The sequence below is a fragment of the Macaca mulatta genome, chromosome 1, assembly GCF_049350105.2.
Source record: "Macaca mulatta isolate MMU2019108-1 chromosome 1, T2T-MMU8v2.0, whole genome shotgun sequence".
Taxonomy (NCBI): Eukaryota; Metazoa; Chordata; class Mammalia; order Primates; family Cercopithecidae; genus Macaca; species Macaca mulatta.
This window is the reverse complement of record NC_133406.1, coordinates 139,001,178-139,062,125: the sequence shown is the minus strand read 5'-3', so window position 1 is coordinate 139,062,125 and position 60,948 is coordinate 139,001,178. Positions and strand designations below refer to the sequence as shown.

The following is a 60,948-nucleotide window of genomic DNA, read 5'->3' as shown; positions in this document are numbered from 1 at the left end:
CAATGCCTGGCAGTGGCAAGAGGCACTCAATGAATGCTTTCTGAATTAATGACATAATCCCTGCCTCTAAGGAGCTCTATCCTGTGGGAAAGAAAGACACCTAATTGGGGCATACCATGTGCCCAAAATAGTGAATTTGAGTGAGAGTGAGTATGGAGAGGAACTGTTGGCATGTTTCAGGTGCTTTTGTAAGTCCTTAACTTGATGTCGAGGTCACACTGTCCTGTCCAATGACACCTCCTGGCTCTGTCAGAATTGTTATTCAGGCCTCTCTTTCCAGGCCTTCATAGTTAAGCTTGTGGCACTGTGTTTGAACTTCTATTAATAGGCCTAGTCAGCATCTCAGCAGATTGCATCTTAACATCAAACAGCCAGAATCCCCAACAATGACTTCTTGGCGCAAAGCCAATCCTCAAGCATCAAAGCCATATTCCTTGCAAATCAGCTCCACGTGATGAAAAATAATGGCATCAGGATTCCAAACCAATTATCTCATAGTGAAAGGCACATTCTTCAAGGGCACACTGAACTTTATTTAAAAAAACAGTAACATTGCTGATGCTAGCCCTGAAATGTCAACAATGGACACAGCCAGTAAATGAGAGGAATAACCAGAAAAAGGTGTATAATTCATGTCCGCCACATTACACTAACATGGAAAAGTTCAAGAAAATATGTGTTTAGGCACAATTTTAAAGTGCCTGACTTGAGCCCCCACTGGTAAAATTGCTGGAACCCCATCTTCATCTGGAACAGTGCAGTGGAGTAGAAGCACGTGCTTTCAATTCAGATCTCAACACTTGTATTAGGCATGTGATTTTACACAAACCATTCTCTAAGCTCCGGTCTCTGCATCTGTTAAAAGGAGAGATATTAAGCTCTACCTCATGTATGTTTTATGGATAGCAATAGCATGTCAACACTCCAATAAATAGTAGCTTTATGGTTAATTAGAACTAGCATGCCAAACACTATACTAAGCTCTTTATAAACACTATTTTACTCCTCATGCCAATCCTGTGAGGTAGGTATTTTACCCCCAGTAAGACATGCATAAAGTGAAACTCGGATTAATTACCCAATACCCCAGGGGGCAAGAGAGAGTGAATTCAAACTCAGGCTGCTGACTTCCATCACCAGGCTCTTCCCCACATTATGTTCTCTCTGACAGCATCAGGGTCTCCTTTTTGCTGGCTTGTTCCTCTCTGTTGCTCCCATGACTTCTACTGTCTCTCTGTTGATCTCACCAGGACAAGACAGTCATCATCACTGTGTTCCCCTGGTTCACTGGACAATCTGTCTGTTGGGTCAAACTCCCATGGCAGATATGCAAGAAAGAGTCTCTGAAAGAACCCTCATTTAGTTGACTCAGTTTAAAATAAAATATTATATTTGACTCAGCAACACAATACCCATCAATCATCTGTAACTAAGCCATTAACTAAAGCATATTGGGAAAAACACTGGCTTTGTGGGGTCTGGAAACTTGTATTTAAGCCCCAGATCAGGGATCATGAGCTGTGTAAATTTAATCAGGCGTTTAATCTCTCTGAGCCTGTTGTATTCTGAGTTAATGTATGTGTCTGGTTATTCTACGGTTTTCCCCTAGATTCATTCTCTCTCCCCCCAACCCCCAGTTCTCTGCTCATTTCTATACTCTAAGGATTTGCTGCCTCCTACTAACCACATTGCCAGGATTCCCTTGCCATCTGGCTTCTAGTTGATTTTAGCAATAGATCAGAAGGTGGGAAGAGAGAGGGAACAAAACAATTCTGTCCTCGCTCATGCTTCTGTACCATGTATTGGGAAGCAAACTGGGAGGCCCATCTTCCTTGGCTTCAGCTTTTCATGGAGCTCTGGGTAATATCGTTTTCACTCCATATCCCTTAGGTTCTAGGGCAAGTAATGGCTTTTTACTCTTGCTACTCTCTGGGTGCTTCAGCATCCATGGTTTGCTCTTTAACCTCACAACTCCTGTAACTAGTTCCTTAATTAATGTCTCTTCATTGCACCCTCTGCGAAAATTCTATTTTTTGCTTGGAACCTGACTGGTATAGTCTGTGAAAGGGTGTCAAAACTGTAGAGCACTATCTATAAAAATACAGGTCATTGGCCAGGCACAGTGGCTCACAACTGTAATCCCAGCACTTTGGAAGGCCAAGGCCAACGGATCACTTGAGGTCAGGAGTTCAAGACCAGCTTGCCGACATGGTGAAACCTTGTTTCTACTAAAAATATAAAAATTAGCCAGCATGGTGGTGTGCGCCTATAGTCCCAGCTACTTGAAAGGCTGAGGTGAGAGGATCACTTCAGTCTGGGAGGCAGAGGTTGCAATGAGCCAAGATTGCATCACTGCACTCCAGCCTGGGTGACAGAGAGAGACTCCATCTCAAAAAATGAAAAGAAAAAAATAAAAAGAAAAAGAAAACCAAGGTCATCAAGTTATTTATTATTATTATGCCATATTTTCACCATCAATACTATATTCTGAAGTTTGTAAAACTTTTCTGGTTATATCTATATATTGCATCAGCCCATAAAGTTTTTAAAAAGTCAGAAACTGGTGATCAAGTTTATGTTTATGTAGAATAAAGTGCATTTGAATCAAATGTGCTTCCTCTTTATAACTTAGGAAATGGTCAGAAAGTTGAACAGTTATCAGAATGGAAAAAATTCCTGTCTGATAATTAAACTTTCTATCCTCAAGAAACAGGTGCCTAATGTGGAATAAGTAGGTATTGGTTTTGTACAAACCTAAATAGGAGTGTATCTGTGTTTGTGTGTATCTATATGCACATACACATATATGGCATTTTTTAGCAAAGAGACTGTGGCAATTACTGCCACACACAGCCATTGTGGTGACTCATTTTATTTCTGGTATAAGGATCTCATTTTGGAGGTAAGAATTTATATACATTGTAATTTTTATTTTTATTTTATTTATTTATTTATTTATTTATTTATTTTTGAGATGGAGTCTTGCTCTGTCGCCCAGGCTGGGGTGCAGTGGTGCAATCTCTACTCACTGCAACTTCTACCTCCCAGGTTCAAGTGGTTCTCCTGCCTCAGCTTCCTGAGTAGCTGGGATTACAGGCACGCGCCACCACGCCCAGCTAATTTTTGTACTTTTAGTAAAGGCAGGGTTTCACCATGTTGGCCAGGCTGGTCTCAAACTCCTGACCTCAAGGAATCTGCCTGCCTGGGCCTCCCCAAATGCTGGGATTACAGGCCTGCACCACCATGCCTGGCCTATTCATTGTAAAATGTATTTGAACATTAGCAGTTTTTCATAAAAAGGTCTTAGGCTACTTATAATCACTTTTTTAAAATAATGGTTTTTCAAATAAGAATAGCCTTTTCCTCAATATATTCAGAAAAATCGCGGTTATTACATGCACATTAAAACTACTTTTGTGTCTAAGGAGTGAACTTCTGGATAACTCCTAAGGAAAAACAAAATGAATTCTCATTTTTGCTGTTTCAGTATATATACTGTAATGTTTTTGTTTGTTTTTTGAGATAGAGTTTTGCTCTGGTTGCCCAGGCTGGAGTGCAATGGCGCGATCTTGGCTCACCGCAATCTCTGCCTCCCAGGTTCAAGCGATTCTCCTGCCTCAGCCTCCCGAGTAGCTGGGATTACAGGCGCACGCTGCCACACCCAGCTAATTTTTTGTATTTTCAATAGAGACAAGGTTTCACTATGTTGGCCAGGCTGGTCTCAAACTCCTGACTTCGTGATCTGCCCACCTCCGCCTCCCAAAATGCTGGGATTACAGGTGTGAGCCACCATGCCCGGCCTACATACTGTATTTTTAAAACTATAGTAATTATTTTAATGACATACTTCAATCTATTTATATGGGAAGATATATTAGGATTCCTTGATTGTAAGCAACAGAAACAATGTAAGGCAATTTTACAGGAAGAATATATGAGGTAGCTCAGTTAAGTTTGGGGATCTAGATGGCAAGAACCAATGGATGATCTCTTCAGGATTCTGCCATCAGAAAGTCTTGGCTGCAAATGTTTTCTGACCCTGAGTCACCCTGCTCAATATTCAAATCCTAGGAGAATCAGCCTGGACTGGCTCAGGTCCCAGGCACATAGGTTGGCCAAGGGAGTTGGGTTGCTTGATTGGCAGTCCTGGCATGTCATGGAGAGGGATGCTTTGCCAAAGAAAAAGTAGGGTGCTAGGACCAGGAAAAGTGGGGAGAGATTCTAGGCTGGTGAAAAGAACAGATTCTCCCACAAATGCCTTTGCAGCACATTATGGCATATTAAGATATTGGATATGTTTTAAAGATATTTTCATCTTTAAAACAATTTCCACAATTTGGACATTGGGACACTAAGAATATTTCATGACCCTAGGCTTGAAAGGTGGCCCCATATTTGGTTCTGAAAAATTCTTGTAGAAACTGAAGTTTCACCTGGACTGCCCTGAGGGGTCTGCAGTCAGGAAATACTTTCCCTGATGCTATCCTTCATGGCTCAGTTAACATGCCTTGGATAAGGAGAAGTAAGGGGTACACAGCTACTAGCAAGTTTTCCTTGTCACAATATAATATAATATTATAGTACTGGCAGCAACAAAGACTTACCCTATCTCCACCCCTCCAGTTAAAAACAATGGTTTGGATTTCAGGAGACTCTCAGTTGACAAAACAAACATGAAGAGCCTTTGAAAAGTAGTTATTAACTTTAGGGTAAGTGCTATGCAGATGATGCATGCTTTTTCAGATTTGCTTCGCCACCATGAAATTCTTGGATTAATATAAAATATTTACTCATGAGGGCAGAAATTGTGTTAATATTGCTTGCTGCCATATCTTCTGCACATAGTAGGCACTTAATACATATTTTAGAGTAAATGGACCAACAACTTTTGAATACACCTACTATTCAAAAAGAACCTGGGTTCAGTGGCTCATGCCTGTAATCCCAACAATTTAGGAGACTGAGGTGAGAGCATCCCTTGAGGCCAGGAATTCAAAGACAGCCTGGGCAACACAGCAAGACCCTGTCTTTACAAAAAAGAGAAAAGAAAAATTAGCTGGGCATGGTGTGCACACTTGTATTCCCAACTACTTGGGAGGCTAAGGCAGGAGGATTGCTTGAGCCCAGGAGTTCGAGGTTCCAGTGAGCTATGATGGCATCACCACAGTCCAGCCTGGGCGAGACAGCAAGAACCTGTTTCTAAAAATAAATAAATATATAAGAAACTTTAAATGAACAGACATTTTTTCCAGAAAATTTTATTAAAAAGTAAGCAGTTTTTGCTTTCAGAGTGTGTAGAACCTTTGAAACTTTTTGAAGGAAAGAAAATACATTTTAACCGTTTCATCCTGTTTTGGATTTAGGGTTTAGTTTCAACTATTTTTAACATACTGTATAATTTACCTGCTTGTAATGTTCATTGTCTATTTCTACCTGCTAGAAAGTGTTTTTTTCTTTCTTCTTTTTTTTTTTTTTTACGGTTCACGACGTAGCATAATATTTCCCTATTAAAGATAGCTTTTAAAAAGAATATATACAATAGGACCATATTCTTGGTTATTTGCAGAGTTCCCAGAAGGTTTGAATCCCAGTGAAATCTATTCCATCCAAGAATAATTTCAGAGTGGGTTCTGGCTGAGCCTCTATCTTCTCGAATTCATGGTTCAAAAAGTTATTTATAGTATTTAATAAAACGTTAAAGGTTTTCTTTTATTTTCTTTTCTCTTTTCTTTTCTTTCGAGACAGAATTTCACTTTGTCACCCAGGCTGGAGTGCAGTGGTGCCATCTTGACTCACTGCAACTCTGCCTCCCAGGTTCAAGCAATTCTCCTGCCTAAGCCTCCTGAGTAGCTGGGATTACAGGCCTGCACAAGCACGCCTGGCTAACTTTTATATTTTTAGTAGAGACAGGTTTCACTACGTTGGCCAGGCTGGTTTCGAAATCCTGGCCTCAAATAATCCACCCACCTCAGCCTCCCAAAGTGCTGGGATAACAGACATGAGTCATGGTGACTGGCCTAAAGGTTTTTCTTTAAAACTGCATTTTTGTATAATACCTACTTAAGTTTAATCCTTATTAAAAGTGAACCAGTGGTGCTCGTGTTCCAAAAGTCAGTTAGCTTGATGAAGATTATTTACAGAAAATACAAAAAATATTAAAGAGTAAAGTAGAACTGAGCAAAGAAAATCATTCTCCACAATTAGTTTCCTTTTCTGCTTTCAGAGGTAAAAAATAGCACCTATGTAGCAGCTGGAGTCCTGCTTCTTATATAATTAATAAAGGCATGGGTTTTTCACGAATTTTTTTCCAGGGACCCTAAAAGTTTTAGTAATAGCATTATAACTGGGTATAATTTTCTTCTCTGCAGAATACCATTTTCAGAGAAAAGTAAAGGGACATCTGTCTTGTTGTAACAGCTGTAGCTATTTTACAAGCAAAAAATAAAAAGAGTAAAATGTCTTTCTATGTTACTTAATTACTAGTCAAATATAATGACTCTTTATGTATGAATTCTGTTCTTGTGAATTAATTCTAGTATTGAAAAGACTGCCAGTAGTAATTTTAGAACATAACGTATACTCTTCAAATGTATATGTGATTCTGTAACTATGGACCTTGTAGGCTTCAATCACTTGCTCCTTCAGCTAGTACTTATCGAAGCCATGTCATATGCCAGGCATTGTGCCAAGGAGACCACAGTGAACAGGATGACAATGTCCCCGGCCTCATATAGTTTGTAATCTAGTAGGGGGATACCCTTTTGCAAAATGTTACACAAACTAACTGTGAGTTAATATGTGCTACAAAAGAGAATAGAGAAGAACTGTAGCATGTGACATTGGACTTGACACACTTACGAGGATCAGGGACAACTTTCCTGAGCAGTGATGTTTAAGGTAACACCCAAAGGATAAAAAAGGAATTGGCCTAGTGGGGGGAGACTGCTGGGCTGGGGGAGAGGGTTGATAAGAATATTCTTGCAACAAGACAAAGTACATGACAGCGTGCACACTTAGAAAAGAAAAGAAGTCTGCTACGACTAGGGAATGAAAAACGAGGAGGTAGGAGGAGCAGGAGACAGAAGTAGAAAGGTTGGCAGAGGGTCTTAGAGGCCTTGTTAAATGTTTTGGACTTTAAAAAATTTTATTTTTGCTTATTTTGAGACAGGGATCTCAGCTCTGTTGCCCAGACTGGAGTGCAGTGGCACGATCTCAGCTCACTGCGACCTCTGCCTCCCCAGATCAAGCCATCCTCTCATCTCTGCTTCCCAAGCAGCTGGGACTACAGGTGTGTGCCACCATGCCCAGGTAATTTTTGTGTATACATATATATGTGTATATATTATTGATATATATATCAAATAAATATATATATATTTATTTGAGGGGTGAAGGCAGGTAAAGATGGGGTTTTGCGATGTTGCCCAGGCTGGTCTCAAACTCCTGGGCTCAAGTAATCCACCCACCTTGGCCTCCCAAAATGCTAGGATTACAGGCATGAGCCACTGCACCCAGCCCAGTATTTTGGACTTTATACTAAAGATAAGAAGCAGGCTCTGAAGGATTCGTGGTTTTTTTCTTCCTCTTCTCAGAAAGGAACATTTAATAGGGACCTACAGACAGAAGCCATGATGTCTGGGTGGCCACAAAATGAGATGGCAGATAACCATACCATTATCCATCCCACCTCCCCCAGACAGAGCGCTTATATACCATAGGAGAAGAATATGTAGCACAATTGAAGTAGACTCTTTAGGGAAAGGCAAGAATGCTATGTGAATCTGCCTAAGGGGAGAATTTACAGTAAGTAAGTGCATGCCCTTACACAAGGAACAGTAGATAAAATAGAAATCTCAGAGGCCTTCCCAGAACAGGGGTTAATAAAAGTCAGTATGGAAGCTCCACATCCAAGATCGAGTTGCTTTAGCCTCCACGCTCTATCCCACTAACACAGTTCTTAGTTTCACATGCCCTCGTCTTCTGCAATGGCTCCTGAGCCATTAGAGAGGGTGCTTGATATTGTGTAGTTTTAGCAGCAGTGCACTGGCAGTGGAAAACAGATCTCACCCAGTGGGATTTCAAATGAGGGAGATTCACAGGTTTGGTTGAATCATCTCTAGCCTTTGAAATTTTGGTTTTGTTAGAAGAAGTAAAACAATGAAAGACACACAGCATTAATAATTTGATATAATACACCCAAAGATTATAATCAAAAAATAATTTGTATGCAAGAACAATAACAAAAAATAACCTTTTCCATTAGGAAGCCAACTAAAAGCATTGTTAAATGAAAACAAAAATTAAAACCTGGTTCTTCTTTAGAGATTTCTTGTGGCCAGGAAATAATTCGGGATTTAGCCCAAATTATAGTCAAAAAATTAAAACTGAAAAACAATGGTCAGGGCTGGAATCTAAATTTTTCTCTCTCCAGTTTCTCCATTTATACCAAGGATTAATCATAGTAGGACCAATTTATTTGCAAAATAAATTTTAGTCTATTGTACTTGGCCTGATTATTTGTATAAAGTATAGCAAGAATAGTTACAGATCATATAGACTTTTACGTTGGCTTTGCTGGAACTTTTATAAACAATTGTGAATTCAACTTTTTTAAAGCCCCAAGGCTAGAAGCCAAACCAAGGATTCACCATCAGACTGTGCTGATAATACCTGTATGAATTCCTCTCTTCTTGTGGTCCCAAAATATCTTGAGCTTCCTGGGCTGGAAAGTGACATTCTTGACTTATCACAGGTCAGGAACTTTGTAAGGGAACTATTTAGACAAGGTACTAGGCCAGTCTTTCTATGGAGATTCTTGTTGGCTCTTTGAAGACAATTGGAGCTTCAGGATAGATGAATACACGGAGGTTCCTGGAGGATGGCACACCCAAGGAGGAAATGGAAGCTCCACATTCCTTCTCCCATACCTTGCCTTGCATGTTTCTTCATCTGTATCCTTTGCAACATCCTTTAATATAAGCCAGTAAACGTAAATGAGGTGTGTATAACTGTTTCAAGTCAAGAAACTTGTCCAAAGCCCTACAGCTACTAAGCAGCTGGGCTGGAACTCAGGATTAACTCTGCCTGACTCCAAAGCCACACTACTCATGCAGCTTCCCAAGGCTTTTGAAGTTCTGGAGTATGACGCTTCTGCAATTGAAGCAGGATTCCTTTGAGATTCTCATCCATCAGAGATGGGTTCTTGCTTTGTTGCCCTGACTGGTCTTGAACTCTTGAGTGCAAGTGATCCTCCCACCTTGACTTCTCAAAGGGAAGGTGACTCTTTTTCAAATGCCTAAATCTCAACAAGAATCACAAGGCATGCAATGAATCAGGGACCCAAAGCCCAAATGAAGGAATAAAATAAGTCACTAGTAATGAATTATAAATGAATAAAGTCAATCTCAGTTCCTCAAAGCAGTCTGATCATATTTGAAAATATGCCATTCTAGTCAAAGCCTTAGTAATATCAGTGTTTCCAATTGTGTCAAACAAAAGCCATTATGGTCCATGAGAGGAGATGGCAGATCCCACCACATTTTGCTTTTATTTTATTTTATTTTTAAAATATTAATTTTGAGATGGAGTCTCACTCTGTCACCCAGGCTGGAGTGCAGTGGCACCATCTTGGCTCACTGCAATCTCCGCCTCCTGGGTTCAAGTGATTCTCATGCCTCTGCCTCCTGAGTAGCTGGGATTACAGGCACATGCCACCTCGCTTGGCTAATTTTTGCATGTTTAGTAGAGACGAGGTTTCACCATGTTGGCCAGGCTGGTCTCGAACTCCTGACCTCAAGTGATCTGCCCACCTTGGCCTCCCAAAGTGCTGGGATTATAGGCATGCACCATTGCACCCAGCTGACATTTTGCTTTTAAAAGCTCCTTCTGTTAGAGGATTGACACTACCAAACTTCAAGACTTACTATAAAGTAACAATAATTGGGATAGTAATATTGGTGAAAGAATAGAAAAATAAATCAATGGAACTGGACAGAGAGCCCAGAAATAGACCCACACAAACATAGTCAACTGATCTTTGACAAGGGAACAAAGGAAATAACAATGGAGCAAAGATATTCCTTTGACCAAATGGTGATGCGACATCTGCACATCCACATGCAAAAGTATAAATCTAGACACAGAATTTACATCATTCAGAAAAGTTAATTCAAAGTGAATTATAGGCTAAAATATAAAACACAGAACTATAAAATTCCTAGAAGATAACAGAGGACAAAATCTAGGTGACCTTGGTTATGACAATGACTTTTCAGATGCCCCATCAAAGGTACAATTTATGAAAGAAATAATTGATAAACTGGACTTTTAAAAATTAAAAACCTCTACTATGGAAAAGACAATGTCAATAGAATGAGAAGACGACACAGATTGGGAGAAAATATTTTTGGAAGACGCATCTGATAAAGTTATTATCTGAAATATACATAGACCTCTTAAAACTCAACAATAAGAAAACGAACAAGCTAATTTTAAAATGGGCTAAAGGAGCTTCACGGACACCTCACCAAAAGCAGATACACAGAATGCAAGTGAGCATATGAAAAGGTATCCAACACCATCTGCCATTAGAAAATTGTAAATTAAAACAACAATGAAATACCACTCCACACCTACTAAAACAGCCAAAATCCAGAACACTCACAATGTCAAAGTTTGGCAAAGAGAGGAAGCAACAGGGACCCTCATTCATTGCTGGTGGGGACGCAAAATGATACAGCTACTTTGGAAGATAGTTTGGCAGTTTCTTACAAAACTAATCATACTCTTATCATGTAATCCAGCAATCACGCTGTTTGGTATTTACCCAAATGAACTGAAAACTTACATCCACACAAAAACCAGTACGTGGATACTGATAGCAGCTTTATTTATAATTGCCAAAGCTTGGAAGCAACCAAGATGTCCTTCAGTGGACGAATGAATAAATAAACTGTGGGATCTCCAGACAATGGAATATTATCCAACGATAAAAAGAAAAGAGCTATCAAGCCATGAAAAGACATAGAGGAAGCTTAAATGCATATTATTAAGTGAAAGAAGCCAATCTGAAAAGTTAACATACTGTCTGATTCCAACTATATGACATTCTGGCAAAAGCAAAATCATGGAGTTAGTAAAATGACAAGTGGTTGAAAGGGGTTAGGGGACAGAGAGGGATGAATAGGCAGAGCATAGAGGATTTTTAAGGCAGTGAAACTATTCTGTACAACACTAATATTTTTTCTTTCTTTCTTTTTTTTTTTTTTTTTTTTTTTTTTTTTTTTTTGAGGCGAGTCTCGCTCTGTCGCCCAGGCTGGAGTGCAGTGGCGCGATCTCCGCTCACTGCAAGCTCCGCCTCCCGGGTTCACGCCATTCTCCTGCCTCAGCCTCCCGAGTAGCTGGGACTACAGGAGCCTGCCACCACGCCCAGCTAATTTTTTTGTATTTTTAGTAGAGATGTGGTTTAGTAGAGATGGTCTCGATCTCCTGACCTCGTGATCCACCTGCCTCGGCCTCCCAACGTGCTGGGATTACAGGCGTGAAAAACTAATTGTTAGATACAAGTTATTACACATTTGTCCAAACCTATAGAATCCACAACACCGAGAGCGAACCGTAATGCAAGCTATGGACTTTGGGTGACGTGTCAGCATAGGTCCGTCATTTGTAACAAGCGTGCCACTGGGGTGTGAGATGTCAATAATGAGAAAGGCTATGCATTGTTGGGGGTAATGCGGTGTATGGGGATTCTGTGTACTTTTCACTCAATCTTGCTATGACTCTAAAACTTCTCTAAAAAATGAGGTTTATTAATTTTTTTAAAAAATGCGATTATTAAGCGAAAGAATTTTTAAAGTTCTTTTCTGACTCCTAAGTGGAGAATGAACCACTCAGTGGAGATGAGCAGGAGTGGAAGGTGAGGAGGCCACTGCAGTAATTCAGTGAGAGGTAATGATGGCCTGGACCCAAGGTGGCAGTGGAAAAGAGACAAGTGGACAGATATGAGATGTGTTTTGGTGACAGAAATGATGAAACTTGCCGAAGGACCAGATCTACCAGAACAGGCAAAAGACAATCAGTAACGACTAGAAGTACCTTTTATTGAGAACCAGAAGATGGGAGTGAGTGGTGGGTGGCTGTGAAGCATAGGGTTTTTTGGAAGGGGAAATCGTAAGTTCATTTGTTGAGTTTGAGTTGTCTGAGATGTCAAGGGGAGATATCAAGTAGATTATTTTTGTTTGTTTTTACCTTGTAGCAATAGCAATTTAACTCCCTAAAGCTACAAACTTCTCAAAAGTCATCTTTCTTGATTTGGATTTAAAATTTTTCATTTGTATAACTGAAGGGCCCATTTAGATAGTTTTCCAAAAATAAAAGAATACTCTGACTCAAAGAGTATTCAAGTGTCAAATTCTCCAGAAAACTGCTTGCAGTTTTGAAATGAATTTTTCCAGCTCCATTGCTATCCCCACAGAGGTTTCAATAATTTTGAAGTCAACTTTCAGGCAGCTCAGCCTCAGGTAAGAAACTCTCCCTCTAGTAGCCTCTTTAAGAACACCCTCAGAGCCTGCGTGCCTAAGAATGCAAGCTCAGCTGGGGGTGCAGAACTTTATGCTGAATTTTGCATATATATTTCCTTCTCAGGCATCTCTACTACACTGTAAACATATTAGGGATGGGAATTTTATACCCTTAGTAGTGGCATATATGCAGTGCTAGATATTTGTGAATTGGATTCTTATAAAGGTATATCTTTTTTGATGTCATAAAACCTATAACTCATTAGTGAAGCACAAAAATTTAAATGTGACAGGGAACTGGGAAGTCCAAAAAGAAAGCCAACTTTGAGCCACTGGGTTTTCAGTTAGAGATCCAATGCTGTTTTACCTGAAGCCAAGTCATTGCTGAAAAAACGGAACCAAGCAACTAGTTGATTTCTCTATGCAACGGCAAACAACCAGTTTGACTGATTTCTTGCACTGAATTAACTGAATTTAAGAACTTGGTAGTTATTTAACTAAGGCTCATACAGTATCAGTATTAGGTGTACATTAAGTGTCTCCATAAATACTTTTATGAAAGCTCTAGATTTTACATTGGTGATTTAGAGGTTTTGATGCTTTCTTTTTGGCTTTTACTGAGAGGTTTTTTTTTTTTCAAAGCAGAGAATTTTCACTTTCTAAATTTAAAAAAAATGGCATTTAAGAAGAAAGAAATATCACTGATTTTTGTGATTTTAAATCATTCAGTCAACAAATATTTGAGTCATTGGACTCTTCTGGGTCACCAACAAAGCAATTATCTGCTAGAATTTGCACTCTGGTGGGAAATTGTTGACAAATAAATTTCAAACAAATCATACGTTGGGTGATAATTTAAGTGCACTAAAGAAAAATAAAGTACGTCTGAGGAGATGGAGTGTAGAGGGGATGTGTGCATTTTTAGCTAGGAGTCAGGGCTGGCTTCTCTCAGATGACATTTGATCTGAGACCTGCATGAAGTGAGGGTGTGAGCTATTTGAGAATAAGAACATTCCAGGCAGAGAGAATAGCAAGTGCAAAGGCCTCATCCAAGACTGGCACACAATGACTTTTCAGTGTATTTAAATCCACGAGCTTCATTTATTTTCCCTTTTGTTACTTAAGGCAGACACTTGCATTTTGAATAAGCAGGACATCAAGCGAGTAATTACCATACAACCTTCTGAAATTATTCTGTGTTTAGCACTTCACATTTAGTGATAGAGATAAAACTCTAGCAATTGGAAATCCTTGTCTGAATTGTGGGAATGTACACAAAGCACTTCATCTATTTATCCCTTGGTTTTTCTCTTCAATTGTCAATGCCCCTGCTGCCACAGAGAACAGATTTAAAAATTGCAGACAATGGAATATACAAGAATTAGGATGAACATGGAGGCAGAATAACATGTGAAGACAAAATTTAGTAAGCCAGTTGAGTCTAAACAATACTTAAATGATACTTAAAAGACTTAAAGGGCTCTGAGTAAACATGTTAAGATCCCTTAAGCACTTGAGAAGCATTTGTTTATTTCACGTTTATGAGAGCTGGTTTTGACCCATTTCTTTCATTCGGTAAAGGCTATCTCCTCAACAATGCTTGATTACACTCATTCTTGTAATCCGGGGGATTGTAAAGAAATTAGGTCAATTTTACTTTTTAAATACTTTCTAATTTAGATGTCTCACTTATTTAATTTGGCCTTTTCCAGGCAATAAAGTTTAATGTGATTTTGCGATGTTGATTTTAACCATTAAATTTTCAGGGACCATAATATTTATAATTTATGTAAATAAAATTTTCTATTATTTCATCCTGCAGAATTTGCTGGCTAATTTTTTTTCAGATCAGGAGGATATAATTAAGATGATCTGACTTAAAATACATAGAAGGACCTGAAGCGCCCCAAAAAGACTGGATAAGCATCTTTCAGTGCAACTGAAGCAATGGGACAAGGAGAGATAAAACTGCTGGCTACAGGAGAATAAACTACAGACTGAGGCCACCAATTACGCCTCTGTTATTTGAAATTCAATAAAAAAGCAGAAGGACACTGTGATGTATTATTTAGCTGCTTTCAAATGGTCCACTCCATTTGACACACTTCAGGATGAGTATGAGAGACTTTATTTATTTATTTATTTATTTATTTATTTATTTATTTATATCTATGTACCAGGGACTGCACTAAGTACTAATATATGTATAGCGTATAGTAGTAAGAGATAGACAAAATGTTAGTCATTATGGAACTTACGTTCTAGTGGGAGGGTCAGACAATAAACAAATAGATAAGGATTACAGAAGAAAGAATACTTGTTGGGATTCCTCCCTCCCTCTTTTACTTCCTTCATGTATTTATTTTCCTCCGCTCCTTCCTCCCTCCCTCCCTCTCTCTCTTTCTTCCTCCTTTCCTCCCTTCCTCCCTCCCTTCCTTCCTTCCACATTTTTAATTTGAACTGCTTTTTGAGTGCTGGTGAGAAGCCAGGAGGCTACAATTTGTTATCTGGCCCAGCTGTATATTCAATATGTGACCTCTGGCAACTCACTTTCCATCTTAGGGGTATTCCCTGTAAAACATAGGGAACAAATAAATTCAAAGCTGTGAACTTGCTTAAAAGCACAGTAATCCCTTCTATTTGCCAAACAGAGTTGTGATATTAAAATGCCTTTATATTTCTTACCAATTAAAAGTACTTATTTTTTATGTAGGCACAATTCAGTTTATTTATTTATTTGTGAGACAAAGTCTCGCTCTGTCGTCCAGGCTGGAGTGCAGTGGCGCGATCTTGGCTCACTGTAACTTTTGCCACCTGAGTTCAAACAATTCTCCTTCCTCGGTCTCCCAAGTAGCTGGGATTACAGGCATGTGCCACTACGCCCGGCTAATTTTTGTATCTTTAGTAGAGACAAGGTTTCACCATGTTAGCCAGACTGGTCTCCAACTCCTGACCTCAAGTGATCTGCCCGCCTCAGCCTCCCAAAGTGCTGGGATTACGGGCATGAGCCACAGCACCTGGCCTCAGTCAATCTCTTTAAACACATAAACGTGACCGCAATCACTGTTCTTTCCTCCACATGGCCTGGTTTGCCGGATGATGCAGAATGAGATGCTTTCTTTATGCTGATAGTTCCAAAGGGCCCTTAATTACATTAGCAATTAGTAAGAAGAATTGGATCATTTTAGAGACTTGTGAGAATGACCTAACAAGAGAGAATACAAATGTAAAAGACACAAAATTTCAGGCCCGTAAGACGAGTTTGGAAACTTTAGAAAGAGAGAATCTATAGAAAATAGAAGCTGTTGGAGAATCTGTCTCCAATCTGTTTCCAAAATAGCTAGAGAAGTGATTCCTTAGAAAAGTCATCTATTAAGCAGATTTTCAAAGCTGACAAATTTGATTTATTTTGTATACATACCAAAGTTTCTTCTGGTATTTGTATTCACTGAATGTGTGTGTGTGGGTGCGCACGTGTGTGTGTGTGTGTATGCATGTGTGTGTGTGTGTGTAGACAGAGAGTCATTTTTGTTGTTTTCCCTCATCCTCTATTTTAAAAAGTTCAATCATGAATATTTACGTTTCACCGACATGTTAGTTACAGACATGTAAACGTAATTCCACAATTGGGCAGAGAGTACTTCCAAAATTTGCCTGAGGAGAAGGTGAAATTGAATGTTAGGGCTGTCCCCTGGGTTTCCACTGCCTGGCAGGTGTGGTTGGCAGGTGAGGGAGCCACGGCCATGTGTTTGCCTGGAGCAGCTCCTGGCATCTGCCACCCCATGCTCTGGCTGTCTGGAGCTCTCGCCCCACTGGCCAAGCAATGCTCCATGACAGAATAGAGGCCCAGCCAGGCCTTTTTATTTCAGGCTCTGCAGTTGAAGGAATCATAAATTGGGGAGAATTGAGGGAAGCAGGGCCCAGCAAGGCAAGTAACAGTGTGCTAGGGGCAGAAAGGACTTCAGTGGCCCAGAGAGGGGAGACTTGCCCTAGGCCACTAAATGAGACCCCAGATGGGCCTTAGGGTGCTTGCCTCAAAATTCTCCTCACTAGGCCTTCTGCCTCTCAGGACAGGGCAGAGTTTTTCTCAGGCCTCCCTGATGCTGTGCCAAGGAGCCCTGAGCCTGTCATGGCACATCAGTATTCAATGCCACCCACTCGGAGAGGCCAACCCTGGCCACCCAGAGGAATGACTCAAGGCAATCATCCTGTCCTAGCTCTCAGCATGGTACTCATTGTCATCTGATATTTTCTTACATATTTATTTGCTTATTCATTTGTCTTCTTTATGGGAATATAAACTCCGTGGTATCAGGAACCTTATCTGTCTTTTTCATGGCAGCAGTCCCAGTTCCTAGAAGAATGCCTGCTGGTTCACAGTAGGTGCTCAATAAATAATTGTTAATACATAAATGAATGTCCAGCTCATCATTAGAATTTCAGAACTGCTTTATCTTAGTTTCTCATTGGTCCTTAATCACCAATGCTTTGGAACATTACAGCTCTTATTTTTTCCTGGTATACGTGTATTAATCTGTAAACATACACATGAGACTTTTTTAAGGAACCTTGCTATATTTTTGTATGTGAGGAGCCCCTTCTTTCCCAAGACTTGGTTGTTTAGAGTCAACCACCTATCAACCCTAAATAAGTAGAATGAACAGATCTTAAAAAGGTATTTAGAAAGACAGCTGTGATGGTGATGTGGCAGATTAGAGCTGAGACTAGTTAGGCGAAAGCTGTTGTGAAGAGCACGTAGGGGCTTAATAAGGATAGTGGGAGGATGACGAGGAAATGAAATGAAATCAGAAGGCCCTTCAGAGAACAACAGTCCTGGCAGCAAATTTCAAATAGGAGGTGAGAGAGTGAGCAAGTCGGAACAAACGCTGAATGTTCTAACTTTCCCGTGGAGGTGAGTGGTGATGCCATTAACTGATATATATAAAAACCAAACAGGTTGTGTTGTTTTGAGAAGAAAGTGGTGAAATGACATGGTTGGACCTCAGATATTTTGATTTTGAGGTGTTTGTGGGACATGCAGATGGAAGTTTCCAATAGATACTTGGACATTGAGTTTTGGAGCTTAGAAGAAAGGCAGGACTGAATATGGACAGTTCAGAGTTGTCTGAATATAGGCATATGTGAGAGATTAAGCCCTGGAAGTCGATGAGAAAGTCCAGCAGACTGCAAACAAATAAGAGGGAAAGCTAAAAAATGTAGCATTTGTAGAGGCAATAGGTACAGTGGTAAAAAGCTGAGAGACTTTGGACAAATTACTTAAGTTTCCTGTGCCCTTGGTCTCTTCATCTGTGAGATGGATTATTTAATAATACCTACCTGAGTTGTTGAGAAATGTATTACACACAAAGTGCCTATTTAGTACAGTGCCTGGCACATAATCCAGATTATAGCATTATTGCCCAGGAGTAAGGATATTTAAGGTAATACAGGAAAAGAAGCCAAGTAAGAGTGCTGGGAAAGAGTGATCTGAGTCAGAAGAGAATGAGACAGAGCGGTGTCACAGAAAATAGAGGGAAGAGTTTGAACAAGCGGGTGGTTAACAGTGTCAAATGGCACAGTGGGCTCCTTTAGAATAAGAAGTCAGTAGGGGTCCTTTGCTGTGATGATTAGGGAGGCATTTGTGTCCTTAGAAAGAGGAAGATCAGGAGAGCTGCATGGATGGGTTGAAGAGAAAATGAAAATGACCTCTGTTCAGAGATGGTGAATTGAACACTTTCACTTCCCTCCACTCTTAAAACTTCACTGATGTAATAGTAAAGGGATTTTTTTCATAAACAAATAAAAGGAAAAGACAGATGACAACAACCAATTTTGGAAACTGAAAAGAAGATAGATGAGTGTTAATTTACTGAGCGCAACTAAGAAAACAGAAAACTAGAGCTGTAATGAAGGAAACACAGAAGAAAGCTGAGTTGCTCAATAGAACCCAAGGAAGGCCCCCAAATTAGGGGTTGTAGGTACTTCTGAAAGTAGGGTTGAAAATTAAGATGAAAACTGAAAGTCTGCTTAAAAAGTTGTTAGACTATCCTCTTTCCTTCATCCTGTCCCACCAAGATCCACCCGCAACCCAGCAGAGCCAGGACTGTTTTTTCCATATTGGGGCAGAAGACGGGGTAGAGAGAGTGAACAGAATGACTTTTTGGAAGGCCACAGTAGAAACGGGAGGGTTAAGCTGAAGTCTATACCCACTCTTCCAGAATGCTGGAATCAGGTTTACGTCTTCTGGAAAGAAGAGTGAAAGGTTTTTCTTTAAATAAATGAATATCCCAGAAGAAAAGACCTAAAAGATAGTGACAGTCAGGAGTCTCCCAGTGAAATGGCTCAGCCGGATAATCTTGCAGCAATGTCTACCTGTTAACAACATATAGTGCTCCCATAGTGTGTGTGTGTGTGTGTGTGTCTAAAATATTAACAAATGTCATCCAAGGATCATCAGTGATGTTAGCTAAGCTGCTAACATGAAAGTTAGAGACTAAAAAAAAAAAAAAAAACAAAAAAAAACAACGCAACAGGATGAAGAAAACGTAAAACAAACAAAAAAAGGAGAAAATAACATGTAACATTCAGAAGACAAAAATGAGTTCTTAAAATTAAATATTTGATAGTAGAAATTAAAATCTCAGTTAACTTATTTTGTATTGCTGCATCTTAGCACAGAGTAGGGTCTTAGTAAATATTTGTTGAGTGAGACATAAAGACTTGCAAAGTGCAGTCAAGAAAATCCCACACGAAGTTAGAAAAGTGACCTATGTGATTGATTCAGGAGTTTTATCATCAAAATAATATAATTTTTTTAGTGAAAGAATAAAGAAAATAGAGAAAGTGAAATTAACAAAAAAATAATTTGAAGGTTTAATTAATTTAAATAACTCATCTTAACTGAAGGATGTTTATAAGTTGAATTTTTCAATGGGTGCATAAGAAAATATATGGAAAAAGAGTCAAAGAGCCATGGTTGGGCAAATCACTGTGAACTTTCAGAAAACTCAAGACAAAGAGAGAATCTAAGAAGCATAGATGGAGGTGGGAAGTGGAGTGATAAATTGTCCTATTTACTGTGGCTGTGTAACAACAAATTGCTCTAAAATTTAGTGGCTTAAAACTATAACATACTTACTATGTCTCATGATTCCTGACAGACAAGAATCCAGAGTGACTCAGCTGGGTTGTTCTGGCTTAGTGTCTCAAGAGGTTTTAGTCTGTGGCTTGGGCTTGAACATTTCAAAGGCTTCCATCACATATCTGGGAAGACTTGACCAGTCGGGACTGAGATAGCTGAGGTACCTTTCGCATTTCTCTCTCTCTCTGTCCCTCCTCCTCCTTCTCCTCCTCTCATGTGGTATCTATATCATTGTTATGGTTTGAATGTATGTGTTCATTTAAAGTTCATATGTTATATAATGGAATTTAAACCCCAAGCTGATGGTGTTAAGAGGTGAGGTCTTTGGGAGGTGATTGAGGATGGAGTCCTCAAGAAGGGATTAGCATCCTTATAAAAGAGGCCCCGGAGAACTGTCTGACCTTTCCATCTCTCCTGCCATGTGAGGACACAGTGTTCTCCCCTTCCACCATGTGAAGACATAGCAACAAGATACCATCTTGTAAATACACTTAGATTGAGATACCCATCTCGGAAGCAGAGAGCAGCTTCACCAGACACTGAATCTGCCAACACCTTGATATTGGATTTCTCAGTCTCCAGAACTGTAAGCAATATATTTCTGTTGTTTATAAATAACCAGTCTGAAATATTTTATTGTAGCAGCAGGAATGGGCTAAGACAATCATGATGTGAGCTCACAAGTTGCTCACACATGCACAGGCGAGAGAGAGAGAGAGAGAGACCACATTAGCCATTGTTATTATTATTATCTAGCCTTGGAAGTCAGGTAGCATCATTAACATCTCATTCTGGTTACAAAGGTCCACCAGGTTCAAGTAGAGGCAACATAGATTCCAGCTGTGATGGAGAAGTATAAATGTTATATTGTAGAGAAGAGCATGTAGAATGGGAAAAAGGAATTAAAACAGCCGACACAGAAAGAGTAGGGAATCAGAGCGGCATCAAAGTTCTTAATAGCAACACTGGATACCAGAAGACAATGGAAAAATGCCTTTTAAATCCTCAAGGGAAATAACTTCTAACCTAAAATTCTGTATTCAGTCAGACTATGAGTAAAGAATGAAGGCAGAATAAATACATTTTTATATATTCAACTTCTCAGGGAATTTATTTTCCATATTATATTAACCAGGAAATTTCTGGAAGCTGAGCTCCATCAATAGAAAGACTTAAACAAAGAACGAAGGAGATCCAGGAAATGAAACTCCAACCAGGAGACCAGTGAAACCAACCCCCCGGGATGAAAATTATGCAGCAGCTGGGACTGGAGAGGAAGACAGATAACTCAGGAGTGATGTGTCCATGAGTTTGATATATTTTCTCATGTGTTTTAATGCTCCAAGAATGTGTGGATAAATTGTAATAAGTACATAGAAAACTGAGCAAAGAAAAAAATACCAAAAGTATACATGAATATACGTAATATATGTAATATACACATAATATATGTAATATACATTATATATATACAAATATATCGCAGTACATGCATGGCCAAACTGTAAGTAAAATCTGCATAGTCATAAGAATATATAAGTGTGGGAAATTATGTATGTTGGGGGGAAGGGGCAGAAGTGTGGGCTTTTTGTTTTTTGTTTGTTTGGTTGGTTTTTTCTTTATCTCCTATAGGAAGGAAGCAGTGTGTTTCAGAGAGCTGAATCATAATATTCAAAGGACAAAGTCAACACGTAATATCTAAAGTTGAAAAAATAAAAAAGTGTCGGCCGGGCGCGGTGGCTCACGCCCGTAATCCCAGCACTTTGGGAGGCCGAGGTGGGAGGATCACAAAGTCAGGAGATCGAGATCATCCTGGCTAACACGGTAAAATCCCATCTCTACTAAAAAGACAAAAAATTAGCTGGGCGTGGTGGCCGGCGCCTGTAGTTGCAGCTACTAGGGAGGCTGAGGCAGGAGAACGGTGTGAACCCGGGAGGCGGAGCTTGCAGTGAGCTGAGATCTCGCCACTGCACTCCAGCCTGGGCGACAGAGGGAGACTTCCGTCTCAAAAAAGAAAAGAAAAGAAAAGAAAAAGACTACAAACTTAGGTATGAAAATGAATACAGTTAGAATAAGAAAAGACATCACAACAAATTACTAATTTAAAAAAGTGGCCGGGTGCGGTGGCTTTCGCCTGTAATCCCAACACTTTGGGAGGCCGAGGTGGGTGAATCACGAGGTCTGGAGTTCAAGACCAGCCTGGCCAACATGGTGAAACCCCGTCTTTACTAAAAATACAAAGATTAGCTGGGCATGGTGGTGTGTGCCTGTAGTCCCAGCTACTCGGGAGGCTGAGGCAGAAGAATCGCTTGAACCAGGGGAGGCAGAGGTTGCAGTGAGCTGAGATTGTGACACTGCACTCCAGCCTGGGTGACAAGGTGAGACTCCAGCTCAAAAACAAAACAAAACAAAAGTGAACAAACATCATGAATCATACAAGTAACAATATTTTCATTAACTAACTGCTCTAAACATTTTATGACTATTTTTTCTTACATCCTTGGCTACATATCCTTCAGTCTCCTCTTCAGAAAATAAAATGTTAAAATATAATTTTCTTTAGAGAGAATGGAAAGGTAATTTAGTCTTCCTTCTGTCAGGTTTGATTAATTTTTTTTTAATTGATGGCTTAGAAAATTTCTTTCAGCTTCAAAATTCATTATTGATAGCATCATGGTAAGTTTTTAGGACTGTTGCTAAATTTTGGAAAATTCCTATGACTTGATTTTCATGGATAAATAGTGACATTTCAAAGCATTTCAAGTTTTCTTGTGCTGTAATCATAAATACACTTAGATTGAGGTAATTATTAACCTATCTGTTATTGATGTCTTTATGTCATACTGACATATTCTGAACTTTACAGTGTCTTTGCTCATGTCAGGGTTTTTTTGTGTGTCAAATCAGCAGGAAATTTATCTTTTTCTAGTTCTTATGATTAATTGTTCTTCATTATATAGGTTATCAACAATCAAATAACATATGTTCACTGTTTCTGTTCAAAACATGCATCTTCCTTTTAATAATGTATCCTGCTCTGGATATGATCTAAAGTCAGAATGATTTTTATTTATTTATTCAATTGTTCATTTTAATTGTTTTTGTTTCATATTTTATGCATTTTTAATATAAATTTTCTCTCAACCTTTTAATAAATTTATAGATAACAAAATATTCTTTATATAAGGCGAATCTGTAATTTCTCACATATTTCATTGAAATAATCCTAAATTTATAACCAATAGCATACAAATATATGAAAATTTTGATTAATTTTTTTATGTGATTTCCATTAAAAATGGAAAAAAAAAGGCCAAGTGGAATTACTCACACCTGTAATTCCAACACTTTGGGAGACCGAGGTGGGCAAATCACTTGAGGTCAGTAGTTCGAGACCAGCCTGACCAAGATAGTAAAACCTTGTCTGTACTAAAAATACAGAAATTAGCCAGCTGGTGGTGAGTGCCTGTAATCCCAGCACTTTGGGAGGCCGAGGTGGGTGAATCACTTGAGGTCAGGATTTTGAGACCAGCCTGGGCAACATGCAGAAACCCTGTCTCTACTAAAAATCTAAAAATTAACTGGGTGCAATGGTGTGCACCTGTAGTCCCAGCTACTTGGGAGGCAGAGGCAGGAGAATCGCTTGAACCCAGGAGGTGGAGGTTGCAGTGAGCCAAGATCATGCCACTGCACTCCAGCCTAGGCAACAGAGTGAGATTTTGTCTCAAAAAAAAAAAAAAAAAAAGGAAAAACAAGTGTGATGTGCTTATAATTATATATACTGGGTTACTAAATATATTCTGCGAAGAATAGAACTTTTGTTTTAATTAGGTGTCAATGAGAATCAAATCCTCAAATTATAATTTGCATATGGTATTTTGGATGAATTTCTCCCAGATTAGCTCCTGGCTCAGTCATGTAACACTAGCCTTGCACTTTTGTATCATGACAGCCATAGAGGGTAGTTGAAGTAGTCTTATAAGACAAAAATACCTTCAACAACTCCGAAATCACTCCTACACGAGGGAGAATGGGATAGAGGGAACATCCTAATGGAAGAAGACATTGATCTGTGTCAGTCATAGCCAATTTTGGTTAAAATACCATGCTTTTAATATTTTACAAAAACATATAACTTTGGGGACATATTGCTGGGGTCCTTCCAGGACTTGGAGGTGAAGGACTCAAGTTTAAGTTACATTGGTTTCAAAGATAATTTGCCTCTAACAATAGCAATAAAGTTTAGAAAACAAACTGTGTGTAAGTGGCTTGACAAACCAGAGAAAGTTGAGACCTAAGCCCATATAGCAGGAGGATCGTAGAAGCAAACCAAATTCCCACTACAGATCCTCAAATAAGAGGACTTACAAGCTCCAGGTATTTATGAAAATGGCAATAAATGCTGATCTGAGAATAAGAAGCCTGATTATAGGGTATCCACTATAGTAGTGAGAAAATGTTTCACACTCACCCAACCACTTCTCTCTAGCCTTATTGTACTCGTTGCCTTCATTATTTTACTTTCTGTTTATTTTCCTGTTTGATTTCTTTTTCTTCATGTCAGATGGGTAATGCGCTGACATCGTAACAAGGTTCAATGATGGCACATCTCACACATGTGCATAAACACCCAATGATCACGCTCATAAACTACAAAAAGATTCCTTTTTGATTTTTAAATAAAATTGTTTTAATTAAAATAAGCTACCAAATATCCAGCCCTTCATCTCCAACCTGTACAATAGGATAAGTGTCAGTACCCTCATTCCAGCAGAAGACTGGGGTTTCTTCTCTGAATGGGTTAAATCAGAGGGTCATTGGAGTCAGAGACACCTGATGGAACTGAGTGTGTAAAGGGGGTTCCCATCATGGTGATTCAGTTCAAATCTAAATATCAAATGGTGTGGTGTTTCCTCCTTCTCTTTCCCACTTTTCTTTCTTGGTTCACTCCAGAAAATGCTACAAGGCAGACAAGAGATTTTAGGATTCCTGTCTGGTGAAATTGACCTGCCCAAAACTTGAGAACTCCAGATATTGACATTTGGTATACTCAACAAAAGTATTTATTCTGATCATTTACCACCCCTCCATTGACAAGCCCCTTGTTGACTGTGAAGAAAATCAACAAGACTTCACAGTGATTGGAAAAATTGGCGAACCAGGGAACCTCTGAGGACTAATGCTCTTCTTTTCAAGTTTTGTACTATTTGATCTTTTTAAAATGATGTGCACAAATTAGCTTTCTGATTTCCCTCTATTTTAGCCTCTGTTTGAAATATAAATGGACGGCCAGAGATCATCTGCCAACTGGCAAAGTCAATGGCACAAAGAACTGAGAGCAAAACAAATAGGAAAGTGTGGCAATGAAGAAAATAGGAGAAAATGTCAACAATAAAAACAACAACAACACTCTGATATCCTCAGAGATGAGTAAAGATGTGGTATCCCTAACATAAGAACAGGGTTCTGTAGCAATGTAACATTCAGAAAAGAAAAAGAGAGCCCTTGGAAATTAAAGTATGATAGTGAAAAGAGAGCTATTAACTGAAGGATTGAAAGCACAAAAAGGAAACTAAAATGGAAGGAAATTTAAAAATCAGCCTAGATAGATGGTCCACAATCTGAATAGTGGGATTTGCAAAAAGGGAAAATAGAGAAACCAGAGAAGATGAAGTTATTAAAGAAATAATTTCAGATATTTTTCAGAACTGCAAAGGACTTAGAAAATCAAGGCATATCATCATGTCACTCTGGAATACTGAAGAGACAGAGAAGTTTCTAAAAACATCCAAAGACAAAAAATAGTAGGATGTGAAGTTTTGAAATCAAAATAGCTTTATACTCTTTATCAGTAGCCCTAGAAATTAAAAGACAAGAGAGTAATGCCTTCAAAATTCTCAAGGGAAATGACTTACAACTTTTAACTTGATACCCAGTCAAAATATTATTCAAGTAGGGAATAGAATGTTTAAAATGGGCTGGGCACGGTGGCTTACGCCTGTAATTCCAACACTTTGGGAGGCCGAGACTGGTGGATCACGAGGTCAGGAGATTGAGACCATCCTGGCTAACATGGTGAAACCCCGTCTCTACTAAAAATACAAAAAAAAAAAAAAAAAAAAATTAGCTGAGTGAGGTGGTGGGCGCCTGTAGTCCCAGTTACTTGGGAGGCTGAGGCAGGAGAATGGCCTGAACCCGGGAGGCAGAGCTTGCAGTGAGCCCAGATTGCACCACTGCACTCCAGCCTGGGCGACAGAGTGAGACTCCATCTCAACAACAACAAAAAAACAACAACAACAACAACAAAAAGAATATTTAAAATGTCAGACGTGCAAGAATTCAGAAAGTTTATAACGTAAGCATCCTTCTTCAAGTTAATTAATAGTCCTTAAACATGGCAGAAAAATCTATAGATATTGTTATAAGATTGATAATGAAGAAATAGAGGTGTAAAACATGGGATTTCAAGATTTGCAAGTGGCCACCATAAGAAAATCAACAAGACTTCACAGTGATTGGAAAAAATTGGCGAACCAGGGAACCTCTGAGGACTAATGTTCTTCTTTTCAAGTTTTGTACTACTTGATCTTTTTAAAATGATGTGCACATATTATTTTGACTTTAAAATTTTATTGGAAAATTAAAAAGCAAAGTGAATAAAAAAATGAAAAGTGGGATGGTGAAAGCAATGATTGTACTTAAAGATAGTTATAGATGAAGGTGGTGTGGTCAAGTCAGCTTCATACCTGGGATTCAAGGCTGGTTCAACATATGCAAATAGATAAACATAATCCATCACATAAACAGAACCAATGACAAAAACCACATGATTATCTCAACAGATGCAGAAAAGGCCTTCAACAAAATTCAACACCCCTTCATGCTAAAAACTCTCAATAAACTAGGTTTTGATGGAATGTATCTCAAAATAATAAGAGCTATTTATGACAAACCCACAGCCCATATCATACTAAATGAGCAAAAGCTGGAAGCATTCCCTTTGAAAACCAGCACAAAACAAGGATGCCCTCTCTCACCACTCCTATTCAACATAGTATTGGAAGTTCTAGCCAGGGCAATCAGGCAAGAGAAAGAAATAAAGGGTATTCAAATAGGAAAAGAGGAAGTGAAATTGTCTCTGTTTGCAGATAACATGATTATATATTTAGAAAATCCCACCATCTCAGTCCAAAATCTCCTTAAGCTGATAAGCAACTTCAGCAGAGTCTCAGGATACAAAATCAATGTGCAAAAGTCACAAACATTCCTATACACCAATAACAAACAGAGAGACAAATCATGAGTGGACTTCCATTCACAATTGCTACGAAGAGAATAAAATACGTAGGAATACAATTTACAACGGATGTGAAGGACCTCTTCAAGGAGAACTACAAACCACTGCTCAAGGAAATAAGAGAAGACACAAACAAATGGAACACCATTCCATGGTCATGGATAGAAAGAACCAATATCATGAAAATAGCCATACTACCCAAAGTAATTTATAGATTCATTGCTATCCCCATCAAGCTATCATTGACTTTCTTCACAGAATTAGGAAAAATTACTTTAAATTTCATATGGAATCAAAAAAGAGCCCACATAGCCAAAACAATCCTAAGCAAAAAGAACAAAGCTGGAGGCATCATGCTACCTGATGTCAAACTATACTACAGGGCTACAGTAACCAAAATTATGGTACTGTTACAAAAACAGAGACATAGACTGATGGAATACAACAGAGGCCTGAAAAATAACACCACACATCTACAGCCATCTGATCTTTGACAAACCTGATAAAAATAAGCAATGGAGAAAGGATTCCCTATTTAATACATGGTGCTGGCAAAACTGGCTAGCCATATGCAGAAAACTGAAACTGGACCCCTTCCTTACACATTATACAAAAATTAATTCAAGATGGATTAAAGACTTACATGTAAGACCTAAACCAAGAAAAATACTAGAAGAAAACCTAGGCAATACCATTCAGGACATAGGCATGGACAAGGACTTCATGTCTAAAACACCAAAAGCAATGGCAACAAAAGCCAAAATAGACAAATGGGATCTAATTAAACTAAAGGGCTTCTGCACAGCAAAAGAAACTATCATCAGAGTAAACAGGCAATCTACAGAACAGGAGAAAAATGTTGCAATTTATCCTTCTGACAAAGGGCTAATATGCTGAATCTATAAAGAACTTAAACAAATTTACAAGGAAAAAACAACCCCATCAAAAAGTGGGCAAAGGATAGGAACAGACACTTCTCAAAAGATGACATTCATGCAGCCAATAAACATATGAAAAAAACCTTATCATCACTGGTCATTAGAGAAATGCAAATTAAAACCACAATGAGATACCATCTCATGCCAGTTAGAATGGTGATCGTTAAAAAGTCAGGAAACAACAGATGCTGGAGAGGCTGTGGAGAAATAGGAATGCTTTTATACTGTTGGTGAGAGTGTAAATTAGTTCAACCATTGTAGAAGACAGTGTAGAAGACAGTGTTCTAGATTCCTCAAGGATCTAGAACTAGAAATACCGTTTGACCCAGCAATTCCCCTACTGGGTATACACCCAAAGGATTATAAATCATTCTACTATAAAGACACATGCACACATGTGCATTTACTGCGGCACTATTCACAATAGCAAAGACTTGGAACCAACCCAAATGTCCACGAATGATGGACTGGATAAGGAAAATGTGGCACATATGCACCATGTAATACTATGCAGCCATAATAAAGGATGAGTTCATGTCCTTTGCAGGGACATGGATGAGGCTGGAAACCATCATTCTCAGCAAACTGACACAAGAACGGAAAACCAAACACCGCATGTTCTCACTCATAAGTGGTTGTTGAACAATGAGAACACATGGGCACAGGGAGGGGAAAATCACACACCGGGGCCTGTTGGGGGTTGGGGGGCTAGAGGAGAGATAGCATTAGGATAAATACCTAATGCAGGTGACAGATTGACAGGTGCATCTAACCACCATGGCACATATGTACCTATGTAACAAAACTGCACGTTCTGCACATGTACCCCAGGACTTAAAGTGTAATAATAATAATAATAGTAATAAAAGATGGAGGTGGTGGGTGGGTGAAGCATTTTCTCTGTGGTGTAGGGAATTCTCACAGGTATGTAGCTTCTTAATCCCCACAATGACTGAAAGAGGCAAATATCATTGTTTAATTTTACAGATGAGGAAACAGAGGTTCAACGAAGTTAAAGGAACTTGCCTAAAGTCATATAACTTAGAACTGGCAAGATCAAGGCTGAACCTAAGTGTCTGTTCCAAAGCTCTGTCATGTTCCACTAATTTTGAATGTTGGCAAACAAGAGGAGAGAGAGATATTGGGACCTAGGATGAAGGGAAGAAAGAGTTTTTGGTAGAGAAAACACATGAACATTTACGTAAATTGAAAGTAAAGAGTCCTCAGAAGCTAAGAATTGAAAGTACAAGGGAGAATAGGAATAATTGAGCCAAGTCTCAGAAAGTTTGGAGGAAGGAGCATGATGACCTGGGCAAGAGTTTGCCTTGGAAAAGAGTAAAGTTGCTTTTACTTCTGAAACAGGTGGGAAGGAGGTAAGGGTGGGTAAAGTTGCTATTAAGCTGGAACTTGGAGAGGAGGGAAATTGAGATGGTCATACTGTTTCCTCCTTGAAATAAGAGGCTATTCTCCTGTGAACAGACAAATAAGGGAAAGCCTGGATCTTTACCAGTGATTGGGTCAGGGGAGGGAAGAGGGGAGAAAAGGGAGCTGGAAAGTGACTGGAGCAATTGGCAAAGAAAGTAAGGCTCAGCTTTGTAATCCCAGCACTCTGAGAGCCCAAGGTGAGAGGACTGCTTGAGCACAGGAGTTCAAGATCAGCCTGGGCAACAAAGTGAGACTCCTGTCTACACAAAAAATAAAAATAATAATTATCAGGACATGGTGACTGGCGCCTATAGTCCCAGCTGCTTGGGAGGCTAAAGCAGGCGGATCGTTTGAGGGCAGGAGATCAAGGCTTCAGTGAGCTATGATTTTGCCACTGCACTACAGCCTGGATGACAGAGCAGAGCCAGATCCTGTCTCAATTGAAAAAAAGAAAGAAAAAATAAAGGAAAAGGAAAAGAGTAGAGTTGTAATATTTAGCAAATAAAAAATATAGCTCATGGCTGGGTGTGGTGGCTCATGCTTGTATGAAGTTGTAATCCCAGCGCTTTAGGAGGCCAAGGCAGGTGGATCGCCTGAAGTCAGGAGTTTGAGACCAGCCTGGACAACATGGTGAAACCCCATCTCTATTAAAAATACAAAATTAGCTGGGTGTGGTGGTGCATGCCTGTAATCCCAGCTATTCGGGAGGCTGAGGTAGGAGAATTGCTTGAACCCAGGAGGTGGAGGTTGTGGTGAGCCAAGATCATGCCACTGCACTCCAGCCTGGGCAACAGAGTGAAATTCCGTCTCAAAAAAAAAAAAAAAAAAAAAAATAGCTCACCCAGTTACATTTGAATGGCCACATTAATGACAAATTTTTGTTTAGTGTATGATCCAAAGATTATATGGTACTTTATCTGGAAACTCTTAAAGAGAAACACTAAAGCATGTGTAAAGAACGACAAAGCCACTCTGAAATCAAAAATTGGAAACGGAGCAAACCTAAGGTAGGAATATTGGCCTTGACTTCTAGGCAGTAGCAGAGAGGGAGTTGTGCTAGCAATCAGGAGATAGCTTGAGAATGCAATTTTTAGGGCCTCCCTGGAGAGCAATGGGAAGAGACTTATATGGGAACTAGAGACTTGGAATTGGCCAGGACACCATTGCTGAAAACATTTGCCTACTATCTGATTTTACATAAGTGGATCATCTACAATTATATCTCATAGATGTGTACTAAAGATGAATATTATTAAATAGCAATCTGCAAAGTATTTAGACTCTGTAAAACACTTTATCAGCATTGAATGTTAAAAACCAGTGGTATTCACAAGAAAACAACTGATATCCCCAAGGAAATTCTTGGACCTGTTTGAGGTTTATCATGGTGGTCTGGAGTAGTGGTTAAGAGTCTGCAGTCTGTCCCACATTAACCAAGCTGCTTAATATGTCTGGGAGTCAGTTTCCTTGTTTGTAAAATTAGAATAATTATAGTGCCTAACTTGTAGGATTAAATGAATTGATATGTGTAACACTATGTGCAAATACTAAAAGTACAATGTTACATGAGATATCATAGGCAGACAATAAGAGGTTTTAGAAAACATTCATTAATATGCATATGTATACACTTTGTATGCATATGTAGAAAACGAGTGATTTGAAAAGGACATTCATTAGCATACTTTTCTATGAATTTTGTAGACACGTACAGTCAGAAATGCATGCAAATGTGAAACTTTAAATCTAGAAGTCTGTTTCCCTCTAAGAACATATATCTCAATTCCTTAACTGTTTATTGACTGATAGCGTTTGAGCCACAAGGCAAGGCATTTGCAGTATTTAGGTTTTGGAACCCAGCTCTGCCACTCACTAGCTGGAAAATCTACAAGTCACCTTAGTTGTCTGAGTGACACTTCTCTCAACAATAAAATGGCCAGGAATGCTTGCTTACTTCACAGAACAGTAAGGTTAAATTAACCTAGCACATGCTTGATACAGACTAGGTGTGAAATTTCACTTTGATTCCTTTGGCTTTAAAGAATGCATAAATTAATGTGGGTGGGGGCAGGTGAAGGGGGAAATGCCAAGTCCCCCGTTTTGTTGTGCTGGGTAGATACAATGTATCTTTTCCCCTTTAAGTGAAATAAGTCCTCAAATCCAATTAGGAGTCTTAGAGGTCCGTTATCTTAGTTTCCACATTATATGCACTGTACTGTTACTGAAGTTGTGGGTATGTATTGGGTGCATCGCCGTTGATGAGTGCTTTAAAACAGCTGTGAATTAACTGTCACTTCATTTTTTTTTTTTTTTTTCAAACTCACAAAATCCCAGAAGTCAGGGGTCTGTTGTTTATTCATTCTGCCTCCTTCTGAGTCATTCAGGTACAGGGTGTGTCTGCCAATTGAAACTGCACAACGGAGGAAGTTTTTGAGTTCACATCTGCCGGGATGGGAAAGCAGTGCGACCAGGGACTGGGTGGAAACCTTTACAACAGTAGGGCAAGGGCAGAAGCGTTCTGAGCTTGTCACGCAGGCAGATCTGACCAAGGCCGCCTCTCAGCCTCACGTTCTTAAGTAGCATCTAAGCAAAAGAAAAGGGTGGGCAGGTTGCTAGTAATGAGATTTGAGGCCTCTGAGTCGACTCTCAAGCAGAAAGTGAGAGAAGGGTGCCGGCCCCTGCTGGGCAGCTGCAGTTGCTCCGCATCGCGGGGCCGAGAATCTTCCCCTTCGGAAATTCCGGAGCTGCCCAGGCGTTTTGAATCTCTCAGGACTCGGCAGCAGCCCACCTCCTCAACGACCTCTCCATTGGCCAGAATCTGGGACACACAGTCTGACTTTGCGCTCAGCTGAGGGAAACCCCTTGCCCAACACCAAAACCGGCTCTGGTTCATTTCTCTGTGCACTCCGGGAAATCCACTGCCCTCTCAGACCGCAGTTTCGAGGAGCACCAGGATCTGGGGTGGCGCGGGGAGAACAGGAACCTCCCGGTCCATTCTCCCTCCCGGGCTGCTTGTTTCCTCTGTACTTCTCGCAGCCCCTTCCCAGCGTCTCCTCCCCAGAGCGCCGCCGAGACTCGCCGGGCCGCGGCTCTGGTTTTCTGCTGCCCGCGCGAAAGTGGCTCGGGGAGCTCCTGGTCACAAGCTAAGCACACCGATCCTCCTAGGGCTGCGGGGGTGTGGGACCAGGGCGGTGCGCTACGAGACTCCGGGCCGTCCTCTGCCCCTTCAGACTTTTCGAGAGAAAAGTTTCCCAAGTCTCTCCACCTCCTTTTTTTTCAGGGGCTCGGGAGAATCCTCTCCACCGCCAGGGATCAGCGTGCATCTGGGCGAGGGCAGTGATTTATACATTAGAATCCAGGGGTTACCGGGCTCCGCCCCTTCTCTCTCTCTCTCTCTTTCTCTCTTTTTTCTTTCATTTGTTGTTTGGGGAGGAGGAGTTCTTTTTTTTTTTTTTTTGCTTCTGCCCCAGATCTTTCCTGGACAGTGCTTCTCAGCAGTTCAGATCCGGGGGCCCCTAGCTGGCAGAGGGCGTGGGGGGTTAAGGCATTAACCCCTCCCAGCGTCTTCCTGAAGAAACCACCCAGCCTTGGCGCGGCGCTGGGTGACTTCGCGTAGCAGGCAGGGAACTGGCCGCGGCGAGCGGGACTGGCCATTGGAGTGCTCCGCTGCGGAGGGAGGGGACCCCGACTCGAGTAAGTTTGCGAGAGCACTACGCAGTCAGTCGGGGGCAGCAGCAAGATGCGGAGCGAGCCGTACAGATCCCGGGCTCTCCGAACACAACTTCGCCCTGCTTGAGCGAGGTAGGGGGCGGCGAGTGGCGGGGGACTGCGGGCGCGGGGAGCCCGGCTGCGGTAGGGCTTAGGTGTCAGAAACGAATTTTTAAGCCGAACGAGGCAAACAAAAACTTTGAAAACATGCATCTCTGGGCACTGAAAATTTGCATCTGTGGGCTACTAAGGAGCCCAACTCGATCGGATTTTTCTTGGGTACTTGTGATTTACGGAGTTTGGAAAAAAAGGTTAATTCCCAACTGTGGAACCTATGGGGGTAGGGGCAGTGAAAGCTGCGGTTGGTCGGAGGAGTAGTAGGGAAGGTGCTAAATTTTGGAAATCCTATAGACAAAGAATATGGTGGGTGGTGTGGGGCGTAGGTAATGGCTTAAACTAGTACTGCCCAGGAGCAGGCTATAAAATTAGTTGGGGGAAATGTGGAGCTTCTTGGCTTGAGCAGCCTCTGCTGTTCGCGGAGTTGCTGGGATTGCTCTCATCTCTATTACCTCATTTTATTGCACTGCTGAATTACCTTGAAATATTTAAGCAACTTAGAAGTAGACTTCTGCTGACCAGTGCGGTCTTAGAAAGTTAGTTGGTTTGTAACTTTCTAGTCCTAGGAGAGGAGTCAACGTGTTGGGGGACGGCAGTAAATAAAACTGCCCACGCAAATTTAGCAATGCACCAGGGAGCAGTTTAATGTGAGTTTCTGAAGAGTAGTTTTGCACTCGAAATTAAAAATGTGGTAGCATGTATTATTGCTGTCATGAGTAGTTTGATTTCTCTCTTTTGTGTATGTTTTGGCTAAACTAAACAAAGCAAAAAATATTTATGCGATCAACTAGTGTACGAAACTTCTGGGATCTGCTGCAATCTGTTATGAATGGTTTTAACTGAATACCTTTAAATTTACTTGCCCTGGCTTGGGGGCGGTTGGGCGGGGGAGGCGGGGAGAAGAAGAAGAAGAAGAAAGAAAAGGCAGTCGCTTCACGGAGGCGCTAAGCTTTCCTGTTTACTGCAAGGCGGGGCGGGCCTGGCTGCCCACACCTCACTGCGCCCTCCGACCCTAGGCACACCTGCTCCTAGAGAGTTATTAATAGAGCCCCCCAAATGACTTACGCTTTCAAGTGATTTTCCTGCAAATCTGATTTCTTGCATGGCAATTAGGAGGTGGTGCTCGTCTCTTTGAACAGGGGAGCTAGGGGTGGGCATGGGGAACAGAGGTGTGTGTCTCTACCCTCAGACTGGCAGTCTAGTCTTTTCCGAGGAGAGACGTGGGCTGGTGTTGAGCGTGCAGCTGAGCTGGTGACTGCTTCAGACAATTTCATGGCTGGAAATACGGGGGTGGGAGGGTGGGGGGTGGCGAGAGGGCAGGAGTGGGGTTAAAATGGGGTGTGCTCTCTAGGTTTCCCATTCCCCCCACTCCTTGTTTTCCATCTTCTTTTTTGTTTGTTTGTTTTTGTTTTTGTTTTGGTCAACCCACAGCCAACATCATAATTCCCACTTCTCTTTGAGTGAATGTGGCCATAGAGTTTCTCCCTCTTTTTCTTCCCCCTCTTCCTTTTTTGAAAAAAAAAAAAAAAGGAAGAAAAAAAGATTTTTTTTTTTTTTAATCTCTCTGGGCGCTGAAAATTTGCATCTCTGGGCTACTAAGGAGCCCAACTCAATCAGATTGTTCTTGGGCAGTTGTGATTTATGGAGTTTGGAAAAAAGGTGAATTCCCAACTGTGGAACCTACAGGAGTAGGAGCAGTGATTTTTTAAAAAAATTCTCTCTCCCTGAGCTCTTCCCAAGTTTCTTTAAAACAAATCAACAGTAACACAATTGGAGCAGTGCCTTAGCTAGAATGAATTATGCCAGTATGCTGTGGCTCTTTCCCTGACTCTCTCCTCTGACTTGTTTAAGGCTGCGGTTTCCGAGGCCCTCTCCAGCCAAGGAAAAGCTACACAAAAAGCCTGGATCACTCATCGAACCACCCCTGCAGCCAGTGAAGGCTCTCTCGCCCTGCCCTCTAGCGTTCGTCTGGAGTAACGCCACCCCGACTTCCTGGGGACACAGGGTTGGCACCATGGGGTCCACCAGCGTCCCGCTGGTCAAGGCCCTCCGCAGCTCGGTCTCTGACTACGTCAACTATGATATTATTGTCCGGCATTACAACTACACGGGAAAGCTGAATACCAGCGCGGACAGGGAGAACAGCATTAAACTGACCTCGGTGGTGTTCATTCTTATCTGCTGCTTTATCATCCTCGAGAACATCTTTGTCTTGCTGACTATTTGGAAAACCAAGAAATTCCACCGACCCATGTACTATTTTATTGGCAATCTGGCCCTCTCAGACCTGTTGGCAGGAGTGGCCTACACAGCTAACCTGCTCTTGTCTGGGGCCACCACCTACAAGCTCACTCCCGCCCAGTGGTTTCTGCGGGAAGGGAGTATGTTTGTGGCCCTGTCAGCCTCCGTGTTCAGTCTCCTCGCCATCGCCATTGAGCGCTATATCACGATGCTGAAAATGAAACTCCACAACGGGAGCAATAACTTCCGCCTCTTCCTGCTGATCAGCGCCTGCTGGGTCATCTCCCTCATCCTGGGTGGCCTGCCCATCATGGGCTGGAACTGCATCAGCGCGCTGCCCAGCTGCTCCACTGTGCTGCCGCTCTACCACAAGCACTATATCCTCTTCTGCACCACGGTCTTCACTCTGCTCCTGCTCTCCATCGTCATTCTGTACTGCAGGATCTACTCCTTGGTCAGGACTCGGAGCCGCCGCCTGACGTTCCGCAAGAACATGTCCAAGGCCAGCCGCAGCTCTGAGAAGTCGCTGGCGCTGCTCAAGACCGTAATTATCGTCCTGAGCGTCTTCATCGCCTGCTGGGCACCGCTCTTCATCCTGCTCCTGCTGGATGTGGGCTGCAAGGTGAAGACCTGCGACATCCTCTTCAGAGCAGAGTACTTCCTGGTGTTAGCTGTGCTCAACTCCGGCACCAACCCCATCATTTACACTCTGACCAACAAGGAGATGCGCCGGGCCTTCATCCGGATCATGTCCTGCTGCAAGTGCCCGAGCGGAGACTCTGCTGGCAAATTCAAACGACCCATCATCGCCGGCATGGAATTCAGCCGCAGCAAATCGGACAATTCCTCCCACCCCCAGAAGGACGATGGGGACAACCCAGAGACCATTATGTCTTCTGGAAACGTCAACTCTTCTTCCTAGAACTGGAAGCTATCCACCCACCGGAAGAGCTCTTTACTTGGTCGCTCGCCACCCCAGTGTTTGGAAAACAATCTCTGGGCTTCGACTGCTGCCAGGGAGGAGCTGCTGCAAGCCAGAGGGAGGAAGGGGGAGAATATGAACAGCCTGGTGGTGTCGGGTGTTGGTGGGTAGAGTTAGTTCCTGTGAACAATGCACTGGGAAGGGTGGAGATCAGGTCCCGGCCTGGAATATATTTCCTCCCCCCCTGGAGCTTTGATTTTGCACTGAGCCAAAGGTCTAGCATTGTCAAGCTCCTAAAGGGTTCATTTGGCCCCTCCTCAAAGACTAATGTCCCCATGTGAAAGCGTCTCTTTGTCTGGAGCTTTGAGGAGATGCTTTCTTTCACTTTAGTTTCAAACCCAAGTGAGTGTGTGCACTTCTGCTTCTTTAGGGATGCCCTGTACATCCCACACCCCACCCTCCCTTCCCTTCATACCGCTCCTCAAAGTTCTTTTACTTTATACTTTAACTACCTGAGAGTTATCAGAGCTGGGGTTGTGGAGTGATCGATCATCTATAGCAAATAGGCTATGTTGAGTAGGTAGGCTGTGGGAAGATGAAGATGGTTTGGAGGTGTAAAACAATGTCCTTCGCTGAGGCCAAAGTTTCCATGTAAGCGGGATCCGTTTTTTGGAATTTGGTTGAAGTCACTTTGATTTCTTTAAAAAACACCTTTTCAATGAAATGTGTTACCATTTCATATCCATTGAAGCTGAAATCTGCCTAAAGAAGCCCACTTTATCTAAATGATACTAGCCAGGATCCTTAGTGTCCTAGGAGAAACAGACAAGCAAAACAAAGTGAAAACTGAATGGATTAACTTTTGCAAACCAAGGGAGATTTCTTAGCAAATGAGTCTAACAAACATGACATCTGTCTTTGGCACTTTTGTTGATGTTTATTTCAGAATGTTGTGTGATTCATTTCAAGCAACAGCATGGTTGTATTTTGTTGTGTTAAAAGTACTTTTCATGATTTTTGAATGTATTTGTTTCAGCAGAGTTCATTATATTGGATTTTTCTAACCTGTGTTAACACCATTGAATGTGTATTTCTTAAGAAAATATCACCCTATTGTGCCCTTAAAAGCATTACTTTAACTGGTAGGAAACACCAGAAACTTTTCAGTCCAGCTGTTCATTAGATAGTAATTGAAGATATGTATAAATATTACAAAGGATAAAAATATATTACTGTCTCTTTAGTATGGTTTTCAGTGCAATTAAACCAAGAGATGTCTTGTTTTTTTTTTTTTAAAAAAATAGTATTTAATAGGTTTCTGACTTTTGTGGATCATTTTGCACATAGCTTTATCAACTTTTAAACATTAATAAACTGATTTTTTTAAAGATCCTTTTGTGAAGAGCATTCTTAAAAGTAATTATTGAATCGTTCTATTGGATTGTGTAGTTCTTTGGAATAAAAATGAAGGACAAATTTGTTATTCTTTAAAGGATTTTTACCTTAACTAGGGTGTGAAAAAAAGATGTGGTTTGTTTAGAAACCACTCTATCTTTTTCAGGAAGAGAAACTTCAATAAGTTAACACTGAAGAGTAGTAAAGAATGACATAAAAACCACCAACCTTCTGAATACCACATTGGCTAGTAAGTAGAATTGTTTGAGTTTTAAATTGCATTTAAGCCAAATAAATTAAATACAATAATTCTGTCATCAAATATGGGTTTTTAAAGAAGTTATGCACAAAAATGTGGTTGTAAATCTAATTTAAATGATGAGACTCAATCATCATTCAAACCCATCAAAATAAGCACACATTCTTGGCCTTTCACCAACATGTTGTGGAAGTGGGGATATGGATATGGGTATTAAATCGTGTGTGTGTGTGTTTTTTTTTTTTCAGGACACTGTCTTGGCTTCCCCAGCCTATCTTCTGAACCACATAGAAGTATACAGCACCAGTGAAGTAGCTAACTGTAAAATGTGGGCTGAGTAGTGTAACACTTTTATCTGAAAACCTTCAATTCACAGTATCTGAAAGCCTTAACATTCTCGGTCATTAATTTTTCCAAACACAAAATGAAAGGAAGGGCAAACATCACAGACTTATTGTAATAGTTAATTCTTGTTTTTGATTATTGTCATCTTTGGGGGGATTAAAGTATTTTGGCATGTTTGGCTCTCTAATCCGATTGCTACTTTCAGAATTTGTGCTTTCAAGTGTCATTGAATATGCACAGGACACAGTTGGGACATGAAGATAAACCTCACCTAATAGAGTCGATGTCATTTCTGGGTAAGGTTAACTGTGGGAAACAGAAGTGTGTTCACTAAGGAAACCTTAGGTCACAACCTCCAGTTTCCTGAAGGAAATGCCAAAAATGCTCCAAAGACAAAAGGCTGGAAACAAACTGGAATGTCTCTCTCCATCTGTCTGCTAAGGCGGAAGGAATGATTTCATGTTACATTCACTTCCTAGACTTTCGTTACAGTCAAGCATAATGGAAAAGTATGTCCATTTTGTGTTTCTGTGGAAGATAAAATGTTCATATTTTTGGGCTTATCTTCAGAAGCACAGGGGTGATTCATGATGTGGGGGAAGATGGGATAGGGTGGCTGGCTTTGGGAGATGGGGAGCTCTTTGGTGACACTTTTCCCCCTGTGAACACATTATCCAGTGATTAGATGTACTTTCTTCCTGGAAACTCCAGACTGTGCATTTCATTCCAAGACAGCTGGGTAGTCATGGACTGTGGTTTTGCTGGGCACATGTGTGGTAGAGCCCCAGATCTGATCAAGAAGCAAAGACTTAAGATGAAGGAATCCTTGGTTGTCTCCCAACATGAATACCTGGTTTTAATTCAGTGTATTCTCAGAAGTGAGAATGAGAAAAGAATCTTAGTAATTATATGTGTATACTAAAGAATGCACATATAAGGCTTTGATTTTAATATTGTAGTGCTTTTCAAGAGGAGTAAAACAGATAGCCTGGACAATACTTGACATATTCTTGCAAAAAGTTCAATTGACTGAAAATAGTCAGGAAAGTTATGAAGTAACATCATGTAATACTTTATCCCCAACAGTATTAAATGTGATTACAATTTTGCAGAATATTCAAATCAAAATGTCATATAAGGCAAATTATTATTCTTGCTTTTACATCTCCTTAGAAGGAGAAACATTTAATTGTTTTAAAAATGTTTTATTTATTTTTTAGAAATGAGGTCTTGCCTTCTTGCCCAGGCTAGTATGCAGTGGCACAGTCCTAACTCACTGCAGCCTCTAATTCTGGGGCTCAAGTGATCCTCCTGCCTCAAGCCTCCCATGTAACTGGGACCACAGGCACGTGCCACCCTGCCTGGCTGATTTTTTTTTTTTTTAATGTTTTGTAGAGACAGGATCTCAATATGTTGCCCAGGCTGGTCTCTAATTCCTGGGCTCAAGTGATCCTCCCACAGATTTGTCTGTGTTTTCTCTAAATAGGTTATAAATACCTTGAGGGAGGAATCACAAATAACTAAAAGAAACTTTTGTAGAGATTATCAGAGTATTATTTCCCTGTGGACACGTAAATGTACAATGATGAGAAATCATAATAAACTACAACATTTTCTCCAGCCTTCCTTCCTTCCTGCTCCTTTGATGTATACTTCACATGGTCCAAGAAAAGGGACTCAAAATACTTTTTAACATACACCGTTGCCTTCACTGCAATACTAATTGGAACTAGAGTTGTCTTTCAGAACATTCAAGCAAGCAAGGTTTACTTGAATAAATAAAGGCCTTATATGGATTATGTCTGAAGAAAAAGGATTTTAAACCAGTGGTTTAAAAAGCTAGGAGAGATAGGAGGAAGAGCATACTGAGGGGTTAGACCTGCATTTATTTCAGTCTTTTACAATCTTTGACAAGAACCAGGATCCAGGGTAGTTTGAGTTCATGTTGAAGACATCTCTCCTAATACATCCGATCTCTTGTTCCCTACACTTTCTTCTTGGATTCAGACTCAGATAATTTCTGGTTTTCCCATGCTCTCTTTTTCATCCCTTTGAGGACTAAAGGATTAAAAAATTAGACTTCGCTCTGGTTATAGTCATTAGCAAGAGCCAAGTGTGGACTGCGGACTTGAGTGAACAGGAATTGCTACATTTTATGTATATCCAAACTTGATATATGAAGTATCTTCATATATCCAACTAGAAGCTTCCATATTAGTAATGGATAAATACACCATGGTAAATTAATACAGTGGAATATTATTCAGCAATGAAAAAGGACCTACTACTAATCTTGCAACCATTTTCGTGAATCTTAAACCTCTTATGCAACCACAAAAGAGAACATACATTACGATTTCATTTATGTAAAAGTTCCAGAATAGGCAAAACTAATATATGGAGGTATAAATCTGAACAGTGGTTGCCTGGGGTAAGAGGATAAACTGGAAAGGAACATGAGGGAAATTTCTAGATTGTTAGCAATGCTCTATATCTTAATTTTTAGGACATTGTTCACTCGGATGTGTATATTTGTCTAAACTTATGTAATCATATTCTTAAGACCAGTGAAATTTAAAAATATCAATATGCTAGACTTTCACTTCTGCGTATAAGGACTATATGAGACTTTCTCTGTGAAATTGTGGGAAGGTTCCATGAAGTTCTGTAGGAAGTGGCGGCCGGGCACAGTGGCTCACGCCTGTAGTTCCAGCACTTTGGGAGGCCGAAGCAGGAGGATAGCTTTGAGCTCAGGAGTTCAAGAACAGCCTAGACAACATGGCAACATCCGTTTCTACAAAAAAAAACACCAACAAAATTAGCTGAGCATGATGGCTCACACCTTGTAGTCCCAGCTATTTGGATGGCTAAGTCTGGAGAATCACTTGAGTCCAGGAAGTGGAGGTTGCAGTGAGCCGAGATCTGGCCACTGCATTCCAACGCCAGCCTGGGTGACAGAGTGAGATCCTGTCTCAAAAAAAAAAAAAAAAAAAAAAAAAAAGTGGAAAAAGGTTACAAACTGTTTCATAAAAGGGTAATACGCTTTTTAAGTATTATCCCATGACCCAGAAATAAAACTTTAGAACGCTAAATAATTGTGACGTGATGATAGCCTTTGCTTCCATAGGATGAGAATTTGGCTTAGTATTGGTATTTGTAATCCCTGAAGAATTTCTGTGTCTTGAAAGAGTCTAGAGATGTAATGAAACTGTCACAATAAAAGTTTATTGACATTTGGATTTCAGTTCTAGGAATATATGATGGGTTGTTAATAGCCTTATGAAGAATGAACCTTGTATACATTGCAAGGATATGTAAACATGTTAGTATTGGAGACACACAAATTGGAGTGTGCCAATTTCTTATCATGGCCACCTGACCAAACCTATAAAAGGCATTCAGTCAGATAATAACACTCTCCCTGGGTGTAAGCACTGCATTGTTAGAAGAAATAGGCAGAGACACAAAGGATGTGGAAGACAAGCTTATGTTCCTATGGGTTTTATTTTTTAATAATTTCAGCTGTTATATTAGATTCAGGGGGTACATGTGCAGGTTTGTTACATTGGCATATTGCTGTGATGTTCAAGTTTTGGGTATGAATGATCCCATCACTGTGGTAGTGGGCATAGTACCCAACAAGCAGTTTATTAGCCATTGTCCCCCTCCCTCTCTCTCCCTTCTAGTAGACACGGTGTCTCTTGTTCCCTTATTTATTTATTTTGGAGGGTCTCACTCTGTTGCTCATGCTGGAGGGGAGTGGCGTGACCATAGCTCACTGCAACCTGGAACTTCTGGGCTCAAGCAATCCTCCCGCCTCAGCTTCCAGAGTAGCTGAGACTACAGGTGCGTGCCACCACACTTGGCTAATTATTTATTTTTGTAGAGATAGGGTCTCGCTTTACTGCCTAGGCTGTTCCCAAATCCTTACCTCAAGCAATCCTTCCACCTTGGCTACCCAAAGTGCTAGAATTACAGGCGTGAGCCATCATGACCAGCCTGTTCCCATCTCTATGTCCATGTGTACCCATCCTGTGAGTTTTATAAGCTTGCAGCCAGACTCATTGTTACCTGCACTCCCCTGTCTGAGGGTTCTTTCTTTCAGCCAGCTCTGGGAGTAACTGGACAGAGAAGAAATGCCTCAGGTGCTGCACTGCTCCTTGGACAGGCTGATTAGATACAAAGCAGAAATAGAAACAGAAAAGAAGGGGCATGGTTACTTGAGCTAATAAGGAGCAGGGAGAGGAAGGGCATTGTTCATCCATTTCCCTGGAGCTCTACTACTATTATTACTCCACTTTTCTGCTGCTTTGTTGATACCAGGGCAGAAAGAAAAACCTTGGAAGAAGTTACTGGTGTGGGTCATGCTTCCTACTCCCATTCCTCTAGATAGGTCGGCACACTCACCTACTCATCCACTCAACAAGAATGCTTGCCCTGTGCTGTGTCCTGTGGATCTAGGGGTAAATATAAACAGAGGTCCTGCCTTCCTAGAGCTTGCAGGATTCATTCCTTCAGCTCTGGCACTCCTGTAGCTCCCTCCTTTTGGGGTCCAGGGACCCTGATATGGCAAGAGAAAATTCTTTCTTTTTTTTCCTTTTTTGACACGGAGTCTCACTCTGTCGCCCAGGCTGGAGTGCAGTGATGCGATCTCGGGTCACTGCAACTTCTGCCTCCGAGGTTCAAGTGATTTTCCTGCCTCAGCCTCCTGAGTAGCTGAGATTACAGGTGTGTGTCACTATGCCAGGCTAATTTTTCTGTTTTTAGTAGAGACGGGGTTTCACCAAGTTGGCCAGGCTGGTCTCGAACTTCGGGGCTCAAGTGACTCACCTGCCTGGGCCTCCCAAAGTGCTGGGATTATAGACATGCACCATGACACACAGTCAAGAAACAGTTCTTTTTTTTTCCCATGAGTTTGTTCATTGTTGTACACTTCCTCTAATATATTGAATTCTTTAGCAGTGTAAAATAATTTCATTTAACAAATACAATTAATATTGGCAGCTTTTCATCATTGTCTTTTATTTAATTTATATCTCTAAATTACTTAAAATTAAATAATGAAGAATAAACTCAGAATTGGAATGTAGAGAAGTTCCTTATGTTATTGGGTATGGTTGTAAATTTCAGTATTTGTATTCTGTTTTTCAGCATCTAGGCCCCATGTAATCAAGAAGAAACTCTGTAAAATAAAAGCAGTCAACACTGTCTTTAGTTTCTATCTCTCCTTAGTGTTTTTCTTCCTAGATCCCTACTGTGAACTGTGCTAGATGGAGCTGCTTGGTTTATAATGTGCAAATGAAGTGTACATTTGAATATGTCGTAGGTGGTGTCCTTATTCAACTTGGATGAAAAAGAAAGGAGAGAAAAATTCACAATTCAAGAGGATAAGCAGACTTATCTACTAATGAGCCATTGCAAGTCATCTAGAGGACTTGAGAGAGGAGCCTAGGTAGGTCTTTTGTGTGCTGTATGTTCAGTGATTGCTTGAGGCCAGGGGGCTGGGGATAACTCCCTGAGCAGCCCAAGAACCCTGCACTCATCTTATACACCAGTTCTACTGAATCCAAGCTGACCTGCTCACATTTGTGTGCCATTTCTATGGGGAAGTCTCTTGAGAATGCCAACAGCTCAGATACCTGCTCGTCATTACCAGATCTACCCCTCAAAGCGTAACGTCTGCTGGTGGGAGGCTGAGTAGTTTCAATGTTTTGTACAAAGGAGAGTATATTTATTTCTAATTTCAGAGTTTCTCTTGCTCCTGTCTAGACACTTCGGAGAAAAACAAATTCAGGTCACCAGTAAAGTTATGTTCTATAATAAGAGAAGACTTGTGCTAAATCACTTGTAAAGACATTAACTGTCATCTGCCTGAAGAGTGTTCCCTCACCAAGCTTCTGCAGATCTTCTGAGGTACCAGAAATAGTGGTTAGTTCTCACATGCTGTTCTGCTTCAGCTAGCTTCATGTGGCCACCTGCAGAAATAGTTCTTGGTTTCTCTTCCTTGTCTAGATGCTGGTCAAGGCAGCTTTCAGAACAACACAGATTTTCATATTCCCATTCACACGTGCAAAGTGAATTAGGGTACCAAAGAATTACCTAGATTATTCAATCTGTAAAACCCTTTGCCTCAATTGAGTGCATATTGTATATCAACACTTTTTCCAGCTACATATTTATACTATAATGGGAACCCATTTATACTATATATACTATTTATACTATAATAGTAGGAGTTGCAGAATCATAAGAAATTCAGGGCTGGGCGCGGTGGCTCACGCCTGTAATCCCAGCACTTTGGGAGGCCGAGGTGAGCGGATCACGAGGTCAGCAGCTCGAGACCAGCCTAACCAACATGGTGAAACCCTATCTCTACTAAAAATACAAAAATTAGCCAGGTGTGGTGGTGTGTGCCTGAAATCTCAGCCACTCGGGAGGCCGAGGCAAGATAATCACTTGAACCCGGGAGCTGGAGGTTGAAGTGAGCTGAGATTGTGCCACTGCATGCCAGCCTGGGCAACAGAGCGAGACTCCATCTCCAAAAAAAAGAAAAAAAAAAAAAAAAAAAAGGAAGGAAAGAAATTTAGAAGACACAACCACAAGAGCTTTCCTTTATGTATTTATTAAGGAGACCGGGTCTTGCTTGTCACCCAATGTAGAGTACAGTCTCATGATCCTAGCTTACTGTAGCCCCAAACTAAGTGATCCTCCAGCCTCAGCCTCCTGTGTAGCTGGGACTACAAGGTGCATGCCATGTTGGCTACTCTTTTTTTTTTTTTTTTTTTTTTTTTTTTAAGTAGAGATGGTTGAGGGGAGAGGGGTCTCACTTTGTTGTCCAGGCTGGTCTTGAACTTCTGACTTCAAGCGATCCTCCTGCTTTGCCGCCTAAAATGCTGGGATTACAGGCATGAGCCACTGTGCCCAGCCTTGGACCTTCTAATTGTAAAGATGCAAAAAGACCCATATAATATACATAATATACATCATAATATATACATAATATACATCATCTCATTTTATATATTCACTGTATTAATTTTTCTGTTAAAAAACTATGCTCATTTAGTGTTTTATGTTGTTTTTTTCAAAAATTAGTGATTTTGAATTGTGGGCCTAATTAGCAAAAATTGAAATGTGTTAAAGTAATTTAAACATCTATAGGGGATTTGTATCAAATGGAGTCTGCTCTCAGTTGTTTTTTTTTTAAACTTTTAGTATTTTATTTTTAATACAGACAGAGTGTCACTATGTTTTCCAGGCTGGTCTCGAACTCCTGAGCTCAAGCAATACTCCTGCCTAGGCCTCCCAAGTGCTAGGATTACAGGCATGAGCCACCATGCCCAGTCTCTACTCTCAGTTCATTTTCTAAGCAATTTGTAACAAGCCAGTATTGTTGCTGAACTTGATACCAGCATGAAGAATATCTGGATTGCAGGGTTCTTTCCTTAAAGGTATACTGCAGGGACAAGAGATGTGCTGAGTTTTATGTGGTCTTCAGAGATGGAGAAGGGTGTGATTCCTAGCATTATTTGGCATCTTTCTACACTTATCTGGGTTTTCTCTTAGATTTATAAAAAGGCCAGTGTTGGGCATTCTGACAAAGTCTAGGTTAAATGCTAATCAAGGCACTAGAGTGTATATTTGAAGTTTGTGTGTTAACACCTATGTGTTCAGGGCAACAAACTACTAGTGTCAGTAGTTAGCTGCCAGTAGTTAGCTGCTCTGAACACTTAGGCTACCTAAATATACATCAGATTTCTCCCTAGAGAAAAAAAAAATCAATCTTTTGTTTGTCTTCTCCAAAGAGGAATCAATTAATGAACTCGTTCTGCCCCCAAAGTAAAAGTTCAGAATAAGTGTATTAACTCAATGCAATGTTCAACATTGTTTGAAAAATCTGAAGTATTTTTATAATTTTATTTTTTTCTTTTCCTTTTTTACCTTTCACACACTTGAATCTAAACTATTTTTAACTTGAAGACAGTTATTTTTATAAGGACAGTTATTTTTCTTTGTGTTTTAAAATACAACATGTACCAGGAAAGGGAGATGGAAGTAAAAATAAATAAAAAAAATACATCACGATCTTCAGATAGGTGGATTTTGGAAAGCAATCTATGATTTTCTAATTCTCTAGTGCTCAGAGTCTCTTCTAAAACCTAGTTCTTCCTATATAATTTTTGCTAATGGATAGAAAAACTTGTGGGGTATTCGGAGGAATTAATTAAACATTGAAGACATAAAAGCACACAAGAGATGACTTTTATTGTAAAGTCATGCTGTCATCAAATGGTGTGATTTCTTCCTTGGTGAGGGCAGTTTTCAGGCTACCACAGCTGCCTCTGGTCATGTCATGGTCGAGTTCTGGCACTGCCAGCTGATGTTACTGGTGGTTTACTCATATGGAATTAAATGTCTGTGTTACCACAGTAAGTTCACATTAGTCTTTGCATTTCATTATCAAGAATGCACTGGTAACTGGCGGGAAACTTCTATTTGAAGCACAGTAATCAGAACATTTTCTTGTTGTTAAAAGCACTCTTACTTCTTCCCTACTTTCATTTAAATCTATCTAAAGGAAAAAGAGCATTTTGTATTCCATACAAAAGAAGTTTTAGACATTGGGGATTACTATAGTTTCTCTGTGTTATAAACGATCTCCATTCTTTATATGTCATTCCATGAACTTTTATTTAATTTGGAGGAAATCCATAGCATTCACTCGTATATCAGAGGCTGTGACATCCTGGCTAAAGCTATTGAAGTTGGCAGCATCATTTCCTCTTCCCAAATTCCTTTTTTGGTAAGTTTAAGGAGAAGCACAAATTGAGGGTGCAACTTTGTTTCCCGTAGTTTTGAACTGGCAGGTTGTCCCTGGGATTTGTGGCTGCCTACTTGAACAATCCCTTAGGACAAACACCATTCACATTTCATGGCTCTCACTAGGAATCATTAACAGCTCAGTGCAGAGTTTTGCTTTTCACTTAACTTGTAAGAGAATGAAGAGGCCCTGCCAAGGTTCAGAAAAGGATAACAAAGCATAAGCCCCTTAATGGGATGAACTAACATAAAAGTCTAAGTATATGGAGCTCTTTCCCACAAGTAGGACCTGATTCAGGGACTGGTATTCAGGCTGACAATCACCATATACAGGAAACAGTAATATAAATGAAAGTAATTTCCTTGAAATGAGCCAAGTTATGGGGTTTGGGAAAATAAGGATCTATCTGTTAGCTTTGCTAAGATCAGGACCTTTGATTTACAGTGCTTTCCATGAAATGGTATATTTTTATTGAGGAGAATCATAGGATCTAGAAAGTATTGACTTTAGTGAAGCACTATTCGAATTCAGCTTTAAGCAGGCTGAAATAGCTTTTTATATTATTGAAATGTCTCCATATATAGTTGTTGGTTAATTAACAGATCTCATAAAATGGCATTTTTATACCACGCATGGCAAAGCAGTTGACAAGCGATTGTAATATTAAAACAGAACTTCTGGCCTGGCCCTGATTCCTTTGTTACGGTGTTGTAATCATCTTCAGCCTGTTTGCCACAGCACTGAGCTAGCCAGTGGTTTTCAGGGGTCCTTAGGATAGATCTCAGCTTCAAGACTAGATGAGGGTAGCCACTTAAATCCTGAGGTCGTTGCCTCATCCAGGCAGTTGAGGAGACTTGCGAAACTTTCCTGGTATACTCAGATGTAGTTCTTCTTGTCTGCTTAAATATTCAGATATTCTGAATCAGTGATTGCTCTCAAATACCTCCAGGAACCAGGCAGAGAACTTACAGGAGTGAAGTGGCCTGGGGAGAGAGTGATGAACTTGAGAGTGAATGTCCATCTCAGTGGAGAAGTCTTTATCCCACTCCAGCTTTTTGTTGCTAGCTGAGATGTTGGCCCAGTGTTGTCAATGTTCCAAAGCGTGAGAAACATATGGGCTTTGATGTATAATCTCCCAATTTTTAAATGATGCTAATTTGATTAAAAACAATTCTTATACAGGCAAAATATGACACAATGGTGTCCACACCTGAACCCTGGGCTCCTCTTTGGCATCTAATATAAATTAAAACAACTGAGTTCTCAGAGCTGAGCTATTAACCTGAAGGTCCACCATGGGTGCTAAGTCACTTCCCTACTGGAGCAGTTTCTGTCTGGTGGCCTGGGGTGTGACAAGCAAGGGTGGAGTTGGGAAACAGGCTAGCTCAGGTTTTAGGACTATGGGGAGATGTCTTAGTTGGCATATCTGATCATCTGAGGCTACCTCATATCTGTGAAACATCTCCAGCTCCTGATTTCCATTGTATGGTGAATGGAATGTATGGTGATGGGCACAAAAACAATGGCATCTCAACCTTTCTTTTTTTTTTTTTTCTGAGATGGAGTCTCGCTCTGTTGCCCAGGCTGAAGGGCAGTGGCGTGATTTCGGCTCACTGCAAGCTCCGCCTCCCGAGTTCACCACATTCTCCTGCCTCAGCCTCCCGAGTAGCTGGGACTACAGGCGCCCGACACTACGCCCAGCTAATTGTGTGTGTGTGTGTGTGTGTTAGTAGAGACAGAGTTTCATCGTGCTAGCCAGGATGGTCTTGATCTCTTGACCTCGTGATCTGCCCGCCTCGGCTCTCAACATCTCAACCTTTCTCAAAGGTGACATCTTGTACACCGTAGTAGCATAATGGGAAATTCAGACAGGCACGTCATATCAGACCCTTTCCAAATGCTGGTTCTGCCTTCATCTTTCCATTCTAAAATTTCTTCAAAAATTAAAAGCTTAAGGTGGGTGCGGTGGCATGTGCTTGTAATCCTGGTTACTCTGGAGGCTGAGATGGGAGGATCACTTGAGGCCAGAAGTTTGAGAGTTTGGTAGAGACCTTGTCTACCAAAAAAAAAAAAAAAAAGTTAGCCAGGTGTGGTAGTCCCAGCTACTCAGAAGGCCAAAGCTGGAAGATTCATTTGAGCCCAGAAGTTTGAGGCTTCAGTGAGCTATGATTGAGCTGCTGCACTGTAGCCTGAGCAACAGAGCAAGACCCTGTCCTGAAAAAAAGAAAAAAAACAAAAGCTTAGGTGACATAGTGAGACCCCCTCACCCAGTGGGACATATATTTATATATATAAATATAAATAATATATATATAAATAAATGAAAGCTTATAAATGTATTGGCAAGTCTGACTTTCGCACTTTTCAATTAGCTATACACAACAGTACTGTGAAGTGTGTATTACTATGAGTGCCCAGAGGATGCAGCACATCTGAGGCTAATGAGAGGTGAAACAACTTCCCCACATAACGAGTCACCAGTGAAGCTGGCTTTGCCTTTCCATTACACAGTGAAGCCTGGAAAACTTCCCCAGGCTTCCCCAGATTTATGATCATAGATTCACTGAGTTGGAAGGAACCTTAGAGATTAACCTGCCCAACTGTCCCATTTCAGAGATAAGTGACTCACTCTTGACTCCTACTCATTTCTCTTGTCCTTGTCTATTTTGAAATCATAGTTGTGCTAGCAAGACAATGTTGAAAAGTGAAAGGTTTGTGTTGTTGGTTTTATTGCTATTTTTACCTCTCCAGCTTTATTTCTCCTAGATCCCGCCAGATTGCCTTTAGACCCTTCGACTACTGTCCCTTGCTAACTTTTACAACTGAGATAAATGGAATGCACGTGTTTGAAATTACAATGATTTTGCTTCTGCAGCAGTGTGAATGTCGGTTGAATTTAGGGGGAGTGGCAGATCAAAGCAGAAGGGCGTGGCACATGTTAATGAAAATGTGGTGTTTGACCAAACACAACCCACCAGAGGATAAAATCGCAGGCTGTGATTTCAGTGGATGGTGGAGTTTTGTGCGGTCAGTCACTGGACCGACCAAGACGTCACTGGAAACCCAAGAAAGAACTTATTTTGTGCAATCCGGCCCGTGTTGTTGTTTATTTTGATTACACAAAGCTCAAGGGCTCTTTTAACATTAAGAATGCTTATTTCAGCTAAAGTACTGATTAGGGTTATGATTTCCCTTTTAAAAATTTCCTTTCCTCTTTCTGGGATTGCACTGTGGTCTCCTACACACTTCTTCTTACTTTCCTGTAATTTCTTTCTATCCAGAAAATAATTAGCATTTCAACATAGATATAACAAATGCTGTAATATCAGTGCTACCTTTGTGGTGTGATGTACAGGAAGAATCATGGAGTTTTTTGCTGTTGTTGTTATTTTCGAGACAGGGTCTGGCTCTCTCACCCAGGATGGGGTGCAGTGGCATGATCTTGGCTCACTACAACTCTGCCTCCCGGCCTCAAGCAATCTTCCCGTCTCAGTCTCCCAGTCTCCCACCATGCCCGGCTAATTTTTGTATTTTTTTTTTTTTTTTGTAGCGATGTGGTCTTGCCATGTTGTCCATGCTGGTCTTGAAATTTTGAGCTCAAATGATCTGCCTGTCTGGCAAAGTGCTGGGATTGCAAGTGTGAGCCACAGAGCCCAGCCAGGAAGAATCATTTTTGCAGCGGGACTTTGGTCACCCAACGAACGTCAGGATCTTTCTTGTAATGTAAAGTAGAAGGGAGAAATATCAATGGGATTTCTAGTATATGAAGATTTTTCCCCTGCATAGAAGGAAATATATTAAGTCAGAGTAGTCAGTTTGGCCTGTGTTTGAATTCTGTCTCTACCGCACAGTAGGTAGGTGGCCCTGGCGAAGTTATTCAGCCTAGCTGAAATGCAGTTCATTTCTTTATGAAATAGTGATAGGTCGGGCGTGGTGACTCATGCCTGTAATCCTAGCACTTTGGGAGGCCGAGGCGGGCAGATCACTTAAGCTCAGGAGTTCCAGACCAGCCTGGCCAACATGGTGAACTCTGTCTCTACAAAACATACAAAAAATTAGTTGGGTGTGGTGGCCTGTGCCTGTAATGCCAGCTATTTGGGAGGCTGAGGCAGGAGAATCGCTTGAACCTGGGGGGCAGAGGTTGCAGTGAGCCATGATCACCCCACTGCACTCCAGACAGAGTGAGACTCAGTCTCAAAAGAAAAAAAAATAAAAAATAAATCGCTGATCTGCAGGTTCCTGCTCCTGACTCACGGCTGTTGGCTCTTGTGAGGAACAGTCAGTCAGGAAGCTGATGTCACAGCCATGGCTTTTAAGAATACTGGGCACTTTGGGAGGCCAAGGCGGGCGGATCACGAGGTCAGGAGATCGAGACCATCCTGGCTAACACGGTGAAACCCCATCTCTACTAAAAAATACAAAAAAAAAAAAAAATTAGCTGGGTGTGGTGGCCGGTGCCTGTAGTCCCATCTACTTGGGAGGCTGAGGCAGGAGAATGGCGTGAACCCAGGAGGCGGAGCTTGCAGTGAGCCGAGATCACACCACTGCACTTCAGCCTGGGCGACGGAGTGAGACTCCGTGTCAAAAAAAAAAAAAAAGAAAAAAAAAAAAAGAGAATTCCGGAAACACACCCCTGGAGCGGTAGGTGGCAATTCACTGAATTCAAATCAGTGTAACGAGCCGCAAAGTAAAATCCCTGGAGAATGTGTGTGCTGACTTGATCAGAGGAGCAAAGGAAAATAATCTCAAAGTGAAAGGACCAGTTAGAATGCCTACCAAGACTTTAAGAATAACTACAAGAAAAAAAGCTCCTTGTGGTGAAGGTTCTAAGACATGGAATCGTTTTGGGATGAGAATCCACAAGCGACTCGTTGACTGGCACAGTCCTTCTGAGATTGTTAAGTAGGTTACTTCCATCAGTATTGAGCCAGGAGTTGAGGTGGAAGGCACCATTGCAGATGCTTAAGTAAACTATTTTAATAAATTGATTACCAGTTATTAAAAAAAATAAAATAGTGATAATACTAACTTCAAAGACTGTTGTGAGATTTAAATAGGATTATATTTGGCTGGGTGCAGTGGCTCATGCTTATAATCCCAGCACTTTGGGAGGCCGAGGCGGACAGCTCATGAGGTCAGGAGATCGAGACCATTCTTGCTAACACGGTGAAACCCCATCTCTACTAAAAAAATACAAAAAATTAGCTGGGTGTGGTGGCACCCGCCTGTTGTCCCAGCTACTCAGGAGGCTGAGGCAGGAGAATCACTTGAACCCGGGAGGTGGAGGTTGTAGTTGGCTGAGATCGCACCACTGCACTCCAGCCTGGGCGACAGAGTGAGACTCTGTCTCAATAAATAAATAAATAAATAAATAAACAAACAGGATTATATTTTTTAATGTCTGGCTCAAGATAGATGATAGTCAACAAATGTTCATTTACTCGTTCATTTAACGCGTATTTATGGAGCACCTACCATGCTCCATGTACTGCCAATAGAGCAGTGAACAAAATAGACAAAACTCTTGCCACGGCCAGTTTCCTGTCTTCTTCCTACTTTACACTGACCCTCCCTACTAAAGCCAGACCTCATTAGATGAATATTCCTGCTTTTTCAAAGAATTCATTCCTTTGGAAGTTCTGCTAGTCAACAACTATGTTTTGTGCTCAGATTCCCTTTTTGCATGAGATCAAAAAAAGAATGTATGATGGAATTGCAAAATTTGACCTACATTGCAACTTGGATGTGCAGAAAAATGAATTTATTTAGTCTATCCTATTCTGTCTTCCCTCCAGAGCCATTTACGTTCTAGTTAGAAGGGGGAATAATGTTAACTAAATGACTGGTTTAAAATGTAGTCCCAATCAGTAATTTAATCCATTTGAATGCTGTTCTGCCTCCTTTGGATAACAATGCTAAAGTTAAAACCAAACAATACAAAAAACAAAAAAAAAGCTGAGGCTAGGTCAGGCATAGTGGCTCATACCTGAAATCCCAGCACTCTGGGAGGCCAAGATGGGCAGATGGCTTGAGCTCAGGAATTGGAGACCAGCCTGGGCAAAATGGCAAAAACCCATCCCTACAAAAAACACAAAAATTAGCTGAGAGTGGTGGTGTGCGCTTGTAGTCCCAGGTGCTTGTGGGGACTGAGGCAGGAGGATAACTTGAATCCGGGAGGTTGAGGTTGCAGTGAACCTAGATTGCACCACTGTACTCCAACCTGGGTGACAAAGTGAGACTCTGTTTCAAAAAAAAAAAAAAAAAAAATTGCTAAGGCTCTCAGGTTCTTCCTCTTCTGCTTGCCTAGAGTCCTGGGGAAGGGCTGAGGTCTATGCAACCTCATGGTGGTGGGGAGGAGGTGGCGTCCTCAGCCACAGTTCTCTGCTTGCCTGACCTCCAGCCAATTATCTCTTTCCCATTTGGTATTGCTTGCCCTGGGGTGATTGCTTGAGTGGGTGTGACCTGTGGTTGGTCTCACTGGGTCTGGTTAAAGTCCTGTTGTGTGCTCTGGCTGACCTGACCTCATTTCAGTTTCCCCTGGTGCTAGAGATCCCTTTGAAGTTTGATTGGCTTTTCATCCAGTCCTGGCTTTACCTGCCTCTGATAAGCAGAGAGGCTTGCTCTTTCTGAGTCCTCTCTACCTCGCTCTGTCTGACCATGTCTGACCTACCTAGGGGTGGGCTGGGTCCCTAGGTTTGTATGGGAGCATGCCACACACGGAGCCTCTTCTTTCAAGTTTGTGAGTAGTCTTTTCAATAGTGGCCCCCACTCTGCCTTTGGAGTTAACTTTGCTTTCCTAGTGCCCCTTTCCCTACCTGGGCCAAACTCAGAAGAGTTGTGGGAGGGGAGATTAGGACAACCTTCACCATTTCATTTCCCTCTCTCTCTGCTTTTCACAGTTCTCCACGCTAATAAAGGACTAGTCTTTCTTTCTTTCTATTCTATCTTCTTCCTGACTCTTTCTAGCTTAATCTTAATGACAAGCAGGTTACCTTCTTTTTATTTTTGTTTTTAAATCATATTGATCAGAAATCTCCATGCTTGGTTGTTAAAATACTAATGCCTCACAAGGGAGTTCAGCAAATCCCTTTTCAAGAGGCTTGTAAAAACTTACTTTCTGAAAGACAGAAGCAGAATGTCACTCTTTCTCTTGTTCTTCTTCTATAATAAATTCAGACTTTCCATCTGGGCAAGTCATTGGCTAGGGCAGACTAATGTGAAGATTTCTACTCAAGGAGGCAAAAAAAGATGCACTTTGATATTCAAAATTTGACTTGTTACAGAAGCATGACTGGTGCCTTAAGGAACTCATTGTTTATTAGCTTTATGGTTCTCTGACCATCCAGGTGACTGGACTGCACCCAGGTGTTGGCGGCCCTGGAACTTTTCTTTCTGTCTGTTGACTTGGAGTTGACAGTGGTTGTAGACCTTTAAGCCAGACCTCTCTTCTTGATCCCAATGTGCCCTTTGCTTTCTCTAAAAGGGTCTCCCTTCCTCTTATTTTTCCTTATCCTCTTCTCCATCTTTGCTGTCAGACCTCTCTCTTTCTTTCTCCTGTACTTGCAGTTTTCTCCCACACTGGACACAGGTACAGGCATATGCATACACACAAAAACATACAGCATGACCTCCTCTTTGTTCGTATATGTACATTTACAGTCCCCTGTTACTTTAGCTCTTTTTCCAGGACTTTCTCTTTTGTCCATTTATATATGTGAATATTGATTCTTTACTATGATGATTATCATTGCTGTAATTTATTGAACACCTGTTATATACTAGTGATGAAAAAGGTCCTTTTATATTGCCTCTTTCATTTAATCCTTAGAATCAACATTGCATGCAGCAAGAAACTGAGGCTGAAGGAAATTTTTAAAAACTGTGTTCAAGGATACAGAACTATTAATTGGCAGAACAGGGACGTGAACCTAGGTTTCATTGGCCCTAAAGACCATTCCACAAAAGAAAATCGTTACGAACAAAAATGTAGGTCTTTGAGTAAAGATTTTATGTAAATTGAATTATCCTATAGTAACCCTGAACATGAAACTCAAAACTTAGTTTATGATGACTTGTCTAAAAGCTATCACTTTGAAGAGAAGAATGAGGAACTCCTTTTCAGAGATGATTAAGGTTTGATGCAATTCTATTAGAAGTGCTGACTAATGGTCTGATGACTACTTATTTTGATCTTGGTGTTGGTAAAGAGAACTTTACACGCCAGGAAATGGAAAAAAAATACAGATTTTAGCCACTTAAAATTGCTAACAGTGAAGGTCTCCATATTATTTTGGTTCCAGCTTCTTTTTTTTTTTCTTTTTTCTAGGCTAATTTAACTACTTCCTTCTCCATTCTTGAGAGTTTTAAAAATGTCTTTTGAGAGACAAGAGTCTTGCTATGTTGGCTAGGCTGGTCTCAAACTCCCAGCCTCAGTGATCCTCCTGCATCAGCCTCCCAAAGCACTGGGATTACAGGCATGTGCTATGCCTGGCCTGTGTTTTGTTCTTGCAAGCTAAATTATTTTCCCCTGTTCTGTTTAGATTATGATTAATTTAAAATATCATATTGAATTTTCCATTTTAAAGCATCTTCACCATCTATCCTTATTTTCTTCTTTTTCTTGTTCATATTTTTTCCCTCTCTCTGGCTTTGTTTTGTGCATTCTTGCTCATAGTGCTCTGCCCCATTAGGTTACTGAAAATAAAATGTACTGGAATCTTAATCTCTAAAATCCTGGCTGTCACAACTAGAGTTCTTTGAAGTTTGCTTTCAACTTCTGTGCAAGGATGGACAATTCATTCACCAGTCACAGTTGTGCCATTGTGGCATTTGGAGGTGGCGTACAGAGCCCTGCTGTGTTTTTTTTTTTTTTTATTCTCTGAGGTTTTGCTAAAAAGATAAAGGGTGGGTCAAGGAAAAAACCCAATTAAGCACTCACTAAAGAAAAAAAAATGTGAGTGACTGAGTGTGTGGACATGCACACGTACGTGTGTTTTCGTGTGTGTGTATGGTGGGGGGTGTCTTCGAGAATGTAGGGAGAAGAATTCTCCCTAAAGAATGTGTAGTTATTTGATATGAAGTACTCCTCAGCAGCCTCTGGAATCAAAGTGAACTTTCTATCAGATTAAAATGATGATTCAGAGTGGTTATGGGGCTGGCATTTTAAGAATTAGAGAGGAGAAGGAATAAAAGGAGAGTCTTCAAAGGATTGTATAAACTAAACTAAAGCATATTTAATCTCTTTCCTCTCACGCTGACATCTCGTTCTTCCTTCTGATTTCCTTGATTGCTTTGTCTTTAAGGGAGAACGAAGAGGATCCTTTTAGAGCTTCCTATCTCATAATAAAGAAAGATTTCATAGGTTCCTGTTTCAGAGGAAGGGGATACATCCTTTTATCTTAAAAGAGAACAATGTTAGTTCCTAGAGTTTCTGTCATTTTGAAATAGAGATTTTTTTTTGACCTTGGGCTGCTGTGACTTTCAGGAAACTTTTCACTGGTGATATCAGAGGTACTTTGAAGAAATGATCCTTGCTAATCCATTTTGATCCATGTGCAATACCGCAGCTATTGATGGGCATACGGTATTAATAATAGCCAATTTCTACATGTCATATTTATTAACTGTTAAATTTTAAGAAATTATTTGTATAAACATAGGGATATCCTTGACTCACATAGCCTCTTTATGAGTTTGTCTTATTTGTGTACATGTCATTTGACTCATGGGTCCCCTAGAGAACAACGTGTGCAGGTGATCCTTAAGCGTTTAAAGCAATCATGATGTCAGCCTGAGGTGACAGGCAGTAGCGCCCAGATCTCAGATGATGGCTGAGACTATTCACTCTCAAGATCCACCAAGCAGAAAAGTGAGATGTCCAGGCGGATCTGCTTCTGGTCCTTTCCCCAAATATTTTGCTTTATATTCTTTGGAAGAAATGCCATTTTCCCTGCCACAGTTGCCTAGGAAAAAAAAAAAAAAAGAGAGAGAGAGAGAAAAGGAAAAAGAATGCAGTGAATATGCCAACCTTTGTAGACGAAGAAGCGGTTACCAACCCACTTGGAAAAGGGCGTGCATTCTGAGTCATTTTTCTAGTTGTGATCAAGGCCTAGCTTTAACCATTGTGCCTCCCATTCCTCAGGCCCCTGCCCTTAATCAATAATGGCCCTTTGGATTGAAATCGAGGAAAATCAACTAACTGGTGGAGGTAATTGCATCCAAATAACTGCAGGGAAAAATCAGTAATCAGGAACAGGGATGCTGAGCAGATAAAAAACTTAGGAAATGAAAGACAACAATTTAGTTTCTGATTGAGTCTTCTGGTACTTTTACTTTTTTTTTCTTTTTAATTCAAATTCGGTTCTTATTCAAAGAGTTTAAGTAGCTTTCAAAATGAAAAGTTTAGAATTATTAAAAAAAAGTTTCAAATTAAAAAGAGTATTCTTTTCGTGTTAGGTAAAACGAGCATAATTAGTTGTTCAGGAAAATACTCCCTAGGAAACTATGGCGAAATAGTACAATAACCAAAAGATCAGCCAATAGGTCAGAAAGCCTCCCTGAAGAATCAGGAAACATGATAATAGTGGGTTTCTGTCCCTTCTTTGTTCGCATGGATTACTCTCTTTAAAATATCACCTTTAGGAATGTGTTGTCAGCCCCCTTCCTTCAGCTGTGATCTCCAAAGGAAACAGGGAGGCTTACTAGGAACTGTGGGATGCCAACATTCAGATCATTTTCAACTTCGAGAGAGGGAAATCAGGACAAAGATTTCCAACAATTTGAACAACATGCCCGTCATCGTCAGCAGGCTTAAAACGAATCATATGGTTTTCGGAGTTTAGGAGGCAGGCTAACTCCCTAAGAAGAAACTGAGTTTATAGAAGACAAAGAGTAGGGTTAAAAAAAAAAAAAAAAAGCAGTTATTTGGTTGTCAGGGTAACTTCCTGATTGGAATAAGATAGCCAAGTTGCGAAAACATACTTGGTTCCTCTGAGCACACTTTTACAATCTCTCTTGGGTTCAGACTTGATAAGAGAGAAAAGGCGAAGTTTTGTGTCTTACACCCAGAGACGTTGTAGAGTGGAAAACGAGACCATTAAGAGTGTGGAGGAGTCATTTATTGCCTTCTTTCTGACAGCAAGCAGTCACAGGATGGAACTGCTTCTGGCATTCAAGCAGTTAAGAGACTTCTGAGGTCAAAGCCACAAACCCTGAAGTAATGGGAAGCCATGCATATGCTTTCTGAAGTCTGGGAGCTTCTTTTAGAAGAGAACAGGAATTAGATTAAGCTAATGTTGCTGAACACATGAAATTTGTTGTTAGCAAATTACGGAGCTCAGGAAATTATCAGCTTCTTCAGGGCGTTCCAAACTTAGCCCCAAAGCCATGGCACATGTTGAAGAGCAGAGAAAAGCTTCAGTCAGGCTAGAGCAAAGAACTCCCAGACCTCATGTCTGATACAATTATAGGCTGCAAATGGGGAGGAGGAACCATGGAATCCGCATGTAAATGGCAAAGTCTACCAGCAACCTGATATTCGCTCTAAAATTAACTTTTATTTACATAAGCAATGCATATAGAAAAATTAATAACTACTGCTAAAATCTAAAAAATGTAACCTTCATTTTCAATATCCAGAGTTAACGTTATAACTGGCACATCATAATCACTTAAGAGATGTTAGCCATTTAAAAGTGTATATTTATGTATATATATGTATATCTCTTTTTGTTTGTTTGTTTGTTTGTTTGTTTAAGACAGAGTCTCGCTCTGTTGCCGGGCTGGAGTGCAGTGGCGCGATCTCGACTCACTGAAACCTCCGCCTCCCAGGTACAAGTCATTCTCCTGTCTCAGCCTCCCAAGTAGCTGGGACTACAAGTGTGCACCACCACACCCAGCTAATTTTTGTATTTTTAGTAGAGAAGAAGTTTCACCATGTTGGCCAGGATGTTCTCAATCTCCTGACCTCAAGTGATCCACCTACCTTGGCCTCCCAAAGTGCTGAGATTACAGGCGTGAGTCACCATGCCTGGCCCTCTTTTTTTTTATTTAGAGGCAGGGTCTGTCTCTGTTGCCCAGGCTGGAGTGTGGTGGTGCAATCATAGCTCATAGCAATCTTGAACTCCTGGGCTCAAATGATCTTCCTGCCTCAGTCTCCTGAGTAGCTAGGGCTACAGGTGCATGCCACCAAGCCTGAATAATTTTTAAATTTTTTGTAGAGAAAGGATCTTGCTATGTTGCCCAGGCTGGTCACAAACTTCTAGCCTCAAGCGTCTTCCCTCCTCAGCCTCCTAAAGGGTTGGGATTACAGGTGTAAACCACCACACCCAGCCTATATTCATTTAAAAAATCTACTTTTATTAATGAGCAATATATTGGGAATATTTTTTCATGTCAAGAAATGTATCTTGTGTCTGAGTGTGGTGGCTCACACCTATAATCCCAGCACTTTAGGAGGCCAATGCAAGACACTCACCGGAGGCCAGGGGTTCGAGACCAGCCTGGGCAACACAGTAAGATCGTGTCTCTAATTTACCAAAAAAAGAAAAGAAAAAAAGAAAAAAAAAATAGCCTGTGTGGTGGTCCCAGATACATGGGAGGCTGAGGCAGGAGGCTCTCTTGAGCGTAGGAAGCCTAGGCTGCAGTGAGCCATGTTCACACCGTTGTACTCCAGCCTGGGTGACAGAGCAAGTCCCTTTCTCAAGAAACAAACAGAAAACAAAAAAGAAATATATCTTGCTTTATTTTCTTTGTTTTACCAGTAATATCTGTATGCTTTTATGACATAAGACAGAATATCAACTATCTTTGCTCTATCTGTGAATCAACAGACCTTATCTATAAATTCAGTGAAATCTCCTCTAGTGGGGAAGGAGATCATAAAAACTACAGAGCCTTAAAGGGCAAACAAAATATTGCAGAGATTGAATGTGCATGTATTTATAGGAATATATGCAAAGATAAGAATGAAAGAAATGACGATCCATTTTGAGCCTAGAAAAGGGAGGTGAGCCCCTCCTTTCCTTACCATACACCCTGCCCCCTCCCTCCAGATGTGCTCTTGGTGGATGGGTCACTCCAGGATTTCCTGATTATAATGAGGAAGCACAGCTGATCACGCCAGTAAGTTCAGATTGAGATCTCATCACCTTTTGACCTTCAGCCCCACCCTCTGTTTACCAGTCTGAAAGCTGGCACACATGACTCTAAATGGAAGTAAAAAGAAAGAAGGCAAAAAACTGAAGTGACATGTGCCAAGTGGCTGTCAGCTCTTCAAAGCCACACCTTGTTTCTCTCTTCCTGTGTAATGATGAGAACCAGAGCCTTGAGCCTTCATGGAGACAGATCTGCAATGCATAAAACAGAGACCTACCCAAGACTGTTATATTTCATTAAGAAAATAAAAGGCATCAGATGAGAACTTCTTCATTCTCCGCCATCAAATCAACAATCTGGCCTGCATCTCTCCCCATCTTCTTTTCTCATAGTTTTGTGCTTACCAAAGGCTATCCTTTCCAATTCTGTCCTGGGACCCAGCTGCTCTATCAACCAAATATTGTCCCTATTTCTTCTCTTATTTTTTTCTCCACCATTATTCATCTCTTTCCCCAACTACAAACATACTCTAATAGATACCAAATTAAGAAGCAAGCATAAATAAACAAAAAGACCTAGAATCCTCTGTAAGCCCTTATTTCCCTTCAGCTACCACCTCCCCCCCCATTTTTATGTTCCCCTGTACAGTAAAGCTAAAAAAGTTTTATGAATATGTATGCTGTCTTCACTGCCTGAACTCCATTTCATCCTTCAACACTCTGT

At 40.7% G+C, this 60,948-nt stretch overlaps 1 protein-coding gene, 1 non-coding gene and 1 pseudogene across 3 annotated transcripts; 2 read left to right on the top strand and 1 right to left on the bottom strand.

The window, feature by feature from the left end:
• Positions 1-24,220: 24,220 nt before the first annotated feature.
• On the bottom strand, positions 24,221-24,324 carry LOC114675314 (small nucleolar RNA U13). Its single transcript, XR_003726373.1, has one exon. It is a non-coding gene; the product is annotated as a small nucleolar RNA U13 (small nucleolar RNA).
• Positions 24,325-32,922: 8,598 nt separating this feature from the next.
• Positions 32,923-37,698, top strand: S1PR1 (sphingosine-1-phosphate receptor 1). Of its 2 annotated transcripts, none has more exons than XM_015145987.3 (2): positions 32,923-33,015; positions 34,999-37,698. In XM_015145987.3, exon 2 carries the CDS (start codon positions 35,162-35,164, stop codon positions 36,308-36,310), a length of 1,149 nt encoding a protein of 382 aa, XP_015001473.1. In that variant the 5' UTR covers positions 32,923-33,015; positions 34,999-35,161; the 3' UTR covers positions 36,311-37,698. The 2 variants fall into 2 exon arrangements, with proteins under 2 accessions (XP_015001473.1, XP_015001470.1); XM_015145984.3 differs by lacking the exon at positions 32,923-33,015 and adding an exon at positions 33,043-33,123.
• Positions 37,699-46,662: 8,964 nt separating this feature from the next.
• LOC144337515 (small ribosomal subunit protein uS10 pseudogene) lies at positions 46,663-52,096 on the top strand (annotated as a pseudogene).
• The last annotated feature ends 8,852 nt before the right edge of the window (positions 52,097-60,948 follow it).

Excerpts from the sequence above, each read along its gene's own strand:
- S1PR1 (XM_015145987.3), top strand. The coding sequence starts at position 35,162 with ATGGGGTCCACCAGCGTCCCGCTGGTCAAGGCCCTCCGCAGCTCGGTC.